The 66,763-nt window shown below is 40.2% G+C and overlaps 2 protein-coding genes across 2 annotated transcripts in view; one reads left to right on the top strand and one right to left on the bottom strand.

The window, feature by feature from the left end:
* The first annotated feature begins 9,402 nt into the window (after positions 1–9,402).
* Positions 9,403–39,756, top strand: LOC139446236 (uncharacterized). Its single transcript, XM_071227587.1, has 9 exons — positions 9,403–9,699; positions 20,745–20,850; positions 32,883–33,059; positions 33,787–33,963; positions 34,382–34,558; positions 36,366–36,586; positions 36,864–37,021; positions 39,348–39,523; positions 39,701–39,756. Exons 1-9 carry the CDS (start codon positions 9,403–9,405, stop codon positions 39,754–39,756), a joined length of 1,545 nt encoding a protein of 514 aa, XP_071083688.1.
* A 22,193-nt stretch (positions 39,757–61,949) lies between these two features.
* The window catches only part of LOC139445976 (uncharacterized), a 13,229-nt gene continuing 8,415 nt past the window's right edge, over positions 61,950–66,763 (bottom strand). The window contains exons 5-8 of the mRNA XM_071227228.1: positions 66,445–66,665; positions 64,805–64,956; positions 63,848–64,014; positions 61,950–63,306 (exon numbers count right to left, since the gene is read on the bottom strand). Of these exons, the coding sequence (XP_071083329.1) occupies positions 63,254–63,306; positions 63,848–64,014; positions 64,805–64,956; positions 66,445–66,665 (593 nt within the window). The 3' untranslated portion in view covers positions 61,950–63,253. The remainder of the gene's footprint in view (positions 63,307–63,847; positions 64,015–64,804; positions 64,957–66,444; positions 66,666–66,763) is intronic.

The raw sequence follows: 66,763 nt of genomic DNA, 5'->3' as shown, positions 1-66,763 counted from the left end.
TCAAGCTTGATACCCGCATTTGTGGTACATTTGTATACCAATGCGTCAAGCCTGATACGCGCATTTGTGATACAATGTATACCAATGCGTCAAGCCTGATACCCGCATTTGTGATACAATGTATACCAATGCGTCAAGCCTGATACTGTACGTTGTGTGGAGCTATTGGTCAAGCATGCCCCTGCCGGCCGAACGATGATATCCTTTACCATTGTGGCCCGGTGCTACGCATACATTCAACTGAGAGTTTCAATACCTTCTACCGCCTCCGGGGTCTAGTGGTAGAGCGTCCGACCGGAGAGCGTAAGGGGTTCGATCCCCGGCCGCGTCATACCAAGAGCCTTTAAAATATGGTTCATGTTGTTACCCTGTCTGGCGCTCGGCATTAAGGGTCTAAAACAGGACTGGTCGGCTCGTAGTCAGTATACTGTGTTTGAGTGGGGTATTCATGTTAAACTGCGGCATGGTATCTCAGTGGGCTAGCATTATAAATCGGCATCAGTCCGGTCAAGTACAAGCAGCTACACAAACACACACACGTGCATGCACGTCGCTACATAAGTGCAATAATCTTGGACGCGACGTTAAACCCCATTTCACCTCACCTTTAATTACCTTCTCGAGTCGCAATCGCATAAAAACCCGACGGGTCAAGCTGACATGGGGATTTATTTGGCATCGGTTTGAGTGCTACATATTTTGTTGTTTGCTGATTTACGATATAATATTTTTATGTTTATATATAAAGTTATTTTGTGTGCCATTATTCGTTAATCATGAATCTAAATTGTTGTCAGATAGATACACGAGCTTGATGAAATCATGTCTTTGCATATGCGTGATCGGTTTGTGCGCCACAGTCAGCAATATCCTAGCTATGCCGTGGCGGCCAGCCAGCCACTGTTTTAACAGTGAGTGATAGCCTGAGCAATGGCCTACAACACTGGAGCGCGATGACACGCAATATCCTAGCTATATCATGGCGGCTTGCGAATATTCGAGCCTTGACCAGGTAAAACAGTGAGTGATAGCATGAGCAATGTCCTACACCACTGGAGCGCGATGACACGCAATATCCTAGCTATATCATGGCGGCTTGCGAATATTCGAGCCTTGACCAGGTAAAACAGTGAGTGATAGCATGAGCAATGTCCTACACCACTGGAGCGCGATGACACGCAATATCCTAGCTATATCATGGCGGCTTGCGAATATTCGAGCCTTGACCAGGTAACACAGTGAGTGATAGCATGAGCAATGTCCTACACCACTGGAGCACGATGACACGCATCCGTCAAAGGACCTCACTACCGATCTCCATATAAGGAGGTTTTACTACAGGTATGAGTGCGTATATTCCCCTGGGAAACCATACAAAAGAAAAAAACATACATAGGAGGCTACACAATCATCGATCACATGAAGTACACGATCTCGAGGCTTCCTGGTATCGTTTGATACAAGTATTGCATATAATGCGTCCGCTTTGCAAAAGGTACATTGCAGAAGTTTCCCTTTGTAAAACAGACATTCTTTTGTTGACCGTTGACGTGCACTTGTCAATCAGACGCACTGAGAACCTGCCTGGACACTGTCACATACACTAAGTATAGGTTCTGTGTTGAGTGAAGATGGAGTAATATGATAAACAGGACATGCGGAGTTACCTCCCTTGTTGCACGGTGAAGCAGACATTTCCGTGAACGTCTTCTGTTTGGTGTTAATCACTTAACTTACAGTAGGTCCCCCTTAATTCTCCTTATCATAGCTTTCAATCTTACACAGTGTTTTTGTTTGTGTGTTGTTTTTTGTTTGTTTGTTGTTGTTGGGTTTTTTTGGAGTTTTTTTTTGTTTTTTTGTTGGTGTTTTTTTTTGGGGGGGGGAGGCTGACACGGAATACTAACAAAGAAAGGGAGAGACACAGACAGACAGACAGACAGACAGACAGACAGACAGTGGCCGTTAAATTATAGTGCTAGCCCACACAGAAACAATATTTGGACTCCGAATTAATAAGTCTTTGTTTTGTCCACTTAATGCGGCTGGCCCAGTCGTCTAAGGCGCCGCGAGTCGCTGTGCAGAGTTGCGTCCCTTGGGCACGCCAGAAACCTATGATTGTGGGTTCGAATCACGGTGCGCCCCGATTATGTTTCTAGGTTTGTCAGCACCATACCCGTGCTCGTGGGTTTCACGAAAGTGGTAAACGTCCGAGACCTGCATCACTTCAGGCTTTCCTCCCACATTAAGCTGGCACGCCGCGATATGACTGGAATACTGTTAAAAGCGGCGTTAAACCAAACTCACTCACTCACTTAATGCCGAGTGTCAGGCAGGGTAACAACAAATGACTATTTCGAAGTCTTTTGGTTTGTCGCGGCCATCAACATTCTTCTCATCGGGCTGCTCTATCGACAAGACAACAGAGGCGGTCAAGTGTCTGAACAGTGACTGTAGACGTAGTAGAGGGGTACACGAAGAAGTAGCAGCACTTAACGTGGTAGATATAGCAGCAGTATCGGGACTGTAGACGTAGTAGAGCGGAACACGTAGAAGAAGCAGCATTTCACGTGGTATATATAGCTGCAGTATCGGGACTGTAGACGTATTAGAGGGGTACATGTAGAAGCAGTTGCACTTGACGTGGTATATATAGCAGCAGTATCGGGACTGTAGACGTAGTTAGAGGGGTACACATAGAAGCAGTTGAGGGGGCACGGGTGGCCCAGTCGTCTAAGGCGCCGCGATTCGCTGCACGCCAGAAACCTATGATTGTGGGTTCGAATCCCGGTTCGCCCCGATTATGTTTCTAGGTTTGTCAGCACCATACCAGTGCTCGTGGGTTTCACCGAAGTGGTAAACGTCTAAGACCTGCGTCACTTCGGGCTTTCCTCCCACATTAAGCTGACACGCCGTGATATAACTGGAATACTGTTAAAAGCGGCGTTAAACCCAACTCACTCACTCACTCACTAGAAGCAGTTGCCTTTAACGTGGTATGTATATAGCAGCAGTATCGGGACTGTAGACGTAGTAGAGGGTAACACGAAGACGTAGTTGCACTTGACGTGGTATGTAGAGCAGCAGTATCGGGACTGTAGACGTAGTAGAGGGGTACACGTAGAAGCAGTTGCACTTGACGTGGTATGTAGAGCAGCAGTATCGGGACTGTAGACGTAGTAGAACGGTACACGAAGAAGTAGCAGCACTTAACGTGGTATATATAGCAGCAGTATCGGGACTGTAGACGAAGTAGAACGGTACACGAAGAAGTAGCAGCACTTAACGTGGTATGTATAGCAGCAGTATCGGGACTGTAGACGTAGTAGAGGGGTACACGAAGAAGTAGCAGCACTTAACATGGTGTGAAAAGCAACAGTATCGGGACTGTAGACGAAGTAGAACGGTACACGAAGAAGTAGCAGCACTTAACGTGGTATGTATAGCAGCAGTTTCGGGACTGTAGACGTAGTAGAACGGTACACGAAGAAGTAGCAGCACTTGACGTGGTATGTATAGCAGCAGTTTCGGGACTGTAGACGTAGTAGAACGGTACACGAAGAAGTAGCAGCACTTGACGTGGTATGTATAGCAGCAGTTTCGGGACTGTAGACGTAGTAGAACGGTACACGAAGAAGTAGCAGCACTTGACGTGGTATATATAGCAGCAGTATCGGGACTGTAGACGTAGTTAGAGGGGTACACGTAGACGTAGTTGCACTTAACATGGTATGTACAGCAGCGGTATCGGGACTGTAGACGTAGTAGAGCGGTACACGTAGAAGCAGTTGAGGGGGCACGGGTGGCCCAGTCGTCTAAGGCGCCGCGATTCGCTGCACGCCAGAAACCTATGATTGTGGGTTCGAATCCCGGTTCGCCCCGATTATGTTTCTAGGTTTGTCAGCACCATACCAGTGCTCGTGGGTTTCACTGAAGTGGTAAACGTCTAAGACCTGCGTCACTTCGGGCTTTCCTCCCACATTAAGCTGACACGCCGTGATATAACTGGAATACTGTTAAAAGCGGCGTTAAACCCAACTCACTCACTCACTCACTAGAAGCAGTTGCCTTTAACGTGGTATGTATATAGCAGCAGTATCGGGACTGTAGACGTAGTAGAGGGGTACACGTAGACGTAGTTGCACTTAACGTGATATGTATAGCAGCAGTATCAGGACTGTAGACGTAGTTAGAGGGGTACACGTAGACGTAGTTGCACTTGACGTGGTATGTATAGCAGCAGTATCGGGACTGTAGACGTAGTTAGAGGGGTACACGTAGAAGCAGTTGCACTTGACGTGGTATATATAGCAGCAGTATCGGGACTGTAGACGTAGTAGAGGGGTACACGTAGACGTAGTTGCACTTGACGTGGTATATATAGCAGCAGTATCGGGACTGTAGACGTAGTAGAGGGGTACACGTAGACGTAGTTGCACTTGACGTGGTATATATAGCAGCAGTCTCGGGACTGTAGACGTAGTAGAGCGGTACACGTAGAAGTAGCAGCACTTAACGTGGTATGTATAGCAGCTGTATCGGGATTGTAGACGTAGTAGAGCGGTACACGTAGAAGTAGCAGCACTTAACGTGGTATGTATAGCAGCTGTATCGGGACTGTAGACGTAGTAGAGCGGTACACGTAGAAGCAGTTGAGGGGGCACGGGTGGCCCAGTCGTCTAAGGCGCCGCGATTCGCTGCACGCCAGAAACCTATGATTGTGGGTTCGAATCCCGGTTCGCCCCGATTATGTTTCTAGGTTTGTCAGCACCATACCAGTGCTCGTGGGTTTCACCGAAGTGGTAAACGTCTAAGACCTGCGTCACTTCGGGCTTTCCTCCCACATTAAGCTGACACGCCGTGATATAACTGGAATACTGTTAAAAGCGGCGTTAAACCCAACTCACTCACTCACTCACTAGAAGCAGTTGCCTTTAACGTGGTATGTATATAGCAGCAGTATCGGGACTGTAGACGTAGTAGAGGGGTACACGTAGACGTAGTTGCACTTAACGTGATATGTATAGCAGCCGTATCGGGACTGTAGACGTAGTAGAGGGGTACACGTAGACGTAGTTGCACTTGACGTGGTATATATAGCAGCATTATCGGGACTGTAGACGTAGTTAGAGGGGTACACGTAGAAGCAGTTGCACTTGACGTGGTATATATAGCAGCAGTATCAGGACTGTAGACGTAGTTAGAGGGGTACACGTAGACGTAGTTGCACTTGACGTGGTATGTATAGCAGCAGTATCGGGACTGTAGACGTAGTTAGAGGGGTACACGTAGAAGCAGTTGCACTTGACGTGGTATATATAGCAGCAGTATCAGGACTGTAGACGTAGTTAGAGGGGTACACGTAGACGTAGTAGAGCGGTACACATAGAAGCAGTTGCACTTGACGTGGTATATATAGCAGCAGTATCGGGACTGTAGACGTAGTTAGAGGGGTACACGTAGAAGCAGTTGCACTTGACGTGGTATATATAGCAGCAGTATCAGGACTGTAGACGTAGTTAGAGGGGTACACGTAGAAGCAGTTGCACTTGACGTGGTATATATAGCAGCAGTATCGGGACTGTAGACGTAGTTAGAGGGGTACACGTAGACGTAGTTGCACTTGACGTGGTATATATAGCAGCATTATCGGGACTGTAGACGTAGTTAGAGGGGTACACGTAGAAGCAGTTGCACTTGACGTGGTATATATAGCAGCAGTATCAGGACTGTAGACGTAGTTAGAGGGGTACACGTAGACGTAGTTGCACTTGACGTGGTATGTATAGCAGCAGTATCGGGACTGTAGACGTAGTAGAGGGGTACACGTAGACGTAGTAGAGGGGTACACGTAGACGTAGTTGCACTTAACGTGATATATATAGCAGCAGTATCGGGACTGTAGACGTAGTTAGAGGGGTACACGTAGACGTAGTTGCACTTGACGTGGTATGTATAGCAGCAGTATCGGGACTGTAGACGTAGTAGAGGGGTACACGTAGACGTAGTTGCACTTGACGTGGTATGTATAGCAGCAGTATCGGGACTGTAGACGTAGTAGAGGGGTGGGTACACGTAGACGTAGTTGCACTTGACGTGGTATATATAGCAGCAGTATCGGGACTGAAAGTATGTGTACATTGTACTCCTGTTAGGAAACGAACACGTGGCGTGACGAGCTACCACACTGCCCCATTAGTAGTAGTTGTAGTCGTAGTAGTAGTAATGGGTAGTAGCTGTTGCAGAAGTAGAAGTTCTAGAAGTAGTTGTAGTAGTTGTTGTAGTAGAGGAAATAGTTGTAGTAATAGTAGCAGTAGAAGTTCTTGTAGTATTTTAGTAGTAGTAGTAGTAGTAGTTGTTGCAGTAGTAGTAGAAGACGTAGTAGTAGTTGAAGTATTAATAATAGTAGTATGTTAGTAGTAGTAGTAGTAGAAGTAGTAGTAGTAGTAGTAGTAGTGGTAGTAGTAGTAGTAGTAGTAGTAGTAGTAGTAGTAGTAGTAGTAGTGGTAGTGGTAGTAGTAGTAGTAGTAGTAGTAGTAGTAGTAGAAGTAGTAGTAGTAGTAGTGGTAAAAGAGGTAGTAGAGGTAGTAGTATTTGTGTTTGTAGTTGTAGTTGTAGCAATAGTAATAATTGTAATAGTAGGAGTGGTGGTGCTAGTAGTAGTAGTAGTAGTAGTAGTAGTAGTAGTAGTAGTAGTGGTTGTGGTGGTTGTGGTGGTGGTCGTAGTACACGTTTTGTTTGTTTGTTTTGTTTGCCATACTCAGCAATATTCCAGCTATATGACAGCGATCCTTACATATATCGAATCTGGACCAGACATTCCAGTGATTGACACAAGGCGCATTGTTCTACTCAATATACACAGTATTATCAAAGCAATGTGCAGGGTGTAAGGTTCTGAGGGTATTCAAGAAGTCTAGGTAAACAGACATGCACCTGTATGTCATCCATATTACCCGCAGTGTATACATTAAACATTGTGACGTTCAACGAATGTACGGTGACATGCACACTAAGAAACAAAATCTCGTCTCGTGGTAACCATCAGTCGCAAGTCGTCGAGCGGCAATACATCATGCAATTTGCCTAATAAGGTATACAGAGTTACTTCCCTTTAATCTCTTTCATTTGAAACCAAAGCTTTTTGGGTAATGTGACCGGTTTACATTTTCATTGCATGGTTCAACATTTGACAAGGGCAAAGTTTGAGATACACCCTGCCTATTGTTTGGGGGGTAAATCCCCAGTGGGAGAGGGTTATGTGATGGACATACGACATAGTGGTCAAAGCGAGCAGGGATGGTTGGTTGGTTTGTTGTTTAACGCCACACTCAGCAATATTCCAGCTATATGACGGCGATCTGTAAATAATCGAGTCTGGACCAGACAATCCAGTGATTAATATCATGAGCATCGATCCACGCAATTTGGACCGATGACATGTATAAACCAAGTCAGCGAGCCTGACCACCCGATCCCGTCAATCGCCTCTTACGACAAGCATAGTCACCTTTTACGGCAAGCATGGGTTGCTGAAGACCTATTTTACCCCGGATATTCACGGGTCCAAAGCGAGCAGGGACTCTTACACCTGAAATGCTATTGTGGCCTTGTGTCACATACAAGCATATACATCTGTACGTGGTTTAAGAATCTGGATAATTAACAACAAACGTATTACCAAAAATGTGAAAAATTAAAGCACACCTGATTCTTTCTGAATACTATTGTTAATCTGCCATGGGTGTTCTTTGACTTCTTTGAATAGTCTTGTTCAGAGCGATGTTTTGTTTTTTTATCATACTTCTCTTACACAACCGTGGGTGAGAAACACATTTGACATAAATGGTCTAAAACATGTATATAAGATCCAATTCCAGGGTCACAGTAGTTCTGGGTAGTAAGGGGTAAGTCCGATGACGTCAAAATAGGCATCGATTCGTGTGAGTGAGTTGGTTTTAACAGTAGTCCCGTTACATCACGGCGTGTCAGCTAAATGTAGGAGGAAAGACCGAAGTGATGCAGGTCTGAGACGTTTAACACTTTGGTGAAACCCACGAGCACGGGTATGGTGCTGACAAACCTAGAAACATAATCGTTGCGAACTGGGATTCGAACCCTCAATCATAGGTTTCTGGCGTGCCCAAGGGACGCAACTCTGCACAGCGAATCGCGGCACCTTTGACGACTGGGCCACCCGTGCCCTCGGCATCGATTCGATGTTAAAATAGGGTGTATAAGAAACAGATGACTGCATTAGTGCCAGTCAGACACCATGTGTCTTACAACTCCTTGTTTCAAAGAGAATCTAACGATTTTTCGCTCGTTGTAAGATAAATTATCTGCATGAATCTCTATCTACATGTAAATAAGTATACTGAGGTTCATACTCCAGTTTGCACTTACATGTAGAATTGAATCCACTTCTCATGAAGATTACGTGAGATTGTAAACCCTGATAGGAGGGTGAGTGAGTGAGTTGGGTTTAACGCCGCTATTAACAGTATTACAGTTATATCTCGCGGCGTGTCAGCTTAATGTTGGAGGAAAGCCCGAAGTGATGCAGGTCTCAGACGTTTACCACTTCGCCGAAACCCACGAGCACGGGTATGGTGCTGACAACCCTAGAAACATAATCGGTGCGAACTGGGATTCGAACCCTCAATCATAGGTTTCTGGCGTACCCAAGGGACGCAACTGCAGAGCGAATCGCGGCGCCTTAGACGACTGGGGTAGGGTGGCCTAGCAGTTTAAGCGTTCACTCGTCACACCGAATGTCCGGGTTCGATTCCCAACACAAGTGAGAAGTCTGATGCCCCCTGCCGTAACATTGCTGGAATAGTACTAAACGTGGCACAAGCCCAACTCATTCAAATATTTGTCATATAGTTCAACTTCCAGAAACCCTTTTCTCTTTATCTTCATCTGAGAAGAACGCGTGTTTGAACTCATGTTCTATTGAAACCAAACTCACTCTATCACTCGTATGTGTCCTTCATAACTAGTCACAATGCTATAGATCTCACGCTGATCACTAGAACACCTCGGCTATAATGAATGATCAAATAATGAGTCAGCTTCTTATGTTGAAAATGTTACAGAAACCACGGCAACGACAGCAGTCTTAAACAATCCGTAACAAGCTTTACAGATGTCGACGTACATGTGTTTGGTTAACTGTTTCGGGTTTTCCTTGAGTGTGTGTTTAGGTTGATAAATTGAATCAATAGTATTTGTGAAGCAGCGGATATACACTCAGCGTACCGGTTCAATACTGTTAAAGAAATATACAGACACTGTCGTTTATTTGTTATTCAGCGAACTTGCCCTGCGTCAGTTGTTCGTATAATTAATTACATGGAGTGTGATTGAACCATTTAGACGTATTCAACTCTCAGGACTAGGATGCGTCTCGGTGCCGATTTTGTTTTCTGGATTTTTACAACAGTCGTCCCTCTCTGTTGTTGCTATCAGTGTGGAAGCAGAATGTTATTAAAACCGTCTATTGAACCAGTTCTGTTTCCATCTCAGAGGATGATAGTGAAAAATGTGATCCAGTGCGAGACTGCATGTCGCCGAGACACGAAATGCATATCGCTGAATTATGATTACAAAAATGGGTTTTGTGATCTGAACACATTTGATCATGGCTACGATGCTGCTTCATCACAGGTGAAATATCTCCTTGAGAAGAATTGTAAAGTAAGTGTGTTTGTTTGTTTATTTGTTTGTTGTTTAACGCCGCCTTCAGCAATATTCAAGCTACATGACGGTGGTCTGTAAATAATCGAGTCTAGACCAGGCAATCCAGTGACTGACACCATGAGCATCGACCTACGTAATTGGGATACGATGACATGCATCGACCAAGTCAGCGAGCATGACCCTCCTACCCCGTCAGTCGTCTCTTACAACAAGCATAGTCGCCTTTTACGTATACGCAAGCATGGGTTGCTGAAGACCTATTCTACCCCGGATCTTCACGGGTTTAAGTAGGTGTGAATTGTATCATATACCAATATGTTCACAAATGCATATGACGCTTAAAACATCTTAAAACAGAAACAAGTCACTATACAATTTCAACTGCAGATTATTAAACACTCCTTATTAAATATAAATGAAAGTTGTTACGTGTGACTTGATTCAAATGAGATCATGGTTCAATGGATGTATATTCAGACTGACATCTATCTCTATGCGTCAATTGTTATACCATTTCAAAATCTTTAAATTTTGAAATTCAATGAACCTGTCTGATATTCGCTCAATACAATACCATGATGTCATGACACAAACATTTAATACTTGGGGGTGGTGTGTGTATGTGTGTGTGGTTGGGGGAAGGGGCCGTTGGGGGGGGGGGGGGGGGGGGGGAGGGGTTAGACTGTTGCTCTGAAAGAAGAAACTGAAACTTTGACGAATTTGACGGATACCTCGGATTATTTTTCAAAATCATTACAAGATTATACTACATACTATTTTGGTTCTATGAATAATTACTTATATCTAGCGGTTCCTAATACATATATTCAAACACATGTTTTACATACTTGTATGTACTATTTGATTTTCAAGTACTGCTTTACTTTCTTTGTTTAAGATTTAAAGAATTAGTGACGCCTATATTAATTCTCTAGCTGTCGCTAAAATAATGCCGATGCGACGTTAAATGGTAACTTCACTATTATCTTGCAATTTAATGGCACACTTGTACCATGTATTGATTTGATATATGTTATTTCATATATGTGACAATGATTTTCACATTGTAGCGCACCGCCTCCGTGGTCTAGTGGTAGAGCGTCTTCCCGGAGAGCGGAAGGTTAGGGGTTCGATCCCCGACCGCGTCATACCAAAAGACGTTAAAAGATGGTTCTGGATGTTACCCTGTCTGGTGCTCGGCATTGAGGGGCTAAAACAAGGACTGGTCGGCCTGGAGTCAGTATACTGTGTCTGAGTGGGGTATTCGTGTTAAACTGCGGCATGGTATCTCAGTGGGCTAGCACTATAAATCGGTTTCAGTCTGGACTAGTACAAGCAGCCACACAAACACACACACGTACATGCACGTCTCTAAATAAGTGCAATAATCTTGGACGCGACGTTAAACCCCATTTCACCTCATCACATTGTAGCGCGATTTTCTGATACTTTCTTGACTCTCATGTATTTGTAATCATTTTGCCACCTCAATAATTGTCCATAACTGGTCATAAATCGCCAGTAGTACCATTGGATAGTTAATGATCAGCGCTTTACTTTGTTACTTGCATCTTCCGTATGGATATAGTGGTGAGGTGAGGTGAAATTGGGTTTAACGTCGCGTCCCAAAGATTATTGCACTTATACACGTGTGTGGGTGTGGCTGCTTGTACTAGTCCGGGCTGATGCCGATTTATAGTGCTAGCCCACTGAGATACCATGTCGCAGTTTTAACATGAATCCCCCACTCAGACACAGTATACTGACTCCGAGCCGACCAGTCCTTGTTTTAGCCACTTAATGCCTAGCGCCAGACCTGGTAACAACAAGTACCATCTTTTAACGTCTTTTGGTATGATGCGGCCGGGGATCGAACCCCGGACCTTCCGCTCTCCGGGCGGACGCTCTACCACTAGACCACGGAGTCGGTGTATGGATATAGTGGTTAGTTTGCTATTCAGGTTTTCCTTTGTTTACAAACGCACTTGTCTTAGCTCCCCCAGGTGATTGCTTTGCCACGGCTGACCATGAGAGGTTGACCTCTCCAACGTCCGCACTACCGTATAAAACCTTTGTCAGTGTCATGAGTCTTCACCCTCAGGCTTCGTTAGACCGTTTACGAGGCGATTTGCTGCTGGGTGATCATTCTCTGGTTTCGTTCGTAAGTGTTTACAGGGCAGTTTTGATCTTGTCCTGTGAGTTGGGTTTAACGCCGCTTTTAACAGCATTACATTTATATCACGACGTGTCAGCTTAATGTGGGAGGAAAGCCCGAAGTGATGCAGGTCTCAGACGTTTACCACTTCGGTGAAACCCACGAGCACGGGTATGGTGCTGACAAACATAGAAACATAATCGGGGCGAACCGGGATTCGAACCCACAATTATAGGTTTCTGGCGTGCCCAAGGGACTCAACTCTGCACAGCGAATCGCGGCGCCTTAGACGACTGGGCCGCCCGTGGCCCCCTGATCTAGTACTGACCTACTCTAGTTGTATAGAGTTATTAAAAGTGGCCTGCGTCTTTAGGGTATTAGATTAGTTTGGCATTCAGTTATTGTTCAAGGGATTTATTTTAGGGATAGGCCCTCTATGTATAATTCCTGCTATTTAACACAGCCGAGGTTATTCACTCATTGGAGTAGTGAGTTAATTAACTCGGGTGTTAATTAGTCGCAGACAACCTAATTGGCTGTCTTTGCATCTTGTCAATATTGTGACAAAGTGTCGTGTTTGCTACTTAGAGTAGTGGCCAAACCCTCAAACTGCCTACATACCCCTTCCCATAGCAGAACAAAGCAAACTTAGGGTTTAATTACCTTTTGTATCCAACAGACTAGAATATGGTGGTTGTGGTCAAATGTTTTAGTGGCAGATACCTTTTTTGGATCAAAATGCACTTTTCTGTTGTAAAAATAGAGAAAATCAAATAAATTGCCCTAAAAAGGTGTTCATATTCCACATAACTTTTATGATTTTTCAAAAAATTGGTAATATGTTATCCAACCCACCCATTTCTAAATAGGAAATACCTTTTCTATATAGGATATTATTAAAGGTTTGCCTTAAATCAATTATTATTTTAACCACCGAGGAGATACCTTTGAAGGTCAATGTCACCTTGAGGGTCCAGTTCAAAATTAATACATAAATAGTATAAAAAAAATGCTACAAATGTACATACAACTATCATTACTGGTTCTGGGTATCTTTGGTTAAACCCTTTAGAATATACGAAGAAACAAACAAAAAATGTGCACAACAAGATCCAAATAACTGCTTCCCCTCAAAATAGACAAGCACGTGCTTCTGTGGACTCAATCTCAAGACACGAAAAGGTATAAGGAAATAAGGTCAACTTCTTTATTATGAGAATTACAACGTTTCCGAGCACACACGTACTCCTCCAGCTATGAAGCAGAGAACATATATATTCTCCTGTAAGAACAACAAAGTAATAAGATAGCAACAGTGGAAACTTCACAAGGGACAGTTAACAGTCTCCGAGCCAATGGCAGAGGCAAGAGCAGCGAAAGTCCCAACCCCATAAGATGCATGTACCAGATCCCCTGCAACTGTGGCCACCACTACATTGGAGAAACCGTCAGACCCCTCAACACCAGACTCAAAGAACATCAGACCTCTGTCAACAGACTAGACCTGAAATCCGCTATTTCTGAACACATCATCAAGAACCAAGACCATAACATCACCTTGGAAGCCACCAAAGTCCTGTCTACCAACAACTAGCGACAAAGAAAACTAGAAGAAGAAACTACATCAGGAGACACCAGCCAGCCATGAACCGTGACCAGGGAACCTATCTGCTCACTGCTTGGGACTTATTCCTTTGATTATTTTCTGTGCTAATTATACACCTTGCTTCCATTTGGCCATTGACATTTCTATTGCTATTACCTATCAGTGCCAATTACCCCTGCTTCCCGTTCGCCCATTGCCCATTTTCAATCAGTGATAATTTAAGTCCTGCTATCACCTGTCAGAGCTTATTAACTGCTAAGTGGTGGCTTCCATTTGTCCATTGCTAATCACCTATCAGTGCCGATTGACTGCTGGCTTCCCTTGTTAGGTTTCCACCTTTGTTATCTTAATTACTTTTGTGTTGTTACAGGTCCATATATATGTTTTCTGCTTCATAGCATTAATTCACCTGATGAAGGAGTAAGTTTATACTCCGAAATGTTGTGTTCCTCATAATAAAGAAGTTGACATCCTTAAGTCCTCATCAAGCAAAAAATAACAAAAAATATGGCATAACCTGTATCTAAACTCAAATAGCCTAATCAAACAAGTGCTCCCCAATCCTCCAGCTAAACAAACAAACAATCAAATTTCAAAAACAAACCAAATTCTTAGGACTTATTTTCGATGAACATCTCACCTGGGATGCTCACATCCAAAACCTAACAACTAAATGCAGTAAAGACCTAAACACGCTAACATGCCTAACTGGCTCTAACTGGGAAGCCTCCAAAGATACTCTCCTCTCTCTCTACATATCCCTAATTAGATCAAAACTAGACTGCGGCTGCGCCATATACAACACCCTAAACAACTCTCTATCTAAAAAACTTGACTCAATACAATATCAGGCTCTCAAACTCATTACACTCACCCAACATGGCACCTCCTACACCTCACTTCAGGCCTTAACAGGAGAAATGCCACTAAGTCTACGCAGGGAACAGCTAAGCTTAAATTTCTGGGCCGCGTCCCAATCAAACCCTCTCCTCCAAAACTTGATAAACCAAAACATCAGCCCTAAAAACCAAGCTCTAGCTCGTAAACACCCCTTACTTACCCCAATATCCCAAAGAATAACAAACTACCTAAATGAACACCAAATTAAAAATCTTAAACAAAACTGCAAACAATCAAATATCTTCACCCCTAAACTTAAAATACCCCAAATAGACACAACACTAGCTAGCCAAATAAATAAACAAATCGACCCAAACATAGCTAAAACTACCACACTAGCATACATACACAAAAATTGGCAAAATTGGTGTCACATTTACACGGACGGATCCTCAGATCCGACCTCCAAGCACACGGGTTTCGGAGTCCATACCACACAACCAACTAAAACCACACAATCCTTCCGACACCCAAATAACCAATCAATATTCACGGCAGAACTAATGGGCATGGCCTCAGCCCTCCACAATCAAGAATCCAAAAACCACAAAATAACCCTAATACTTACCGACTCCCTATGTGGACTGCAAGCCCTCCAAAACAAAAATACCTAAAACCGACCTAAATTAATAAATCAAATACTTAAAAGCTCCAACGACCTAACTAAGGCAGGCAAACAAGTAACCTTCTTGTGGATACCCGCCCACGTAGGAATATACGGTAATGAAAACGCCGATAAAGCAGCTAAACTATCCCTCAAAATCCCAGAAATAAGCTTAAACTTACCCATCTCAAAATCAGAAATTAAAAGTGTAAACAAGCAAAAAATCACCAAAAAAATGGCATAACCTGTATCTAAACTCAAATAGCCAAAAAAGTGCTCAGCAAACCACTAACCAAACCAAAAATTCTCCATCCATCAAAAAAAATCGACAGAGTAATCACTAAACTCCAAACAGGACACACCAACCTAAATTACCACCTAAATTTTTTTTAAAAACACACTACAGGTAACTGCCCACACTGCAAACAACTAGAAACTCCAGAACACGCACTCATCCACTGCACACACTACCTCACACATCGAACCGCATTACAAACCACCCTCAATCTAAACAAGGCTCTCACTTTAGAAGCAATACTAAACCCACAAAATAAACCAGAAAACTTCAAGGCCTTAGGCGTATTCTTAATCAAAACGGAACTAATAAAACGCATCTCAAAACACAATAACCTACCAAATCAAAATCACATAAACAAACAAACATCCACCATACCCAGCTCCCTTAGTTCTCCTCCCCAACCCAATCGGCATCTATTCCAAATCTCAAAATTCCCAAATTCTATATAAGCAACCCCTAAAGCCCCCTCTTGGGTTGCACAGACCACCTTCGCCCCTTTCGGAAACACATTGAATGGCCTGGCCGGGCCCGTGTGCGAAATACGCATCAGTCGGAAAGCGCACGTTAAATCTCCAAAGTAAGTAAGTAAGCATTAATTCACCTGATGAAGGAGTAAGTTTATACTCCGAAATGTTGTGTTCCTCATAATAAAGAAGTTGACATCCTTAAGTCCTCAACAAGCAAAAAATCACAAAAAATATGGCATAACCTGTATCTAAACTCAAATAGCCTAATCAAACAAGTGCTCAGCAAACCACTAACCAAACCAAAAATTCTCCATCCATCAAAAAAATCGACAGAGTAATCACTAAACTCCAAACAGGACACACCAACCTAAATAACCACCTAAAAAAAAAAAACACACACACACACTACAGGTAACTGCCCACACTGCAAACAACCAGAAACCCCAGAACACGCACTCATCCACTGCACACACTACCTCACACATCGAACCGCATTACAAACCACCCTCAATCTAAACAAGGCTCTTGCTCTAGAAGCAATACTACACCCACAAAATAAACTAGAAAACCTCAAGGCCTTAGGCGTATTCTTAATCAAACAGAACTAATAAAACGCATCTAAAAACACAATAACCTACCAAATCAAAATCACATAAACAAACAAACATCCACCATACCCAGCTCCCTTAGTTCTCCTCCCTAACCCCATGGGCATCTATTCCACATGTACAAACATACAAATCGGTATGACTAGACTGTCAAATTTAATCAAAAGAAACAACAAATAAATATGATCGAGATATAACCGAGAAATATCTTCACTCACAGCATAAAAACAATATTGTGGCCATGTAGCCATGGTGCATTCCAAACACACGTCAGCACTTGAACACGGCAGACGTAATTAAAAATGAACATATCGGTTTTTAATTTCCACTAAAAGCACTAAATGCACTATGGTGTCACCGGAGCTTCTGTCTGGTCCTTTCCTTGCATTGATTCTCTGGTTTCTTTAAAGATAACCGTCGCATGAAAGGCAACACACTACGCTTACTATCCATGCAAATTGTGTGAGGGGCATGTGTTACCGGTTGGGCAGGACATGTTTACCTTTAACACTGAATTTCAGTGATCCATTCATATATTTGTCACGGTTATTTGGCTGTTACGCCCAGTGGAATATGTATTGGCAGACAATCGAGACTGGTTGTTCTCTGGTGTTGACGTTTTATAACTTTTTAAAAGATATTGTGTTCTGTTATCTGCTGCAATACTGAATTTTTATGTTACCACGTTTATAGACTGTAATAATTTGTTATGGTATAAAATAGGTTTTCCTTGACTGTAAACATGCTTTTGATTCATGTCGCTGAAAGGTACACAATCTTCGTGTGTTTTAACTCTACACGTTAATGATATGTAACACATGTCAGGGGCTTAAAATCCCCCGCATCAACATGCTTCAATCAACATGAAAAGTGTGGAATATAGTTATTGGTGTTATTGGTGTTACCCCCTCCCGCTCGCGAGTCAACACGAGGTACGTTTATATACATCTACTGTCCTAACAATCGTTTGAATCGAGAAGAGTCAGAAGAGTAATGTCAACTGTTCTGCGATGTCCAATCGAAACACGTTTTGATATTAAATACTTGATTATCTGAATATTTCATCACTTCTCTTTGATAAATACAACAGCAAGAGTCGAACAGGGATTGTAGAAATGTACATATTTGAAAGGACATGTTTAAGCTCTTGCTTGGTGTTGATGTTGTCGTATTGTAAGCATCTCAGAGCAAGATACACCAAGTACTTAAACTGTTTAAACGGTTTAGAGGGTTAGAGAGAGGGGTGGGTGGGGCAGTGGAGTGTGCCCACCTCTAATACGAAGACAGAGATCATATCAGATGACTAAATATTAGCTGGGATAATGATAAGGATAAGATCTTATGAAACTTGTATGAACTCACATTCTAACTTAACGATATACTGCTTCAATAATGACCCAAGCTGACCCATGCTGACCCAGGCTTCAACAGCGTAATTGCATTGAGCTGGGATAATCGAGACTGGGTATTCTCTGTTATCTTACAGCGTATGTTGGACACAGTCAGCGCCTGGTGTTCCAGATGGAGACTACAAGTAAACATCAACAAGACTAATGTTGTCCATTTCAGATGCAAAGGGAAAGACAAATCTGACTTTAGTTTCTCAATCTCGGGACAGGATGTGCACTATACAAAGGCATACAAGTACCTTGGTCTGTGGTTCGAAGAAAACTTGGACATGAATTTCGCTATGAAAGAACTAGCTAAGTCAGCTAACAGAGCTCTATCAGTTATAATCAGTAAATTCAAACAAACTGGTGGCATGGCGTTTGATGTTTATAATACACTCTACAACAATTTAGTCGTACCGATCCTAACGTATGGATCTGGAGTGTGGGGAACAAGGGAGTTTAGATGCATAAATAATGTTCACCACCGCGCTTGCAGATTTTTCCTTGGAGTTGGCGCGAAAGCCCCTAACCCAGCTGTGAGAGGCGAACTGGGATGGTACTCATGCCTCACCCTACAACAGATTGAAGTAATCAGACTTTGGAAAAGGATCAATCGTCTTGACCCAAATAGAACGCCTAGAGTGGTTCTAGCTTGGTTTCTTCGATACAGGAAAGGATGGGCAAACCATTCATGTGTCGAGGACGAAATGCACTTCCTTTTAAAATGCCCCTTTTATTCTGATTTTAGAATCTTACTGCTCGAAAAAGCAAATCTGGCCAACGCGACCGTACATGATGTAGATAAACTTAAGCTCTTGATGAATAACCCACATATACAAAGTGTTTTAGCTACAACAATTGTAAAAATGTTTCGCAGGAGGACGGAGACTAAAGACATGCTTGTCTGAGATGTAAAGTCACTTTCCCTGAAAAGTAACGGTCTTCATATTATTAGATATCTACACATCGACAACAGTCTAAAACTATGTCTTTTGAAATTAACATTTGGTATTCTTACTAGAAGATATTCCTTAACATTTAAAACTTGCACGTAGGTGCTATTCAAATGGTTTAACAATACTGGTGTTAACATACACATAAATAGGTGTTTTGATGGTTATTTTTCCTATTATTTTGTACTAAAAATAGTCAGCCATTTGGTAACTTACGATCTTAATAAGCACATAGAACGTTAAAATATGGTGTCCAACAAAATTGACAGTTCCTTGGCTGCTGGGATAAGAAAGGATGATGTTACAATGTTTTACTTAGATACTTTTATACATGTTTTAATGTACATACGATGTCTCATAAGCCTGTAAAGGCTGGGTGCAATAATGTTGATAATTGTTTAAACTGTATATGTTATTTGCACGTGACATCTTAATAAAATATTTTCTCCCCTTTTCTCTCTCTATTTGTAAATGAATCGTGAAAGGCAGCTGCATGCTGGTAATTGTGATCTAGAAGAACATTGTGAAACGTAATATTCTTATGATGATGTCTGGTTATAAATTCAAAGGAGACAGCATTCTCGACATTGCTATCATACGTTGAAATGTTGAAGAAGTTGTCAGTTTGGATTGAACCAACTAGAAATGTCCCTAAACTCTGCTTGAGCATTCGTCATATGACAATATGACAATAACACGATAGAGTTCCTGGTCGAAACCTAAATTTTGACATTCAAATTTCTCATACATTCCGAAGTGTAGACGAAATATTGTTATTTACCTGTATTGGCGGCCATCTTGGAGGCCATTTTGTCCGCCATATTGGATTAATTAAATTTATCCAGATCATATTTGTAAGATACTCAAACGATTCATGTCTTCAAATACAATATATTGGTGTACAAGAATGTTAATGTTGTCATAGTATATTTTAAAATATGTTATCATATATTTATTGTTTCCTTAACAGGACTGGGTTGGGATCACATTTACTAAATTTTCCTTATACCTACATCAATTGTGGATGTTTTTGTAACTTCCTTAAGCACCCAGGCAGATTTTGAGATATCACACGACTTAAATCGACTTAAACAATTTTGTTGATTTGTTCTACTGTAGGTTTCCTAAGACAGCACATCGATTTTGTTTATAAAATGAGCATTGCAATATGCAAACTGACCTGTTTAGAGCCATTGATTTGATTTACTTAATTTTGACACACAAATGTGCATTTTACCACCAAAAAACATGTCTGTCACCAAAGGAAACCACCACAACCATCGTTTTCTATTGCATAAATGACATCTTGTGATGAAAAATGTGGCTGTGCTTTGTTCTACCGTGGGGAGGGGTTACTCCTTAAATAAGCCTCATTTTTTCTAACTATCATTTTATTACTGTAATACAGTTACTTAGCTAATCCGCTTGTATGTTTGCTCTGATTCAATTAAATTTGTAATTAAACTTTTCGCAAAACCTGGTGTCAACACTGGTTTTCATGGATCCATTAATATAATTTTCATCTCTATTTAGGGGTCACGGGTGGCCCAGTCGTCTAATTCGCCGCTATTCGCTGTGCAGAGCTGTGTCCCTTGGGCACGCCAGAAACCTATGATTGTGGGTTCGAATTCCGGTTCGCCCCGATTATGTTTCTAGGTTTGTCAGCACCATACCCGTGCTCGTGGGTTTCACCGAAGTGGTAAACGTCTGAGATCTGCATCACTTCGGACTTTCCTCCCACATTAAGCTGACACGCCCTGATACAACTGTAATACTGATAAAAGCGGCGTTAAACCCAACTCACTCACTCACTCACATATCACTATTTAGCCCTTTTACGCAATATGGAATCTGTTTCTGCAGGTCCTCGAAATAATCGTTGACGATTTGAATTTACAGGCCGCCGTCATATAGGGCCCGGGTTCAATTCCCAACATGGTTATGAAATGAGAAACCCTGATGTACCCTCGTCGTGACATTGCTGGAATATTGTTAAACGAGGAGTAAAACCCTACCTTTGGATGAAAACCAATAGATAATTAATGAATTCTCCCTTCAAGGTGGATGGTGTTGACGCATGTGCAGACTGCCATCCAGGGACGCGGTGTGTATATGCAGCCAATGAGTATGCGTGTCTATCAGGGGAGGCATCATCACCTTTAATTGGTAAGTTTGTTATAAAGTTCAGTTCTTTAAGAGATCGTTCTTTCTTTTAAAAAAATGTTTTCCCTACAAAAAGAAACCCATATGAGGTTTTTAAGATGTTTCACTCTGTGATTTCTGCAAGATTTGAAAAACGGACATGTGTGTTTTCGGAAGTTTACAAAGAGAAACAAAGTTTATCAAACGTTAACGGGTCGGTCGGGTAGTCTAGTGGTTAAAGCGTTTGCTCGTCACGCCGAAGACCCGGGTTCGATTCTCGACATGGGTACAAAGTGAAGCCCATTTCTGGTGTACCCCGCCGTTATATTGCTGGAATAGTGCTAAAAGCGGCGTAACACCATATTCACTCACCCAAACGTTAACGGTGAAGTTTGGGCGTGTAGTTATTTCGTCATATCTCGGTATGATACTCGGAGATTACCGAGCCATGCCGGAAAATAAAGTCGAGGAACACAGCGGCACTGGACCGTGACATGAGAAAGAGTGATCTACGGTGACAATATTTGATTAATTCATTTAAGAAGATGTAATTTTTTTTTAAAGGAAACATAGAGTACATACATGTCACCATTAATATAGACACAGAATACAAGACCGCCTCCGTGGTCTAGTGGTAGAGCGTCCGCCCGGAGAGGGGAAGGTCCGGGGTTCGATCCCCAGCCACGTCATACCAAAAGAGGTTAAAAGATGGTACTTGTTAACCTCTCTGGCGCTCGGCATTAAGGGGCTAAAACAAGGACCGGGCGGCTCGGAGTCTGTGTCTGAGTGGGGTATTTATGTTAAACTGCGGCATGGTATCTCAGTGGGCTAGCACTATAAATCGGCATCAGTCCGGACCAGTACAAGCAGCCACACACAAACGTACATGCACGTCGCTATATAAGTGTAATAATCTTGGACGCGACCCCATGCCACCTCACACACAATACAACATGACAAATCCAGAGTGCTGAATTTATAACATCTCAGTGATAAGGTCAGCCAGACATCTTAAAAGGATATAAATTTCGCCTAAAAAAACAACCGTAGATCTGCGTGCACTAAGAAGCGTGTTCATGATCATGTACAGGTATGCGTACCACTAATGGAGTTTTGGGGGGCACGGGTGGCCCAGTCGTCTAAGGCGCCGCGATTCGCTTGGGCACGCCAGAAACCTATGATTGTGGGTTCGAAACCCGGTTCGCCCCGATTATGTTTCTAGGTTTGTCAGCACCATACCCGTGCTCGTGGGTGGTAAACGTCTAAGACCTGCATCACTTCGGGCTTTCCTCCCACATTAAGCTGACACGCCGCGATATAACTGGAATACTGTTAATAGCGGCGTTAAACCCAACTCACTCACTCATGGAGTTTTTGTCCGGAACCACACACCCAACAACGCTTTAGCGGAAACAGATGAAGAATTACCTCACACTGCAGTTTCAGCGGTCCTAATTATGTAAAACTGATTATACAAGCGTTGTAGGCTTGATACATTCAAAATATAATTATTTATGTATTTGCAGTGTATACAATGTATTCAAATTCAACTTTTCATATGTTACCATTTCTGGTGTCCCCCGCCGTGATATTGCTGGAATATTGCTAAAAGTGGCGTAAAACCACACTCACTCATTCACTCACTAATATATTACATGTTGACAGATTTCAGATGGGTTCTAATATAATCTTTTCAGATGATTGATGCATGACGTACACAGGAATAAGTTTGGAACGCATATTGATATGAATGTTTAGATTTAAATTATATATGAAAATATATGTTCATTTAAAGATACAATTTTGATCCATATTTTTTTTTGTTTTTTTGATGCACCTGACAATAAAAGTATATCCATTCAAATGGTTTGTGTATATAAAAAACAGTTCACACATGGAGTAGGCGTATATACAAAGAGGAACGATACAATCAAATCTTTAAGGTGTGTCAGCTTTTCTGACAAAAAGAACTCCCGGTTAATATCACCATAGCCTGACAATCCAAAATGTGATCTTTATAAGCATTTCAAATCCATGTTAAATGTTGAAAGGTACTTGTCATGTCCACTCCCTACCCATTTAAAAGAATTGTTTTTACTTAATTCAGATGTTCAAATTTTAAAATAGCTTTAGAAACTGGCAGATATAGTAAAACAGACCGTTCACTCAGATTTTGTAACTATTGTAGTTGTAAGGGAGTTAATGTCATTGAGGATGAATTCCATGTACTCTTTAATTGTAATTTATATTCTGCCCTAAGACAAAAATACCTTGTTAATCTTCCTATGCCTACTCATTACAGTAATAAATATTCTTAGTAATTATAATGAGCAAACATTATTTCTAGTTTGTAAATTCTTATAGTGAGTGAGTGAGTTAATATTTAAAGTCACATCGGCAGTATTTCAGCCATATCGTGACTTGAACAAGATATACATTTATATTATATATAAACCTGTCGCCGAAGGACAGTACAACAATTAGTAATATATCACAGATTATAATTTTAAAAACTAATTTTAGAGCAATAAAATGATCAAATTATATCAGACGACACAGTATAAAAATCGTGACGAGAAGTACATTAATAATACATATATTTATACAATATAAAAAGCTGTCAACGAAGGACAGTACAATAACTAGAATATCACAGAATCTATCTAAAACTAGTTGAGAATATATAAAAGTCATAAAGATCAGAGAACACAATATAAAAATGGGCTAGAGATCGCCAGCAACTGAAGGTAGATCACCATGCTAGGGTTCATGGGGACTTACAGTACCTTTGCTTCCTTCATGGACCCCGGCAGGATTTATATCATCCCTTCAGTCACTGGCGACAGTGTACAAATTAAGCCAAACTAAAATGACGAATATTCTACGATTAAAAAACCTGACATGCAGAAAAATACTTTGAATGATATTGGACTTACATACCCTCTTAGGGGGACAATAATTTTACGCTACGTCATCCCCCCTCGAGGGTACAGCCACTAACAATCTCAGTTATGAATTTTGCACTACCAATCTTTAAAACAATAAAACAATTACTTCAAAATTTATGTATAAGTTCTATTTCTTTTAAAAAACATAGTAGTAGATGAGAGTTAACTTTACTAAAAAGGTCTTTCACTGTTTTTACACTGAAATATTTATCCCTTGTGATGGAAAAATCAATACAATCAAGCAGGACATGCTTGACTGTGATTCTTTCATCACAAGGGATGCAAAACGGAGGATCCTCACCATTTAAAAGATACTCATGTGTATATCTTGAATGGCCAATACGACATCGTCGCATAATGACCTCTTCAAATCTGGACTGACAGCCCAAGTAGGTGTAACCGATATTTGGTTTAATTTCATGTAATTTATTGATACCTACTTAGGCGTCCCACTTCTGTTGCATAAGATCTCGGATGTAAGATCGAATCATAGGTTTACAATCAGTGTATGGGATCAGAAGTGGTGTCACAGATTTGTTGAGTGCTGCTTTTGCAGCAGCATCGGCCATTGTGTTACCAATGATACCAACATGGCTTGGTAACCAACAAAAGACGATGTCATATTGGCCAGTAGCAAGATCATTAAATAATTCGAGAATGTCGATTAAAAGTGGATGTTTAGTTGACATATTTTTAATCGCCTGAAGGCATGAAAGAGAATCTGAAAACAGTATGAATTGTTTATGTTTAGCTTGATTACTGATATATTTAAGTGCTGTAAAAATGGCGTTTGCTTCCGTAGTGAATATGGAACTGTTATCAGGTAAACGTGAAGATATTGTTCTGGATCCAATGACGGTGGCACTAGCAACAGCGCCACCATCCTTGGATCCATCTATAAAGATAGATTTATAAGTGTCATAATTGTTTCTTAATTGACTGTATTCTTGTTGGTAAATTAATTCGTTAGTTTCTGATTTCGTGAGTTTTGTTAATGTAAGATCTACCTCTGGCTTTACCATTTGCCAAGGGGGAGATGAGAAAAGTTTAGTAGGAGCTGTATCTTGGAGTTGAATATTAGAAGCTGATATTGCAGATTTTATTCTGATTCCGAGTGGTGGAGTAAGTGTTGATTTCTTATTGTAAAGATCTTCGTAGAGAGGATTAAAGACGCAATTAAAAGCTGGATTGGACTGATTAGAATATAATTTAGTGATGCATTGTAAAGATAATTTTAAACGGCGCTGTTTAAGAGAAGGCTCATCTGCTTCTATATAGAGACTGTGAATGGGAGACGTTCTAAAAGCTCCAAGGCAAAGCCTCAGGCCTTGATGATGGATGGTATCGAGTTTTTGTAAATTACTTTTGCAGGCTCCACCATAGACGATGGAGCCATAATCAAGTTTTGAACGGATTAGTGACCTGTATAAGTGTAAGAGAGTTGTTTGATCCCCTCCCCACTTTGAATTAGAAACTACTATCAATAAGTCGAGTGCCTTCATGCATTTAGCTTTTAGGTATTTAATATGTGGAAGGAAAGTTAAGTGGTTATCAAAAATAAGTCCCAAAAACTTGGCCTCCTTAACAACTTTGATAGGAGTGCCATTCAGAAATAGTTCAGGGTCCTTATGTGGCTTATATTTTCTGCAGAAATGTATACAATTAGTTTTTGATTTGGAAAATTTAAACCCGTTTTCTAAACACCACTTGTTAATTTTATTAAGACATAATTGTAATTGCCTTTCTATTGTGTGCATATTTTTACCACGACAAGATAGATTAAAATCATCCACAAAAAGTGATCCATCAACTGAATCATTTAAAACTTTGGACAAACTGTTAATTTTTATACTGAATAAAGTGACAGACAAAATACTGCCTTGTGGGACACCCTGATCCTGATTATAATGATCAGACAGGGTAGAACCCACGCAGACTTGAAATTGCCTGTCTGTTAAAAACTGTGATATAAAATGAGGCAGACGGCCTCTTTATCCAAAATCATGAAGATCTTTTAAAATACCATGTTTCCATGTTGTATCGTAAGCTTTTTCTAAGTCGAAAAAGATCGATACAGCATGTTGTTTATTTACAATGGATTTTTTAATGAACGATTCTAAACGCACTAAGTGATCGATAGTACTTCTGTTTTTACGGAAACCGCATTGTATATTGGTAAGAAGATTATTTGTTTCCAAGTACCACACTAATCGATTATTTATAATGCGTTCCATAGTTTTACAAACACAGCTAGTGAGAGATATACATGTAGGTCGGTAATTTGATGGATCAGAATGATCCCGCCCAGGTTTGGGAATGGGGATAACAATGGCTTTATGCCATGAACGTGGAAATGTCCCTGCTGTCCAAATATCATCGAATATATTCAACATAGTTTCAAGACATGATTCTGGCAAGTGTTTAAGTAGCTGATAATGAATATTATCAGCGCCTGCTGCTGTATCATGAGCTTGCCCTAAGGCAGTATGTAGCTCATGTAGTGAAAATACCTCATTGTAATCTTCACCATTATCAGATGGAAAATTTACTTTTTTCTTTTCCTGTTGGAGCTGATATTTTTGAAATTCGGGAACGTAATTAGATGAAGACGAATGTTGAGATAATGTTTTCCCAAGTCTATTGGCAATAGCAGATTTATCAGTTAGTAAAGTGTCGCCATCCTTTAAATGGTTTACTGTAGAATTTGATCCCTTGCCTTTGATCTTTTTGATCATGTTCCATACCTTGGACATAGGGGTACGAGTGTTTATTTTGGAGACATAGTTTCTCCATGATTGACGTTTATTTTGCTTAAATAGACGTCTTGCCTTAGCATTTGAAATTTTGACAGTGTTTAAATTATGGACAGTAGGATGTTTACGGAAGTATTTCTCCGCCTTCTTACGACATTTCCTAGCTTGTTTGCACGTGTCATCAAACCATGGTTTACGAACACGTGGGTTGATAGAGGACTTAGGTACTGATTCATCAGCAATTTCATTCAGTTGATCTGAGAACAACTGAATGGGGTCAATAACATTCTGAAAAGACGTAGTCTGTAATTTATCTTTGCATAAAGATTGAAATAAAAGCCAATCAGCCTTCACAAAATTCCATCGAGGTGAAGGTGGATCATCAGTGGGATTAATGGGTTTAAGCACTGTGGGGAAATGGTCACTCCCACATAGGTCATCATGGACGGACCATGAGAATTCATTTAACAAAACTGAATCCATCAAAGAGAGATCTAAAGATGAATAGGTACTAGTAGCAGGGTGTAAGTAAGTGTCGGAGTCATCATTAAAAATGCAAAGATCATTATCGGAAACAAAATCTTCGATCACTTTTCCCTTTTGATTAATGGTTGAACTTCCCCATAAAGGATTATGCCCATTTAGATCACCCATGATGACACAGGGCTTTGGGAGCTGGTCGTATAGTGTTTGTAGATCATTACGCTGAAGATTTGAAGATGGTGGAATGTATAAGGAGCAAAGTGTGAAGGCAATATGCAGTGTAAGTCTAACTGCAACTGCTTGCAAATTCGTTTCAAGCGGAACAGGACTGTGAACAACGCCCCGCCGCACCAACATAGAAGCACCTCCAGTAGCTTTATCTCCCGGAGGAGAAAAAGAATGATAGGAACTATACTGCCTTAATTCAAAGTTATCTGTATTTTTTAAGTACGTCTCTTGTAAACAAATTGCTGATGGACTTAAATCTGTTGTTAATAATTGCAGCTCGTTAAAATTGTGCCTAAGTCCTCTGCAATTCCATTGAAATATATTTGAATGGTTCATGGCGGTTCTATAGGAGATCGCTCACGTGAACCTGAAGAAGAGTCACCACTCATAGAAGATGGAGTAACATCCATCTCGAGAGGATCAAAGAAATTCTGAACATCAACAGATGTTTCAGTGACAGTAGGGATCTTAGTAGAAATTTTCTTGTTTTGTTTCTTCTTTTGTTTTTTGGGCCTTTCAGTCGATGGTTTGTTAGTTGCTGTTAATTCAGGAGTCGGTTTAGGTTGGGCCATAGTCTGAGTCACAACCTGAGATGCTGGAGAGATGCCACATGATTGAGTATCTGAATCATCTGTCTGACTCTCTGATGTTGTAACCACAGGCACAGGGTGTTCAGAGTGTGCCCATGTCAAGTCAGTTTGACATTCTATTGATCTTGTGGTAGAAGGTCGAGAGACAGCAGCAGCATAAGTTTGCACTGATGGAGGTGACCGGCTGGCAATGACTTTTTTTGCTTCCTGAAAAGAAATGTTGTTTTGACATTTGACTGTCAAGATATCTTTCTCATGTTGCCAAAGAGGACATGATTTTAAAGATGCAACATGTTTACCCTTACAATTCACACATTTGGGGTCAGCTGTACAATCTGAGGCGTCAAACAATCGGCCGATCGCATGATTTGGAACCGTGTCCTAACTTCTGACACTTGTAACATCGGAGTGGATTGGGGACATACACCTCCACTCCGATGTTAAAATATCCTGCCTTAATAGATTGTGGTATGGTCGACATTGAAAAGGTGAACAAATAAGTATTTGTTGGGACAATGTTATCTCCATCCTTTCTTGTGAAACGTTTCACTGACGTGACATGTTGATCATTGAATTCATCAAGAATTTCCTCTTCTGTCATTTCTGCCAGACAACGGGCTCTGTCGCGGATGATGCCTCGACTTGAGTTTAACGTTCTGTGCGCAGAGACAGCAACTTCAGTGTTTGCGAATGTAGTATATTTCAAAAGATTGATAGCTTGCTGTCTCCGTGCACACTCTACCAAAAGAGAACCGCTCCGGAGGCGTGAAACATTCTTGACTTCACCACAAATACCTGCAATGGCTTTAGAGATAGCAAACGGATTAATTTTCAAGGGTAGTTGATTTCGTGATTCAACAACTATAAAACGTGCCCAAGAATTAGAATTTTGTGAAATCGAGACATCATCATCAGATGATAAAATCTCAGCTTCGAGTCGTCTCTTCTTTTCATTGCGGTTGGAACCAGAATGATTGTGAGCCATGATGAAAGTAATTTATTCAGCACCCCTGCTCCCCACCCACCATGGAGTGCTACAAAGAGCGATGTTTAATTGCACCGGATCTCCAACATGCAAACATCAGGGATACAGAGGTGGTATACTCCAGTAAAAACAACATGAATAGCTGCATTTGTCTATCAAATAAAATGCCAGGCTGGTCCGGCCCATGACAAGAAATTGAAGACATACAGAACACAGAGGTCGAAAGTACCAGATTGGCCCATGAGCCACCGCCTTCTGGCGTAAGACTCTAGGCGATTTATACAATCCAAAATTGAGAATATACATAAGGTATGCATGGCCAAGACCAAAATATACATTAGAATACAACACATGTGTGCATATACAATAGTACGCACAGGGCCTGGCATGACCAGCCGATTGATAAGACCGGGCCCATCTTACCACCCGTCTAGGAGAAGGAAGGGTCGAAGTAGTGTGTTGGGCAAAGGAACACAGTTCCAGGAACCAGTGCCCTCAACTACCAGACTCCCGTCCTCCGCCGACACAGGGACGCAACCCACGGCAAACGGGCTGCCCACTTTGGTCGCCTCTTACGACCAGCAATCGGGTGCTGTGGAAATATTCTACCCCGGTTCCACACGGGGGAAGAGCTATTAGCGCTACCCAGCACTCACCACGAGGAGGTTGCTCTTCACGAGTGCCGTAAATTCTTATACTATGCTCAAAAAATGATTAATGATAACTTCTGTGCCCTGTAAATGTCATGCTCACATGTCTGTATTTTGGGCCATTGGCCGTTTACTGAATAAACATGTCTGTCTGTCAGTCTGACAATGCTTATGTAAGACTTACGAGGGATGACTAAAAAGTTTTGAAGCAAACTGCGAAGGATGTTCAGCATACACACTTAACAATTTGCATTTATTAATTATGATACTTTTCATTTTTAAAGTTTACATATGAACTACGAGTTAATACACAACCGGGCAGTATATTTTGCAGGCATCAGGTGACTAGGTATTTTCTGTTGAAATAAATTGGACGAATTGGCTAGCGCGTTTATCAAGGATCTCCAACTGAAAGGGCTACTAACAGATATCCATGCAGACAGGGTGTCAACTTTCGGAGATGAAGCTCCTTCCTCTGCCACTGTTTAAAGAAGGGCAACGGAATTCAAGAGGGGAAGAGAGAGCCACGAAGATGATCCATGACCAGGAAGACTTTAAATTGCCACTAAGGATCATGCTCATAAAATACATCATATGATTGTGTATGATCGACGCCTTACCACACGTCACACAGACAGTACCGTGGGTATCACACGAGAGAGTTAGCGAACATTCTGAGGAATGAAGTGGGAATGACAATTTGAAAGGTACACGGACAGTACCATGGGTATCTCACGAGAGAGTTAGCGAACATTCTGAGGAATGAAGTGGGAATGACAATTTGAAAGGTACACAAACAGTACCGTGGGTATCTCACGAGAGAGTTAGCGAACATTCTAGGGAATTCGAATGAGTGAGTGAGTGTGATTTTACGCCGCTTTTAGCAATATTCCAACAATATCACGGCGGGGGACACCAGAAATGGGCTTCACACATTGTACCCATGTCAGGAATCGAACCCGGGTTTTCGGCGTGACGAGCGAACGCTTTAACCACTAGGCTACCCGACCGCCCCTCTGAGGTGAGAATGACAATTTGAAAGGTACACGAGAGAGTTAGCGAACATTCTGAGGAAAGTGGGCATGACAATTTGAAAGGTTGCAGTATGCTGGTTCTGAGTCCTTGTCAGAAACGATCCAGGTTCATCTTCAATCGAGAAAATTTAAGTCGTTTTGAATCAGACTAAATTCTGGCAAGCACTGTGCAAATGATGTTTACGACATTTCTGCTGGGGTGAACTTTGTACAGCACCAGGAAGAAGCCTTCTTCAACAGTGGGATCCAGCATCGTTGGCAGAAGTGTGTAGACCAAGGAGGAGATTATGTTGAGGTAGCAGCCATGGATCTTGATTATGCTGCAACTTTCAAATTAAGAAACAAACACAACCAATGACATCAATATTTAGCTTTGTTTCTTTGATGTTGAAGGTTGCACTCAGCAATTCAGTTACCTGACGGCATTCACTGAAAAACAGTTATCGATTTCGTGCTCTGTTGGTTCTGTTGGTACGACCCAGGTATTGTGGAAACATGATCCTCTTGACTGTATCTGAGAACGTAATCTTTTGGGAAGATATTTCAAATACGTTTATAGAGATGCAAATATACGATGAGACATGTATAGAGATGATAAAGTTACATATAAAAACAACATCTTTGCTAATTTGAATAACACTTGTCACGTTCTCTTAACCATATCTTTATTTCATGGACTTACTCAATTGTATCAGAAATCAAGGAACTCTTGGCTACACATATTAGAAAAGGAAACGGTTCAATGCATTGTAGAAAAGATTCTTCCTGCCTCCAGTACCGTACAAGGGTAGCGTAGGCTGCATTTTGTATTCCACTTGTATCGACACATTGTATTCTCAACAGAATAAACTCTTGACAAATTTACAATTTCAACAAATGATTTTCGTCAAATTGATCATCAGTAAACACCGCGTTGTAGAATACGTGGTAAGAAACATATATTCAGTATATGTACGTGTAGATGTTAAAACGTTAGGTTTCGTCGAATTAGAAGCGCGCGTATCGATGTGTGCTTCCGTTGTGATGTTGCATGCAGACTGTGGACATACCGGTCAGAATAGGCCAACAGTACCTCTTGCTGGTTGTAGGGCCTGGTTAAAGTCTGGATCAGACTCTTTGATTAAGCTGTCATCCCACACAGACGGCATGGGATATTGTCCATGCATTCCGTCGCTAGTTTGTCGAATGCACTCTTAACAAGATTCAGGTAATTATCATCTGGAACAGTGCTGACTGATGCGTCACGCAAGATTCGATCATTTATCTTAATATGTCTTAACGATTTGACAAATTAAAAGTTCAAACTCAGCTATACAATTAATGGTACCAGTTTGACATACTATGTGTATAATTGTGAGACTGAAGTATAATCAATTTCAACATAGCCCGTACCTTTATTCTATATATATACGCAAAAAACATTTACGGGACGGCTACACTGTTTTAATTTGATGTTGGCTTTTATTGAATTTTACCTAGAGGGCAATTGAATACATGCAATTACCAATACAGTGGAATTAATGGCGTCGTACAGTGGATTTTAGCATCAGTTATATAGATGATTTTATATTGTTCCATAAAGGTCAAATGGCCAATTGCATTCCACTGACAACCCACCTGATCTAGAAATGAAAGAGACTATTGAAACGGTATCATATTTAGAACTATGCATAAAGATTCAAGTCGAAATAACAATATCCCAACTATGATACAACAGATGACTTCCAATAGTCTTATGTCCCTTTTTGTCGAGCAAAATTCACAACTTTGAGGTACGAACTACCAAGATTTCATAGAGCGTCATACGATTCATGCTCAAAAGTTGTTTGATCAAGGTTACAACATTAAAGACCCGAGTAAGCTTTCAAAAGGTTTAATGGTAGACATGTAAAGGATATTTCCAAATGTGTGGTATCAGTGATAAAAATGTTATTTTCCCTATTTTGATTTGTACCATACGTTCCCGTAATTTTATGGGGGAACAATTGGCGTGACTTGCGCCATACGATAACATCACGAACACGCTTTAGTAGTGTAGTAGTGATAGTAGTAGTGGTAGTAGTAGTAGTAGTAGTAGTAGCAGTAGTAGTAGTAGTGATAGTAGTAGTAGTAGTAGTGATAGTAGTAGTAGTAGCAGTAGTAGTAGTAGTAGTAGTAGTAGTAGTAGCAGTAGTAGTGATAGTAGTTGTGGTAGTAGTAGTAGTAGTAGTAGTAGTAGTAGTAGTGGTAGCTTTTGGGTTATTATCTCTTCATAAATATTCACAAACATGTTATAATGTATCTTGACCATTCTTTCTTTTTAGTCATGCATATAAATTATACTTCCTGATAGATTCAAAACCTACTTTTATGCATTATAAATCGACTAACTGAATCTATTTTTAGTGGTCGACTGTGGCCCTCCTGAACCATTACACAACGGTGTTTTCGTGTACAACACTACGACCTATACCTCCCTCGGTACTGCCATTTGCAACAGCGGTTACAATCTGTCAGGTTCTTCAAAGCACGTAACGTGTTCGGCTGAAGGGCGGTGGGAAACGTTGAACGGTTCGTGCAAAAGTAAGTATAACTTCTTTGACCACATGTTGTCTTCTGGTATTGATGGTAGTTAGATAGATATTATTTATATATAGCGGTATACACTTAGGAGTATTTAAGAAATAAACGACGAGTGGGAGTGGTTTATCGTCGCATTTATCTGGGTTGCCCAGCAACAACTCACTAGACACTCCCCTCTCAAAAATAACGTCGTTCAATACACGTCATAAAGTTTCGAGCGCATATTCGAATCTACATAAATGACGTCATGATTGAACTATGTTTTATTGTGAAATAAACCACCCTTCGTTCTTCATTGTTCTTTGCGATTTATCGCGTAGCTATCATATATAATGACATAATTGTTTCATACAATGTGGTTGATCTCAAATACTTGTTATTATTGCATGCGAAAAGAACCAGATTAACGTGTAAGGGCAAGAGACTGACCAATCGTTCTTAAAAGTCACGTCCGTTTGATGAGCCACAATTCGAAGGTCGTGGTTATGAATCCCAGATTCTCCATAAAAATTTATGATCCCAGTTTGGTACCGCCATTCCGGTGGTCCTAGGTCACCTTGGCACAATACACATCCCACATTAAGCAGACAGGCCATAGCAAACTGAAATGCTGCACAAACACACACACACACACACACACACACACACACACACACACACACACACACACACACACACACACACACACGATATAACACTCGATATTCAAGTGGAAATTTCTTTTCAGTTGTCGACTGTGGAGTTCCGGGGTCTTTTCCTGGTGGCAGTTTTAGCTACAGCACCACAACCTACGGATCTCTTGGCCATGCAATATGTAACTCTGGCTTCAACTTCTCTGGGAGCAGCAACAGCGTATCTTGCACAGCAGGCGGCGACTGGGAAAATGTTTCTGGAATTTGTAAAGGTGATCTATGTTTCTTCCTGATCTTTCTTGTGTTGAATGTGAACATCTGTTCTCCCAGAGCAGGCATAACGGTTCTTATTTGGAGGTGTTTCTTTCCTTATTATATTCAAGCCGGATTCGTCTTAATCAGCTGTTGTTGCTCAGGTAACTGAAATAGAAACATATCTGTATATCTGGCGAAACAGGGGTTCTGGGTGGCCTTGTGGGTAAAAACGTCGCAGGTTCGATACCCCACATTACCACACTGTGTGAAGCCGATTTCCGGTGTTCCTAGCCGTGATATTGCTAAAAAGCGTCTTAAAACCATACTCACTCATTCAGTGGCGACCAATTGGCTCCATAACGTCATAGGTACCTCTGTACCTACTCTGTAAGCGACATTAATGAATATATATGCATTGTTCATTTCTCCATTCAGTGGTTGATTGCGGACTTGTCCCTGAAGCCGAAAACACGCTCCATTCCTACAATAGCACGGTATTTGGATCACAGGTCAATGTCACATGTGTTAATGATACGGATCTATATGATGGTGATAACACAGGTGTTTGTGATGAACGTGGACAGTGGATCGGGGTACCCGTGTGTAAGAAAAGTGAGTAACCGTTTTGGGGAAATATAGAAATTGTTTGAGTTTTTTTAAAAGGAAAAGATAAAAAATGCCAATCCCGTTTGAGAAATGTGGCATCGATGAAAAGGTTGATTGCACGTCGTCGTGTACCCCGGCGGCGTAAGATGCTCATAATATCAATCACTGGTTTATATGGCCCTGACTCGATTTTGTTCAGACCGCCCTGATATTTCTGGAAAATCTGTTGACTGCGGTGTAAAACAACGAAACACACCAATGATGTGAAACAAGCGACAAAACCATTTCCATTGCCACAAGAAATCTCTTCTGTATCATAAACAGTCACTATCACATATGGATGATACAATGTGTTCGCAAAAAGGCGAGCCCATCCTGCACCACCAGTGGCACCCGTCACAAATTCATGCAAAGGCAGGTCAATTGTTCACTTCAAAGAACACGGGAACATATATGGTACAAGTCAACATAGGCAATTGCATCGGACATTTTTCCGTCACTGATGCGCCAAAGTTGTAAATTTGTCTTTACATGTCTACCATAACACTTTTTGAAAGCTTTACTAAAGGCCTTAGTGTGCAACTTGTGTGCAAGAGTCGTATGACGCTCTTTGAAATATTCATAGAAAGAGCATGCTCGATTGTACCTCAAAAGTTGTGAAATGTGGTCACCAAAAGCTTGATGAGCTATTTGAGCTAAAGTTGACCATTGGAAAGCAAAATCATGTCATCCCTCTTATCATACAGTCTCGTGGAGAGTGCTTTGTCACTCTGAATCTTTATGCATAGATCTAAATATGAAACAGATGAGACAGTCCCCTCAGTCTCTAGTTCGGATGATCTTTGCAGATAGGGTCTGCCTATATTGATGCACTTAAACTAAAAGGTTTACATTTTTTTACTTAACACTTAAGCGTTTCATACATTGTTATTTATCATGATCGTTATTCGTTTGGGCCACCCTGTATCCTTGTCGTTTTACATTGACGTGTGATCATGAGTGTGAATCTATTTTAAAGGCATTGACGTGTGATTATCGTTTGTATTGGTTTTATGGAACTGTGCCAGAAGGTTTTTAGGGATTGTTTATTGATTACTTGTTTTCTCAATTGAAGTATTCGATCTAAACACATTCATTTAGAATCATACATTGAACATTACAATAACATCCCTGCATGTTACAATCGCGAGACTACCTAAAGGCACTGATGAATGCAGTGGAATTAAGGAAATTTGTATCTTCACAAGTATGCGGCAATTGTTCATTTTCCACAGATTCAATCTCATTAAAATCAGATCTTAGTCCTCGCTACCGCTAAACAAAGATCTGAGGACCATCACATTACGGGTCTTGTCAGGCCGACCTTGCTCGAACTTTGACCGACCAATGGAATGACCAATCAGAAGGCAGCTTTCTCGTGCTTAACGGCACTAATTTCAAATTGGCGACTACGCTTCGCAACATATTTTGACAAATTCTCGATTAAAAACCTGAACCAAAAAAATTCTGGAATGTGTAATAGATGGTCTAGATTGTATGGTTTCAGTCGTTAAATCCGTAACTGTCATTCGGATTACCCGTGTTAAAGTTTTCGAGGATGCATGATTAGAAAGCACGTTCCGACTGTCACTTTCATGATCTGGTAAGCCACGCTATGATTGGTCGGATGAAAGGTCGTTCTGACGTGACCCCCACTGGGATGTCCTCAGATCTTTTTTAGCGGTAGCGAGAACTAAGATCTGATTTTAATGAGATTGCCACAGATTGAAGTAAAGATAGTTTCAGGTTTAATAAAACATGTATTTGGTTTTAGACACCCAATCAATTGGTGGCTGGATTTTACTGCTTCGAGTCACAGCCGACGTCAACGTTTCGCCCTACGACGTGTGGATGGATGACCTTATATACCATGATCATCCGGCCGTCCCTGGGAATTTGCAGGCCGGATGTATGACCATTGATACGTCACTTCCGTGTGACATGCACTTTAAAAGTAAACTGGTAACTACATGGGAAACTGCAAATATTGAACAGGTATTGCATAATATTTATAAGACACACTGTGTAGGAACCGAAAGTCTCCTCAGAGAAAAACTGACTGGCAAATAGATGAGAGATTAAAAATTAGTTCTTGTTTTTCCATAATGATATGGAGAAGAGCACAGCAAAAGGAAAAGGAAACATATGATATCATTAATGATGAATGAATAAGGAATAATCGTTTTTTACAAATAGTTGTAATTATATTTGTCACATTCATTGCATGTGTCTCCAAAAGGTCATCGTCATACAATCCAGCTTATATTTTCAGGTCAAAGTTATCATTTTAAAAGGGAACATTGTCAAAGCAGAGGTTCTTTTTGATGGAGTTGGGACCACGAAAACCAGTTGGTTTTCACCAAGCCACATCATCAATTCTACCTGGACAGACTTGATGTCTTTGCCTCAAAATCGGTTCAGTATCACAGGGTAGGATCATTCATTAAAATCATTTCCAGTTCACTTTGTTCTATTTAGAAATAATGAATATTTTTTTCAACTGAACGTTAATGGAAAACCGAGTAAGAGTTTTCCTCCTCGAATTAGAACGTCGTGATATCAATGTTTGGCCCTCACTACATAAAAGTTTATACTCCAATGAACTTACATTCAGATTATATTCAGATTTTCTTTATTTCCGTTTATGGTATCACGTAGAATTATTTAGATGAAATTCAATCGGTGGTATCTGTATAATGACCGGCAGTATCGCATGGTTAAATCTAAATAGCCAACAATAACCTGCTTTGTTGTTTGGTAACAAGAAAATCTGAATGCTGTCGTCATCAGTGAGTTGTAAGAGGTTTCTCGAAGAAAGATTTGAGTAAAGTAGCGTTTACATACATTCTAGGATCAATATTTCATACAGTAGTATATAGACGATGATTTTATATATTAAATAAATATGAAACAAATTTCCACAAATATGAAGCCTCTTGAACATGTACACATTTCCTGAAAAACATGTAATAACCAAACTGTAAAATGTATTTTAGAAACATACATTGTACCTTAATAGGATCCTTGATCTATGACGTCACTGTATATAAAACATCAACGCTAGAGAATAATCTCGATCAGGTAGTCAGCCTCTCTGACTTGGTTGATCCAAGTCGTCTTATCCCAATTGCATAGATCGTGACTCATGATAACAATCATTAGATTTTCTGGTCCGGAGTCGATTTTTTTACAGATCGACGTGATATAGCAGGAATATTGCTGAATGCAACGTTAAACAACAAACAAAAACATTGTACGAATCAAATATATCTCAGAATCTATCTCGTCTGGTAATATCTTTGTCATAATTTGGTACAATGAGAAATTGGTACACACAGTTTGGGGATGCATCTTAAATAAACAATGCACGAATAGTTGAGTCAATACTGAGAACATTATTGCTCCGCTCGTGGTGCCCTCTGCACAACGTGTTCGGCAACGTTTCATTTTTCAAGATGATGATGCACATGAATTATGACTCAATGTCCCCCTACAGCTAAACATCCATGTCATTCCATGGCCAGCACTCAGTCCGGACCTTTCCCTAACTGAACACGTCTTGGACGTCATTGTACGTCAACATCAAAATCCACCAACCACTCTCAATGACCTCAGTATTTCTCTCACTGATGAGTGGAACAAGATGATTCAAGCTTACATCTGTCGACTCATCAGAGTGAGTGAGTGAGTATGGTTTGAGGACGCTTTTAGCAATATTCCAGCAATATCACGGCGGGGGACACCACAAATGGGCTTCACACATTGTACCCATGTCGGGAATCGTACCCGGGTCTTCGGCGTGACGAGCGAACGCTTTAACCACTGGGCTACCCGACCGCCCCCGACTCATCAGAAGCATTCGTGCATGTCTGACCAGAGTTGGTTTGAGACTTCAGCCTAGCAACAAGGTTGCTGGGGTCATCGAGTGTGTATAAGCTCAGTGATCTTTCGTCTCCACACGCAGTGTCGTTGAATTAGCCAAGGGATGTTGAGAGCTTTCAATATTTGTTCATGAACCGTGTTCCGAGAGTACATAAGCACGCGTTTTGGTATCACACGATGTGTAATACAGCTGAATATTTATCAAACGGGTGATCTCTTCACGGGCAAGTAATATATAAAATTAGAAAGTGTTACTATATTTGTGGAGACGATGTGATGTAATAGGCGCCCTTGATGTCGTGTTATGGTTCATTGATTATTTCACTGATCTATTGGACTAGAGATGCATCTGAAGGAGGGCCAACGCGATGGCATCCAGCAAATTGTTAGAACCACGAGGGTCGTGTAAGGTTTGAAGCATTGACATACTTCAGTATGAAATATGAGTCTCTATTTTCTCAAATGTTCTACCCATTTGATTTACATAAAAAGCAGCCTGTTTTACATGTAATGCTGTCTGCTTAGGTTTATATGTCTGTTGTTTATTGCCGCACTAAATATTCCTGCTATATGACGGCGGTCTGTAAGTAGTCCAGTCTGGACCAGACAATCCAATGATTGACATCATGAGCATCGATCTACTCAATTGCGATACGATGACATGCATCAACCAAGTCAGCGAGCCTGACCACCCGATCTCGTTAGTTGCCTCTTACGACAAGCATAGTCGCCTTTTACGGCAAGCATGGGTTGCTGAAGACCTGTTCTTACCCGGATTTTCACGGGTACGTCTGTTTGAGTAGTTATTGTATGATGTTGCCAGTTGTGTTGGTAATCACATTGTATCGTTTATTCTCCTCTTCTTTGTTTTAAGGGACGACACGACTAACCGACGGTTTCAGATAACCCACTACTATGCGGGCTGTCCGGCGGACAAGGGGTGGCTTGCTGTCATTGATAAACCCGACAACAATCCTTGCCCTTGGGAACAATATACTTCTGTACCACATATTTTGTACAGTGCCGGAACGTCTGAGTCATTATGTGCAGGTAAGTATGAAAAAAAGAAATGATTTCAACCTTAATTGACAATTATTTAAGCAACCGAAATGAATTTATAAGAAACGACAGAGAATTATCTGTGATGGAAGCGCGTTTGTGCAACCCCTTGAAAGAGCGTTTGATCTATATAAATAGATATAAAATGAAGTAATTATTGATTTTCAGACTTTGAATCCGGCGATGTTATGGCAATACTGGCGAAACAACAACACTCAGGGTGATTTCACGCTTTGTGTTACAGAGAATAAACGATTTTCGATTTTACAATCTAAAAACATTATTAAGACATCAAAGTAAGAAATAGGCATTTCCGTGGACACCAATTGTGCCCCCCTTCTTGCTGATCTGTTTCTTTGTGCCCGTGAATCGGAATTTCTACAAAATCAAAACAAGAGGATATGGCTAAGAAGTTCAAATCTATTGAAAATGCAAGTGCGTATTGAGGACGTTAAAAGGATATTGTGTTGTGTGGAGATGTCCTTGTTCATGAAACAATAGTGTCCTTTCTTCAAATTAAAGGCCGATTTCGCGATGAGGAATGTTTGGATACAGCAATGTTAGCGTGGGAAAAAAGTGGAAACCTACTGGTAATGCCGTTTTGTGTTCCTTGCGCTAGCATGCAATCCTTATTCATTACGCAGTGATGACCACATTTCTTTACCAATCTAGATTCTGGAATAATCGTCATCTTATAACTATATTTGACCAGACGTTTGAAAACGTATATCCATCTCAAAATAAGAAATTAAAAGTGTAAATAAGCAAAAAATCACAAAAAATGGCATAACCTATATCTAAACTCAAATAGCCAAATCAAAAAAGTGCTCAGCAAACCACTAACCAAACCAAACATTCTCCAACCATCAAAAAAAAATTGACAGAGTAATCACTAAACTCCAAACAGGACGCACCAACCTAAATTACCACCTAAAAAAAATAAAAAAAACACACTACAGGTAACTGCCCACACTGCAAACAACCAGAAACCCCAGAACACGCACTCATCCACTGCACGCACTACCTAACACATCGAACCGCATTACAGACCACCCTCAATCTAAACAAGGCTCTCACTCTAGAAGCAATACTAAACCCACAAAATAAACTAGAAAACTTCAAGGCCTTAGGCGTATTCTTAATAAAAACGGAACTAATAAAACGCATCTAAAAACACAATAACCTACCAAATCAAAATCACATTAACAAACAAACATCCACCATACCCAGCTCCCTTAGTTTTCCTCCCCAACCCCATCGGCATCTATTCCAAATCTCAAAATTCCCAAATTCTATATAAGCAACCCCTTAACCCCCCTCTTGGGTTGCACAGACCACTTTCGCCCCTTTCGGAAACTCATTAAATGGCCTGGCCGGGCCCGTGTGCGAAATACGCATCAGTCGGAAAGCGCACGTTAAATCTCCAAAGTAAGTAAGTAAGTAAGTAAGTAAGTAAGTAAGTAAGTAAGTAAGTAAGTAAGTAAGTAAGTAAGTAAGTAAGTAAGTAAGTAAGTAAGTAAGTAAGTAAGTAAGTAAAACATATGAACATCCATAGAGTACCTTCCACGTTCACCTCTGACGACATAATTTAATGGTGATTGCTTTACAAGCAAGAACCTCTTACAAGCAAACATTTTATTTCTATTTCATCCCAAATATCAACACCCAACACTTCAGAACCGTATAATAAAATAGGACTTATTTTGTAATAAAATATTATAAAAGAACAATTCATTGGATTTAAAAAAATATATATATAAATTTAAACACACCACATAGGAGTGTCTACCGCTGTGCTTTTAACGTGAACATACTATGATAATGACCTAGAAAATAAGTCCTAAGTATTTGTATTTGGGAACACATTCAAGTCGCTGGCGTTTTTACTACTATTTCTTTGTTTTACGTTTTTACAACCCAAATACTATGTCAGCGATAGGGACAATAAATCAGCAGCAAATAATAATAAGAACAGTTGTATGATATCATGATGTAACTGTAAAGCTGGTGAACAGGATGATCCTATCTGTAAAGGCAATTCATAAATAAACACCGAAAATAACAATTGCCCCATAACACAGCCTTGTCTGAGGCCTAATCATCAATCCAAGCATTCTGATAAATTATTATGTTTACACGAACACAAAGTTTCACACATTAATACAGGGATTCGAGTTCATGTAACTTCTTTGGGAACCCCCTGCCCACCTACATTTTAATATGAATAATAGCTTTGTTCTGTCAACAAAATCGAATGCCTCTTTAAAATCCACAAATTAGTATATATTTTTTACGCGTTTTAGATAAGTAATGCTGCATCACAGATTGAAGAATAAAATATTCCTTCCTGAAGCCTGCTTTGGACTTGATGATTTTATCATAAGAAGTAGCCCAGAAAGACAATCTTAAATTCAAAATAGATGCAGATAATGTACTAAACGAAACTAACAACGAAACGCTTCTGTAATTATTATGATTTAAATTATCACCTTTTTATGTACTGGAATAATAATACCTTACTTAAAAACATTTAATAGCAGCTGAATATATCAATATATCCATAGATGTGTTTCCCCGACCGCGTCATACCAAAAGACGTTAAAAGATGGTACTTGTTTTTACCCTGTCTGGAGCTCGGCATGAAGGGGCTAAAACAAGGACAGGTCGGCTCGGAGTCAGTATACTGTGTCTGAGTGGGGTATTCCTGTTAAACTGCGGCATGGTGTCTCAGTGTGCTAGCACTATAAATCGGCATCAGTCCGGACTAGTACAAGCAGCCACACAAACACACACACGTACATGTACATGCACGTCGATATATAAGTGCAATAATCTTGGACGCGACGTTAAACCCCATTTCACCTCACCATAGATGTTTTAAAGAATTCCTCACCCGCAGCTCCACGTGTCATCTGTCTGGCAATGGCTTCACAAATGTCTTGTTTTGTGATGGGGGAGTCAAGTATCGTACTCATATCATCGAAGTCAAATTCAATATGAGAATCTGTAGATTCTTCATTGATATTCATATCACATTCTTGAAACAAATTCCTAAAAAAGAGAGCCATTCGCGCAAGAGCACCAGTTTACTTTGTGTATTACTTGTAGTGTATTTCTTAAATGTATTAATGTAAAGTCCTTAGAATTATTAATATTAGCTAGCATTTTCGTCTTTCACATGTTTGTTATACAATCTCTTCTATATTCAAAGCGATTCATTATATTTATTACGTTGGATAATATAGCATTGTTGGGGACCGTCGTCTTTCAGTCTTCTAAGCACTTTAAGTAATCTCTCAGTGTTTGCTTTAACATGGGCACAATCATCACGAAGCTGGTGACATCTAAGTTTTAGATTTGAGTCCTTTTGTTCTTGAAATCGGCAGTTTGGAGGATGGCATTAGTAAATAAATCAATGGATGTATCGATTTCCGTTTGTGCGGTCTTGCAGATCGTCAAGCATTGTTTTTATTTCTGACGACAGGATTTTGTCTCTTACTATATTAGCATACTTAATAACTTCTTTGATGGGCATTTAGAAGCTGGTGTACAAACAGGAGCCAGTGTTGTTGATTATGTAATCACTTTAAGTGATTTGTATAAATCTCTTTCCGACTTTTAAATCGGATCTCCGACGGAATCAGCACACTTGCCTATTGCATGTGTACTTCAACCACGTGCTGTTGAAATCCAAATCGACGCTCCACTCGTTCTTCTGGGGAATGTAGCAATATCTTTTGTATGCTAAGTATGCTAAGTAAGGATAAGATTAATGGATGAACGAGTTCTTTATTACAATTAGGAGCGACGTTTCAGTGTAGGTTCTAATACCAATATTAAGCGTCAATCAACCGTGACCAACCCCGGCGTACCATCAACTCATCAAAGACCCCAATCAGTCATAATCCTTTTGTTTATATTACTGGCTTCACCCTTTTGTTTATATTACTGGCTTCACCCTTTTGTTTATATCACTGACTTCACCCTTTTGTTTATATTACTGACTTCGTCCTTTTGTTTATATTACTGGCTTCACCTTTTGTTTATATCACTGACTTCACCCTTTTGTTTATATTACTGACTTCACCCTTTTGTTTATATTACTGGCTTCACCCTTTTGTTTATATTACTGACTTCACCCTTTTGTTTATATTACTGGCTTCACCATTTTGTTTATATCACTGACTTCACCCTTTTGTTTATATTACTGACTTCACCCTTTTGTTTATATTACTGACTTCACCCTTTTGTTTATATTACTGGCTTCACCCTTTTGTTTATATCACTGACTTCACCCTTTTGTTTATATTACTGACTTCACCCTTTTGTTTATATAAACTGACTTCGCCTTCTGGAATTCCATCAGATTTACTTAAACATTCTACAATTCAAATATCTCCGATACTAATCAATTTGTTTCATGAAATAATTAAAACTGGGAATTTCCCGATTGATTGGAGCAAGGCAATCATAAGCCCTACATAAGATTACAAACTTGTGCACGGAAAGATCAAGGTCTCACAGACTTTTTTCAATGCTGGGTTGGTACTCGCCAAGGATGTATGGTCAGCCCTCTGTTATTTTCATTTTACATCAACGAATTGGTTACTGAGATGACTTCTTCAAACTGTAGAGAAGATAATCCTAATAAACAAAGGCACTTTATCTAATCCAAACAACTACAGAGGAATCTCTCTATTACCAGAGATAGGAAAGGTTTTCACCAAAATATTCAACCAGAGACTCTAAAATTTATTCGACGGTGGCTAACATGTTTTCACTTTATGGTATGATTAGAAAATACCTCTCTAAATCAACAGGTGGCAGATTTTAAGTTTTCTTCATAGACTTCTCAAAAGCCTTTGATTGCGTATATCACACTTTACTTTGGTATCGACTTATTAGCTATGGAATACATGGAAATATTTTAACTGTTTTATTAAGACATTTGTATTAAAAACTACAAACTTGTGCACGGAAAGTTCAAGGTCTCACAGACGTTTTTCAATGCTAGGTTGGTACTCGCCAAGGATGTATGGTCAGCCCGCTGTTATTTTCATTTTCCATCAACGAATTGGTTACTGAAATGTCTCCTTTAAACTGTAGAGACATTTTCATATCTGAAGATAATCCTAATATATGACTTTTGTTCACTTGTATTCCGATATGGTGGATATATGCGGCAGTACGAAAAATGGTATTAAAAGGGGTTCTCAGGTCGAAACCGTCTCCTTTTATAAATATCTTGGTCTTTATTTTACACCTAAACTAGTTTGGACGAGATCGAACCAGGTGTTGGCAAAGCAGGCGGAGAAATTTTGCTTACTCATATACATATTGCACTCTATGTGTGGTGGCTTACTAATTACGACTGATTTTCGATAGCATGGTTCTGCCCATCCTAACATACGGCTCCGATCTTTGGAGATACGAAGTCGTGGATCAAATTGAGAGAGTTCAGACTAAGTATATAAAAAGGATTTTGTATCTGTCTCTGAGTGCTTGTAATGATGCTGTTCTTGGAGAAGGTGGTCGACCTCTATTATTTCTCACCTATGTAACAAAATGTTTAAACTATTGGGCTAAACTATTCACAATGAATAATGGCTGACTACCGAAGCAAGCGTATCTAATGCTGTATGGATTGGATTGCGTTAACAGAACTTCCTGGGCAACTAAACTAAACTAAATATTATTTCAGTTTGGCTTTGGCTGTTTATCTTTTTATATCTCATTTTAAGCAACGTGTATCCGATTACAGCATCTAACGATGACATTCATCAATATCATCAAATCCAAAGCTAATGGCATATACAACCAACAAATCAGTTTTACAGACCGAAGTATATCTTACACAAGTCGACTCTACACTATTGAAACAAGCGAAATGGGCAGACACAATGGCATCGATCCAGAATGTTGCTTGTGAAGATATCATCTTCGATTAAATATTATTCTAGTGGAAAAGGAATATCATTTTGCACTTGTATGCCCTGCTTTTAATGATTTAAAATATCGATACATTGATCCTAAATAATTTGTAAATCCGTCACTGGAATACTTTGTTCGCCTGATGTCTTCTAATCATAAATCTAGTATTGTACAGTTATCAAACTTCATATTGAATGCAATGAAATTGTATAAGTCACGTTATCAGTTATTATATTCTTGTAATGTTATGTTCTATGGGCCTGTGGCCTCTAACTTGAAATGGGGCGGTGGGGGAGGGGTTAAAGCGTTCGCTCCTCACGCCGAAGACCCGGGTTCGATTCCCGACATGGGTACAATGTGTGAAGCCCATTTCTGGTGTCCCCCGCCGTGATATTGCTGGAATATTGCTAAAAGCGGCGTAAAACCATACTCACTCACTCACTCTAACTTGAAATAAAGGTGTTGATGACTTCGCAGGTTAATATGTTACTAACGTTTTGTGTACAAAACAGCTTCTCCACTTTAGTATCTACATCTGATTTCTCCTCTACTGTATAAACTCTGCCTCCTAACTGTGAATATACTTGTCAACCATACTCTCTACATCACTTGCTTGATAACGGTGTTAGAACCTACACGGAAACGTCGCTCCTAATTGTAATAAGTTGTTTATACATTAATCTTATCCATACTCAAAGTCTAAAATATATTGCTACATTCCTCAGAAAAACGAGTGTCGCGTGGGGCGTCGGTTTGGATTTCAATAGCACGTGAAGATTCCGGTGTAGAATAGGTCTTCAGCAACCAATGCTTGCCGTAAAAGGTGACTATGTTTGTCGTAAAAGGCGACTAACGGGATAGGGTGGTCAGGCTCGTTGACTTGGTTGATACATGTCATTGATCCCAATTGCGTGGATAGATGCACATGATATTAATCACTGGATTGTCTGGTCCAGACTCGATTATTTACAGATCGCCGTCATATAGCTGGAATATTGCTGAGTGCGGCGTTAAACAACAAACAAACAAACAAACAAACAAACATAACACACTTACTAAACTCTACTTCCTCACAGATAAACGTATATCAAAAGCATTTGAGCGCTTTTATGTCCAACTCATAGGTACCAATTTCTCTTAAGAATTGGTGGCAGCTTCTTTTTTTCTTCATTGTATCCCACTTTACCAGATCAGCATCTTCCTTCCAGCACTGCTTGCGTGCTTGAAACCAGGTATAGCGCTCCTTTATATACTTAATGCATATCTTTGTGTCTTGGAGGTATGTATACCCTTCATGCTGAGAGCAAGATTCTTAAAAAAAATAATAATTTAGTGAACATCAGCATTGTACCAAATTCTAAATATGGGGTGTCCTCATTTAGTATGTATCGATTCACCCAGAAGAGGCATCTGACCATACGAAATATCCATGAATCGATTCATATTTTCATTTTGCATAACTTTCAAACGGATATATTTACATGATTTTAATTTTAATTGTGAATTTTGACCCACTGTTGCCCGATAGCTGAAATGTGCAAACATATTGTACGTTCCCAAAACCAATGACGTTCAGCAGTGGGTCGACGCCAACATCTCGAGGGGTGGCATCCAAATCTGTATATTGAGATATTGCAGGTTGAGCAAGATAGTACTGCGAACAAACCAACCAACCAATAGCACGTGGTTGAAATGTACAGGCACTACGCAGGTGTGGTGACTCCGTCGGAGATCCGATTTAAAAGTCGGAACAAGATTTAAACAAATCACTGTAGATGAAACGTATGTGTAGTCTCCCCTTGATGCACCAGAGCCACAGCGGCCATTCAGAATAGTTACATTAAAAACAATGCATATATTAAATAAGATGTTGCCATACTTGTGGGTAAATTTATCCAATGAGAAACCTTGTATGTTTGATTAACTGTCACATAGAAAGTCACAAATGTAATTTGGTAACAAAATCTAACTCAATTGCTGTTCGTTAAAGTTGCCTCAAGGACAATTGATACAACGCCGACTTAATACATTTACAAGTTAATTTTGGCGTGAGTGAGTGAGTTGGGTTTAACGCCGCTTTTAACAGTATTAGAGTTATCTCACAGCGTAGTTGATCTTGGAATATTGAAATACCACAATGGCTAAGCTAAACCTATCATGAAATCAGGGCGATGTGTTTGGGTTGATGTATACACAGGCTGCTAGTATATCTCCAGCAGTAGCGATTTCTTAAATACGATAACTATACAGTTTTTACATGTTTAAGAGAATGATACAAACATGTCACCCTATATTCTTAACTGACAACGATTTTCCACCCGACAATCTTTCTCTGGAGGCAGATGTACGCGCATCAACACTGAAATACACGTACTCAGGAAACACAGTTGTTAGGTCATCGCCTTTTGACCCGGGGTAGAATCTTCGGCAACCCATGCTTGCCGTAAGAGGCAACTATGCTTGTCGTAAGAGGCAACTATGCTTGTCGTAAGAGGCAACTAACGGGATCGGGTGGTCAGGCTCGCTGACATGGTTCATGCATGTCATCGTATCCCAATTGCGTGGATGGATGCTCATGACGTCCATCACTGGATTGTCTGGTCCAGACTTGATTATTTACAGACCGCCGTCATATAGCTGGAATATTGCTGCGTGCGACGTTAAACAACAAACAAACAAATCATAGCCTTTTGTCCATGTTTCATTTAGTTCTATTACGTCATACATTTGTAAGAAGTTTATAAAATCAAAACCACACAGTTCTGTCAATAATCCGCTCACATGCCAGAAACAAATATCAATACCTCTACCATAACTGTTCCCTGGGCCCTGGCCACACCCCATCTTGAACTCCTGTATTTGTGTCTAGAGCGGAGGTTTGGTCGACCTGTAGCTGAAGCTTTGTGTTGATTGTTTCCACCCCCTTGCTCCTTCGCTAGCAACGCATGTTGTCTCAGTGTTTTCGTGGTTCATTTCCGTGCACTTAAAAACAAAGGTCATTGAGAGAGACCCAGGTAAATTGTGCATTCATTGTCAAATAATGCATGGCTGACTACCATCGTTCAACAATTACAAAGCGCCTTGCAAATTGATCAGATTACATGCTGGGCAAAATCATTAGCACCGTTTTTTGGTCTAAATAAATTCATATATTCAGTTCATGGTCTTGCATACTTGAAACCTATGTATGTGTCTCAATCTACAGGAAAGACTTCTCTTATTTTAATAACAAAACATGCTGGGTGAATTTTTCAGAAAAATCTCCAGTAAACTAGACTTAAAAATGTTGAGAGTCTTCTGTATGCACAGCATCAGTAAACCCTGGAATTAATTGTGTTCTTATTTTAAACTGAATATAAAAAGGTTTATACTCACCACCACGTACATAATAAACAACTTTTTTATATAAAAACGGGATAATTGATATAAATTATGATGCCTTAGGAAATGATTTAAAAAATTAAAAAATAACGGTAGCGGTTAATCCCGCCTCTTGTTCAAGATCCACCTCCGATGATAATTTTAATTCATTTTTAAGTCTTTAATTTGGATAAGTGATTGCATGACAAAAACCTGTTTAGGTTAGACCAGTGTGATTGTGGTGTGCTATTTACAGAAATTATTATGTCGCAGATGTTTATGAGTGTGATATTGTCAGTTGTATTCAATTTATTTGTTGTCCAATAAATTCCCTCTGTTAATTTCATTCTTCGTTTGTGTCTCTCTGTAATATATCGTAGTTCATGCTACAATGATGGATTTTTTTGGACAAGACTATTTTGTTTCTTGGTAAATATTCGAGTCTGAAACACAGAATAAGTTTGTTTTGTTTTTTAACGCCGCACTCCAATATTCGATTTACGCATCTTCCCAAGGCAAGGGAGTTAAATGATTGAAAAAGTCCAGTTTCCACCCTTGCCACCCCTTGGTTGGACTAACGAGTTTATGCATAGTCCAATCGCACAACGAACTAGACATCCGGTTCGTTAACAACATGGATTTCAACGTGCAAATTTCGATCGACTGCAGGATTTGTGCAAAACATGTGGGTGGGTGAGTTGGGTTTATCGCCGCTTAGAACATTGTTCCAGTCATATCACGGCATGTCAGCTTAATGTGGGAGGAAAGCCCAAAGTGATGCAGGTGTCGAACGTTTACCACTTCAGTGAAACCCATGAGCACGGGTATGGTGCTGACAAACCTAGAAACATAATTGGCGCGAACCGGGATTCGAACCCACAATCATAGGTTTCTGGCGTGCCCAAGGACGCAACTCTGCACAGCGAATCGCGGCGCCTTAGACGACTGGGCCACCCGTGCCCCCTGCATGTTGTAAGCTAAATGCTAGTCACTAATATCTCTCTCTTGACACATGAAGTACATCTTATTACAACTATTTAAACGACGGCATTAACTGAACCAACCATCAATAGACAACACAATTAAAACATAACATTCATTTGTGCAGGAAACAAATTTAGCTTTAGTCCTATGATAATTGTCTGGTATAAAGACAACAGAATGAACAATGTTTTGACAATGGTCAAGTAAGTGTCAATCTACACCTGGAACATTTTACAAAAGACGAAGTGTCTCACGATTTGTGTTACTTAATGAACATCCCTTTTTAGCAATTTGAGGATATCGTTTAATACCAGATTGTGTGCCATAGACTTTCTGTGTTGACATCTGATTGATTGTCTTCACGCGATAGATCTACCTGGCTTTCCTTGTTGATGCCAATACTATTTTGACTAACCACGGGCTCATATTGATATGTATAAGGTCAATGAGCGAAAAGTCAACTTTTTTATTGGTGTCACTGTGTGGTCATACCATGGCGAACGCTAGTAATCTACCGAAAATGGTGTCACGTTAAGAATATGTTTACGTGAATGTGTATTTATAAACTAAAAAGTAGTCATGGCGCACTCTTACTTCTATGATACTGTAATTACTACTAATATTGACATAAGACTTTTTTCCAGATACGTATCTTAAGATACTTTATAAATGATGTAATCCCATATCTATACTGTTCATCTCCTTTAATACAAATAAGGGGCGGTCGGGTAACCTAGTGGTTAAAGCGTTCGCTCCTCACGCCGAAGACCCGGGTTTCATTCCCGACATGGGTACATTGTGTGAAGCCCATTTGTGGTGTCCCCCGCCGTGATATTGCTGGATTAATGCTAAAAGCGGCGTAAAACCTCACTCACTCACTAATACAAATATCGTAAAAACATCCAAAACGGCGCAAAATATGCTTAATTTTAACTTTAGTCTGAAACGAAAGTACAGCGGATCCGGAGACTGTGTATATAGAGAGGCTCCATATATGGTCTCTGATCGAGGAGATGGCCTTTAATATTACACGCTTGATTGCACATCAAGCCCGTCCTTCATTGGAGGTCATAGTCGGTTGCAGTGAGTGAGTATGGTTTAACGCCGCTTTTAGTAATATTCCAACAATATCACGGCGGGGGACACCAGAAATGGGTTTCACATGTTGTACCCATGTGGGGAATCGAACGCGGGTCTTCGGAGTGACGAGCGAATGCTTTAACCTCTAGGCTACCCTACCGCCCTATAGTCGGTTGCACATGCTTCGTGGCAAGTAAACCCAAAAGGCAACTTTACAGATGTTAATACTTCAGGGCATATTTAATAACAAATACATTTTAAAATTAATTTTAAAAATGAAAATAGCGTAAAAAAGGCGTAAACAAAAAATAATACAGGCCTCCAAACGAAAAAATCCGCCACTGGTGTTAAAACTTTGACGAGCTGAGTATTTTCAACGATCGGACCGGCGTCCAGTCTGCCTGCTTCTGCCTCTGATTTTTTTCAGTTGTCTTCTCAGCTGATGAATCCCAGACATGCATTCATTGTGTTGAATAGGACCGGGGGCAGTGGGTGATTTTGGGTACCAAAAAAGGATGTTCGTCATAAAAAGCTAATTGCAGACATTAATTCTTCTTTCAATTATTCAAAATGTCAAGATCAAAGGTTGTTTCACACCCTCAACAATGTATGCAATGCTATTTTTGCAGGATTAACAGAATTAGCAACACTTCCCGACGTAGCAGTATTGCTTCTTCGCATCATAAGATGGGTATATAGTAGACATACATTTTCAGCCAATCAAAACACTTATCACGCACCGCTGCACCGTTCCGCCGGTAGCTTCCGGCAATAACTCTCGACATAACTGGATGACAAGAGGGATGATTTCAACTTTCCAGAAGCCCCTTTCCCTTTATGTCAAGCAATATTCCAGCAGCTACACCCTACAAGCGTGTCCTTCTAACGTAGATTTCATACGTCATACGACAGGTGACCAATTGACTTGCCTTTGCATGTCTTTGTGACGGGTGCCAGCGAGGCAAGATTCGTTCACCTTTTCGCAAACACTGGTATCATCACTATTTGATAGCCATACATACAAAAAGCCAATGATGTAGTCGGAATCGTACAATGGCCAAGTCCTAATTGTTAAATCATTTTTGATTACAACATAAATTTCCAACCAATAATCTTGATTCTTTATTCTGTTCTTATTCTTGTTTCTCATGTTTGTTTGTTTGTTTGTTTGTTTGTTGTTTAACGTCGCACTCAGCATTATTCCAGCTATATCACGGCGGTCTGGAAATAATCGTGTCTGTACCAGACAATTAGTATCATGAGCATCGATCCACACATTTGGGATCGATGACATGCATCAACCAAGTCACCTGACCACCCGATCCCGTTAGTCGCCTCTTACTACAAGCATAGTCGCCCTTTACGGCAAGCATGGGTTGGTGAAGACCTATACTACCCGGATCTTCACGGGTGTGTTTCTCATGTACAAACACAAGATTGACTGTAACAGATGGAAAGGATTTCATTGACTATTTGGCTTTTAAATTTCCTTAAGTTACACACTTACTTCATAATACAGCAGTATTATACTAGGTTGGGCTTGTTTGCTTCACAAAGGCATGAACATTTAACAATATTTTAAATTACAGCACAAACCTAGAAACTGCACTTAGTACATAATAGTCCAATAAAATGTACAAAAGCATTACCTTCACTGCATTAAATAAACATGAAGCTTAATATTTCATAAACCTTCATAACAACTTTAGGCCTTGAGAATAATCATGAACAAAAATTGAAGTCTATTTCCATAAACCAAGTCTAAATCAGCCACAAAACCTAAATTATAAAGAATTAAGTTACTATGTTTGGTAGAAATTAAGAAGATGCATTTACAAACAAATTCCCATCCATGAATTTTCAAATGAGTGGATAAATGTGCCTTACCATGACTTTAGACCTCACAAAATATTCCTCGCATGACTTCCCCATGCATGTTGTTTAAACCACATGGTAATTTGACCACACCAATCTGTGATTATGTGCCGTCTTATTCTGGTTGGCATAAAATTGGCACATGATCAAAAATCAAAGAAAACATTCAAAACCAGGAAATGAAACTAACCATTATAAATATTTAATATTGTATAATACTGTCGTTATGTGCCATACATAATTTGTGGACATTCTTAAAACCCGATTTTATACCTCCTTAACAAAATGAGCTATTGATAGAAAAGGGAAATAAAAAATTTGACCATTACAATCATAAATATTATTCACGTATCTTTATTAATTAGTCTCTTCCACGGTATATGTAGCACTGTCAATTTATGTCTTTGTGTGATTCTTCATTTCCATTTTTAACAGAGATTTCTTATTATTATGAAAACGTTTTTGTCGCTTTTCATTCTATTATTTTTCAAGCATGCAGCGAAATTATCATCATCATAAAACTTTGTGTGTGTGTGTATATATATATATATTTTAAAAATTGTATCATTTTAGTTTGCAGTTCACAGTAAGTCTACAGTGACTCAATCATGGTGCTTTAGTCTGGGAAGATGATTCCATTCCTTACTTGGTACCAGTGGTATATGAATCACGTCCATGCGTACGTGTATTTCCATCAATATCGTCAGGCAAAATAAAAGGTACCGAAATGACAGTACAAACACAAAGAATACCTGCACGAATTAACCTTGCCATCTACAGAAAAAAACACCTTCAGTATCTAGTTACTATTCTTCGTGAGAAATAAACAGCCCAGTTACCTGAATTATTGATAATACTGGGACAATGTCTTCAGCCGATATTACTGACTATAAACTAAATTACAAAACCTAATTTAAAGCTCAATGATGTTTTTACAATATTACGTTTGAAAGTGAATATTTTCAAGCAATGAGAGCCTATTTGAATTTTAGGTCATCAAGATGTACTCACATACTCACATTTATTTATCTACATGTCTTTTTCCAAAGCAAATAATGTATTATGTGTGAGGTGAGGTGAGGTGTGGTTTAACGTCGCGTCCAAGATTATTGCACTATATATGCATGTGTGTGTGTGGCTGCTTGTACTAGTCCGGATTATGCCGATGTTATAGTGCTAGCCCACTGAGATACCCCACCCAGACACAGAATACTGACTCCGAGAAAACCAGTCCTCGTTTTAGCCCCTTAATGCTTACCCAAGTCAGGGTAACAACAAGTACCACGTTTTAACGTCTTTTGGTTTGTCGAGGCCGGGGATGGAACCCCGGACCTTCCGCTCTCCGGGCGGACGCTTTACCACGAGACCACGGAGGCGGTCCGATTAACAATTGGAGATATTGTTGTCTCGTGGTCTCGTGGTAAAGCGTCCGCCTGGAGAGCGGAAGGTCCAGGGTTCCATCCCCGGCCTCGACAAACCAAAAGGCGTGAAAGGATGGTACTTGTTGTTACCCGTCTGGTGCTAAGCATTTAGGGGCTAAAACAAGTACTGGTCGGAACGGAGTCAATATACTGTGTCTGAGTGTTAAACTGCGGCATGGTCTCTTAATGGGCTCGAACTATAAAAACCAAATTAGTCCCGGTTCAAGCACACACACACACACGTGCATACACGTGGCTACATAACTGCAATATTCTTGGATGCCATGTTAAACCCCATTTCACCCCACCTCACCAATAGTTAATCAGCACTTTTTCACTTTGAACGATTCGACCCGGATTAACGTGTTTTTTTCGAAATGAAGAATGCCATTCACAGTTATTACGTTTCTTGAATTTGGTTTACATGTGAACTGATTTATATTGGAGAGACACAACAGGCACGAGTCAGCTAATACAGATCGGGAATCAACAGAAATGTTTCCACTCCATCCTATGCATGAAAGTTAGGATATCAGAGAAAATATACCATCCATCTAATAGTCTTAAATGCTGTTTACCTTATAGAATGTCATTGGTTTCGACTGTTGTATACATCAATGCTATATGGATGTAATGACAAAATAAAATACGTTGGCAGTCTTTCTAACCAACGAACTGCTTTATTCAATGTATTGAGCTCGTTTCCAGCATCCCAAAGACGTCGATGCAGCCATAATCACAAGACACGACGAAGGCCAAATGATACCATTCATTTGGAGATGTGTTGGCTCTCCTTCAGGAACCATTGGATCTTTCCAAAATACAAACGAGACTATACTCTGTGTCATTAAAATAAAGAGACAAAATCTTTTCAATATCCAATAGAAATCTCTGCATAAAGCAGAGTCGATTGTACGATTCTGACTATATCAAGAGTATGTGTTTATGAATCACTATCAAATAGTAATGATACCAGGTGTTCGCGAAAAGGTGAGTGTATCCTGCCCCACCGATGGCACCCGTTACAAAAACATGCAAAGTCAAGTCAATTGTTCCCTGAAACAAATATAGTACAAGTCAAAAGAGGGAATTTTTCTTGTCACTGGTATGTCAAATTTGTAAAAGTCCTCCACACGTCTACCATCAAACGTTTTGAAGGCTTTACCGAGGCCTTGATTGTTGTAGCCTTGATAAAACAACTTCTGAGCAAGACGCTCTTTGATATCTTGGGAGAAAGAGCACTGGAACTGCTGGTACATTGCTTGACACGAAAAGAATGTTGACAATTGGAAAGCTGACATCATCCCTCTTGTCATACAGTCTTGTTGAGAGTGTTTGTGACTCTGAATCTTTTTGCATGGATCTACAAATGAAACAGAAGAGGCGGTCTCACTGGTCTCCTTTATTTCTAGAAAGAAATTAAACAACTAAAGCAACGTTTGCTGATGAGTGGTTCTACAAACAGTAAGAGTCCACAATATCGACACAATATTTCATCCAGGTTCTTCAGTTTTAGGAACTTGTTGCAGAACGTGATGTAAATTCCACTACTTGTGAGTGACAAGGCTCATCATTCTGCTACCAACCGGTAAGGCATATAATGACAGGTGACGTCTCTATTGTTGACAACGGCAACCTTCGGCAGTTATTCAAATATGGACCAAAATACCGTTAGCAGTCTCCTACCAACTGGGATCTCAATTGTAAAATCAATATGGATGCTGTCGCAGCATATGACAAAAATGGCAGGAACCTGTTGTCTTTCAGAGTGGGCGATGTCAGCGCGTCATTTGTGGAATGCATCAAATGAAAATGAGGAAACAGTATTGGAAGAAACACATTCTGTTCCAGCCACCTGTCATCCAAAATCTGTCTGCCCAACATGAAAAGTTTATAGTTGTTCCCAATAACAAGTTGTTCAAATAACATAACGACTATATGTAAGCGTCACTGCATTAATTGATCGACCAAAGAACTTGGTATATCAAATAATACCTCATATAAGGTTCGACTCCAATGGGTCCAGCAAATGTGCCACCAAATCCCTGTCTCAAACATTAACTATAATCCCTTATACAACTAAGAAGCACTTTCTGTATATTCACAGAAAATATTTGAGACAAGTGGAAGTGATGCCATGTGGATTTTCAAAAACTCAAACGAATTGCTTGACGTTTTCAATCTCAGAAAAAAGCGAAGTTCAATTCTCTCAAAACATTCATTTTTTCAACTTGGTACACCAATATCCCACATGTCGAACTTAGTGGCTACTTCATTCCTTGATCCATGGGGATTTTGACCATAGACACAGTGACATTTCTATCTTCCGAGGATCAGTTCAATTTGTCAAAATTGAAAGCAAATGCCATCTGAAGTTTACTGAGAAAACAATAAGAGAAATGATGGACTTCCTCATTGAAAACATTCATGTAAAACTTTGGGGAAAGACATTTAGGCAAGAAGTAGGCATCCCCATGGGCGACGATTGTGCTCTCCGTGTTGCTGATCTGTTTCTTTGTGCATATGAATCAGAATTTCTGCTCGGCTTGGTAAAGTATTCCCTTCCACCGATTTACCCACCTGAACTAGATATAAATGAGACCACGGAGCCAACCTCATCTGTTTCATATTTAGATGTGTGCATTGCAGGTAAATCAAGCATGCTCTTTCAAAGAAGATTTCTGAGCGCATCATATAAGAACGTTTTATCAAAGTTACAACATTCAAGGCCACAGTAAAGCTTTCAAAACGTTTTATGGTAGACATGTGAAGAACTTTTCTAACTTTTACACATCAGTGACAAAAATGATGTCCAATGCAATTCCCTATTTTGACTTGTTCCATATGGCCCCGTGTTTTTTTCATGTTAGCAATTGACTTGCCTTTTGCATGTGTTTGTGATGGGTGCAACCGGTGGGGCCGCATACGGTCATCTTTTCGCGAACACCTGGTTACATAATTATTTGATAGTGATTCAAAAGTACATGTTCACCACATCGTAAATCGACTCTTCTTTTGGCAGAGATGTATTATGAATATGGAAATGTTTTTGTCGCATTTATTTAAGTCTATGTAGAATTGTTAGTTATTTGATTAGATTGCTGAGGATGGGTTGTTACAGTTATTGAATCAATGGTAGCTCGTGTTTATAAGTTTAGATGATAAGGCAAACTAACTTGGGTAACTGAGGTTAGAAATATACTTTTTTTCAGCTGGATTGTGCTATGTACATGTACAGACTGAAACCTTGGTGACATTGAGAAATGATTGTCATTCATTTGTTAGCTGTAAAATAATATAACGTTACGAAAAAAGGTACTTACTAAATATTGTTCATCATTCTAACTATAAAAAAACACACCCATATGTGTTTCATATACTAGTATATGAAGTTCATTATTTACATAACACAGGGTTGCGGTAGCCTGGTGGTGGAAGCGTTCGTTCGTGACCCCGAAGGCCCGAGTTCGATTCCCCACATGGGTGAAGCCCATTTCTGGAGTATCCCGATCTGATATTGCTGGAATATTGCTAAAACGCGAATATTTACAGTCAACATGGCCAATGCATTATCTACTTTAAAAAATATTTAACATTCATGAGAGTGTACTTTATGACTGCTACATTCACTATTACAAAGGAGGAAGAGGTGTGTCCCCCTTTGAAGACATTAAATGCAAGCTTCAATAACTCATTAGTATCTGAACCTTTACCAACAGAAGCTGAAATTCAGTGTTGTTCAAGTATTCGTACTTTCGGTCATGAGGCCTTTATTCTGAATACAGATAATTGTCTGTCTACCTGGTCCATTTAACCATGAAAAATATATAATGTTTCTCAACTGAAGCTTATTTTCATAACCACCATCTGGCCTCAAGGCTGTACAGATGTTACTCATTTTGTCTCAGAAAGCAAACAACGCGTGTCAGCAACCATGTCAGTGTAGTTTATACAAAGAAAGATAAAATCCGAAATTGTCAGGTCGATTGAAGTAACATAAAACCTGCTCGGGATTTTATAAAATATTGACAACCCTTAATCATTACATAATGTTTTCTCGTTCTCTAAAGTGAAGCACTATCATTATGGCAAACAGGAATCAAATCAGATAAAAGCTACCCGGTAAGGTCGCTTTGACATTGTGTCTCGATTAAAATAATTTGGACTTTTTTGAATAGTGTTATCTGTGAAATATTATCATTAGGTAATATTTTGGTCTAAAATGATTTCGAATTAAAAGAGAGAAGGTGTAACTGTAATAGCATCAGGTAGGAGACTACCAAAATATTAGGTATTTAGGCATTTAGAAGTGATACACATAAGGAAGAGAAAATATGGTTGTCAACTTCTTTATGATGAGGAACACGTTTCGGTGTATATGCTTACTCCTTCATCAGGTGATGATGAAGGAGTAAGCATATACTCCGAAACGTTGTGTTCCTCATCATAAAGAAGTTGGCATATATTCTCTTCCTTAACCAAAATATTATTAGTGATAAGAGTGAGTGAGTGAGTGAGTGAGTGAGTGAGTGAGTGAGTGAGTGAGTGAGTGCTTTAAGCAGTATTCTAGCAATATCGCGGCGGAGGCCATGGAACATAGGCTTCACAAATTGTACCCATGTTGGGTGTCGAACACGGGGCGTAACGAGCTAACGCTTTAACCATTGGTACCCTACCACCCCATTTAGTGCTAAGAGTTTGTGAGGAAAGTCGCAGACTCCGAAGAACAACTTGGATGAGTATTCCTTCCACGAAGGAGTTGTACAAAATATACTCACCGACAAAAGAAACGCGAATAACGTATATGAGGAATTATTCATATTCAAGAGATATTAGATTGATTCGACGCACAAACGAACACACTGGTATATTGTGTGAATAGACGCTCATGAACGTCATCGACCCATCCTCCCATGACTCGATATTCACTGTTTGTCTCCTGTAGGATTAGCGTGTAAGGTTTGGAAATCCAGTGCAGTATATTGTGATAAGAATAAAGAAGAAGAAGAAGAAGAAGAAGAATATTTTATTATAGTGTCACCCGCTGTACATATAAAATGACAAGGCAATAATGTAAAAATTCAGCGGCCGGCCAAAATGGCCTACGAGACACTAAAAGACTCATAAAAACACTATTTTATATTTGTACACACCACATTTAATAGCAGTTATGAAAATAACATTCATAATATTATCCCCCATACGAACATCCTATGTACACACAACCACATCCATTCCCACATCCAGGTCTTCACTCACAGCAGCTTACGCAAACCACGCAAACACACCCGCACATTCAGACACACCCAAACCCTCATTAACATCACTTCAATCACATCCGAACCCTCGCTCGAACCCTCACCGTCACACATCACTCTCACACACACCCTATTTCTTAAACACACCCTCACCTGTATCCGTTCCCGCATCCACACAATGGTGACACTGGACTGAGTGTTAGTTTTGACATACTTGTCTATATGTTTCTATGGTTCACATTTCTTTTGATGGTCAGTATATATAAACCCTGCTATTAATATACTTTTACAACATTCTAATTACACAAATATGTGTTTATTCAATAAAGAGACAAAACCCTTTCCATATTGAATAGAAATCTGTGCACAGAGTCGATTGTACGATTCCGACTATTTCATGAGCATGTGTTTATGAATTACTATCAATTCGTGATGGTACCGGGTGTACGCGAAAAGGTGGAAAACCGTTTACAACAAGAAGAAGCCGATGAAGCCTCTATATAAAAATATAAACATTAATCATTGTTAGACCATGATGAAAATACAATGGCGAGTTATCATACTCCAACAAGATTCAAACCAGTGATTTGACATGGTATGACTCGAACACAATATCCTAATGCTAGTTCACCGATCGTGGACCCTTAGAAACATTTTGGTTTTTCGGTTTATTATTAATCGGAGACCAAAAAATTAAAAATGGTTTATGCTTATAAAGATGCATTCAGAAATATTCATTTTGAACTTGAATATTATCAGCAGTGGCAACCAAATACGTTATTTTCGAAGAACAAGAATGTAATAATTTGATGAATGGTAAATATCCCACCCAATTAGGCGAGAGAGTGTGCGAGGTATTTATGGCCGCTTTAAACACGGTATGGTCCTGACACACCGAGAAGCATAACCATGTTTCCGGCTGGATGGACGCGTGGATCAATTTTGGTATATATGCCAATAATCATTTGGGCCCGTGAAGATCTAGGCGACTGTGCTTGTCGTAAGAGGCGACTAACGGGATCGGCTGGTCAGGCTCGCTGACTTGTTTGGTGCATGTCATCGATCCCATTTGCTTGGATCGATGCGCATGTTGTCAATCACTGGATTGACTGGTCGCATGGCAGGGGGAACGGGTGGTGCTGACAAACCTAGAAACATAATCGGGGCGGACCGGGATTCGAACCCACAATCATAGGTGTATGGCGCATCCAAGTGACGCAACTCACAGCGAATCGCGGCGCCTTAGACGACTGAGCCACCCGTGCCCCCTGTTGTTGAGAAGGAATACATGAGCAATATGCGTCGGTGTGCGAGTGGTGGGTGCTACCGGTAGGGCAGGACATGTTCAACCTATTTGCAAACACCTGGTGTCATCACTGATTTTCAGTGATCCATTCATATAATGTTCACCGCTAATTGCTTTTCGCCCAATGGAATTGATTTCGACGGATAATCGAGACTGGTTATTCGCTGGTGTTGACGTCTTATATTTACTTGTATCGACACCTATTGTATTTTTTTTTAAATTATCATGAATACAGTGTATACTCATAACAAAATGTTTAGTGGCAAAGATCACCTGACACCTGACACCACCAGGTATTTCGTATATACCGAAGATTGAAAACCTTGCATCACGAACGCGAGTGTAGTCCATCTATATTCACATGTCCATCTTTTAAGAAAATCGTTAAGAGTACTTAGATTTCTTCTCAGTATCATATGTGTTATGACCTTGGAGGTATAATATCCTGTACGCTTTTGAATCGGGTTTGGAAGTGCTGAATGAAATGCTGATCTGTTCCGGGGCTATCTTGCGAGTCAATAACTTGTCACGTCGTGGTCACGGTTGACCCAGCCGTCAAAAGGGCGAAAGTTCGCCGTGAAGAGTTATGTCCCTTAGGCGTGCCAGAAACCTGTGTCACGGGTACTAATCTCAAATTCACCTTGATTATGGTTCTTGTCTCGACACCAACATATTAGACATGCATCACTTCAGGACCTTCCACCCCCATCCAAACTCACTCACTTGTCATGGACAATTTTCGAAAATTCAAAATGAACTAGGGAGTGAGTGACTTGAGTTCAACGCCACTATTATATTACAAAGTGAATGCTTAATGTAGCAAGAAAACCAGGACCGATGCAGGCCTTAGACGTTCACCGGTTTGGTGAAATGCTGACAACCCTAGAAACCCAATCAGGAATTGTCTTCGAACTTAATATCACAGGATCCTGGAATGTCTATGGGAAGCAACTCTACTATGCGCATTGCAGCCACTTGCGCCCCCTTTCTGTATAAAATCACTTCAAAATTCATGAAAAATGATTAGCGATGAAGTCGAAAGAAAAGCCGACGAAAAGAAATGGGCAAAAGAGCAATGTTTATTCAAGATACCTACCTGATCAAAAGATCAAAAACGGATACAACAGATCATATAGATGCTGGATCAAATGGATCAAATAGTCACATAGAAAGACAAATTAAAGACTCAAAACTGAACCGATACAAATAATATTTATTACTAAAACTCTTGCTAAAACAGCCTCATCCCCATTTTTTCAGAAAGCCCCTTTACGTTACATCCCGGAAACATTCATGAACCATTTTAAGTTTATAAGCACTTCCGATTAATGACATACATCACTTCCGGTTTTTGCAAAACATATAACCAATGCAGTACAACTATGAAAAACACAATTCCTAATCATATCATTCGAAATACACGTTTGTGTACATAAATATTGCAAATTTCTGTTGGGTTTAGGGGTCAGAATACAAACAAACAAATATATATACACAATGTAGTGCTAAACCTTCATCTAAAACTGTATGCCCTGAGAACATAAATTGTGACTGTCACTGAAACCTCATCAGCGATAGAAAAAAATTGTGACTGTCACTGAAACCTCATCAGAGATAGAGAGAGACTTATCTGACGTGGCTGAGACTGACATATCTCACACATAAAAGTCTTCAGTTTGGACTTAAAAGTACATTATTGTTGCTGTGATCTGATGTGAAAAGGTAGCTTGTTTCTTGTTCCGAAAGAGCGATTGCTTTGCGTTTTTTTATGCGGGTAGACTGAACTTGCAGCAAGTGCTAATCACTGAACCTCAACTATAAAGATGGTTGATTCTGATTAAGTTAGACAGATAATGTGTCAATTTACACATTTGAAGACAAGGACCGATTCCTTGTTCCGTATCAGGTGTGCACAGGTCACTGGCAGTTCTTATGTGATGAATTCATACGTTTTCGTTTTCCTAAAGGTCTCGTGATTGACGAAAAAAACTACGAAAATGGGGATCATGTTGTCAGACTCTTTGACTTATGTATCTTCTTAACCCAACCCTTGGCACGTCCATTTAGCTGGAATACTCCTGAATGTAAAGTAGCGGCCATAAAATGATCGAGTTCCGTGATGCATAACAAACCAACAATGTACAGTTTTGTCTATACAATAATACCATAGTAGCGCTAGGAGTTGTTCTTGGGGAGGAAGGAAGAGGGTGCAAATGAAAAGATGGCCTCTATTGGTATCTTAGTGTAATAAATAAAAGATGGCTGTCAAACGGCCACTGATTTTCCAATATAGATATTAAGTTCAAGAATAAATTAGCATGTTGAAATATTTACAAAAGAAACTGAAGACAATGATTTACAACCGAAAAAGGACAACATTCACTGACATGGATCCTCGGGGGACGATCAGTCTGGCGGATATGCAGTATAGGTGTCGTTGTTCTGAAAGCAGGTGTGGTTGTGACGTCATCGGGCTCGCCCATCCAATGACATTACAGCTCTCAAACTAGTCCGATCCCAGCTTCACAAGGATGGCCATGGCATCAGCCTTCTGATATTCTGAAGTATGGCAATAGTCAATTGTCATTTTCTCAGTACTAAATGGTCCAATAGGTGGTATTGGGCTAATCTATTCCGTTACTTTCTGTTTGTTTTTTGTTTAACGTCGCACTCAGCAATATTCAAGCTATATGACGGCGGTCTGTAAATAATCGAGTCTGGACCAGACAATTCAGTTATTGACATCATGAACATCAATCCACGCAATTGGTATACGATGACATGCATCATCAACCAAGTCTGCAAGCCTGTGAGCCTGACCACCTGACTAGTCGGCTCAGAGTCAGTATACTATATGTTTCGAGAGGTCGTAGTTGTAGATTGAAACCGATTGTGCTGATGCGTGGTTCGAATCCCGCGTCCCTATTGGTCATATACCTGGACTGTTGCTGACTGCAATCAACAAGCAAATACATTGTGCACATGGTTTAGGGTCCGATCTGGGACTTGGGATTTTGTATGGAGATATTTTTTATCAGCTTGAAACCAGATATTTTTTTAACTAGAAAAAAAATAATGAAAATATGATATATATCATCACCTGATGCAATCAAACTTTTCCCAGAAACTGGTGAATACATTATCGTGGGTCCTTTGGGAAACGTATACGAGGAACACAGTGGCTCTCTATCCAGGACTACTAACCATCCGCTGTCTTCGGCACACTTCCCAAGAAAGTAGTTGATGTAGAAGCGACGAGTCTGCCAGCTACAATGTTGAGTTAAGAATCATATATATTGTGACTGAATGGCGGTTTACGCCGCGGTCAGCAATATTTCATCCGCACCACGGTGGTCAAAACAGATTGGAATCTGTTTAAACAGCGGTGGATAGCATGAACAATGATCCACGCCGTCCGGCTACGATGAAACATCCCCACCCGAGCCTCATTGTAATCGGTACATTTGGTCATCTGGATCTATTTGGACCCGGAATTCCACTGGACAACTTTCAGATGAACTACCAGTATAGTTAGGGCACCTGGTGTAGGGATTTCAGGATAGTACTATTGCTTGGCGTTGGCGTCTTGTATTTACATAGAGTGAGTGAGTGAGTGAGTGAGTAGAGTTTAAGGCGCTTTTAACAGTATTCCAGTTATATCACGGCGTCTCAGCTTAATGTGGGAGGAAAGCCCGAAATGATGCAGGTCTCAGACGTTTACGACTTCGGTGAAACCCACGAGCACGAGCATGGTGCTGACAAACCTAGAAACATAATCGGGGCGAACCGGGATTCGAACCCACAATCATAGGTTTCTGGCATGTCCAAGGGACGCAACTCTGCACAGCGAATTGCGGCGCCTTGGACGACTGGGCCACCCTTGCCCCCGTATTTACATAGAAGAAACACAGAACTTACTAAATAATATCAGCAGGCACATTAGGCCAAAACATCAAAACACCAAAACAAACTGTGAAACTATGTACCTTTAACAATGTTGCCGGTTGGCTCTTTCTGATTTAGACACAGCGGATACAATCTAGTATTCGGTACCTACCCAGTAATCCGGAAGATGGTTGAGGAATAGAGGTCGGACCAGCTTGATGATACCACCCTGCTGGAGGTAAACCAATTCTCCTTGTTCGAGTTTTTTCCATCAAATACAATCACTGCTTTCACCTGGGCCTCCGCTATCAGTAGAATCTTTACCTGAATGTCATTGAACCAGTGAAGTAAACTCTCTCATATTTGTAAACAAAATAGATTCCTGAGATTTCCATTTCATTTAATGGCGTTAGCGTTGGCTTAAGTGGCAACAACCTTCTCCTCAGTAACCAGCGGGCTAATGAAATTGAAACCTAGCTGTGTTTACGAGGTCCTGATTTTGTATATGACACCCATGAAGGTCATCTCGAAAATAATTTATTTATATTTATGGTCTTTCATTTTAGTATATGAGTACTTGTACATGTAGACAGGTTCAGCATATCATTTTTTATATTGTTATTGAGCTTTCTTTACCTTTGGAGGGGGCACGGGTGGCCCAGTCGTCTAAGGCGCTGTGATTCGCTGTGCAGAGTTGTGTCACTTAGACACGCCAGAAACCTATGATCGCCCCGATTATGTTTCTAGGTTTGTCAGCACCATACCCGTGCTCGTGGGTTTCACCGAAGTGGTAAACGTCTGAGACCTGCATCATTTCGGGCTTTCCTCCCACATTAAGCTGACACGCCGTGATATAACTGGAACACTGTTAAAAGCGGCGTTAAACCCAACTCACTCACTCACTCTTTACCCTTAGTACTTAAACCATGCCCTTCATTATAAATTTTCTCAAAATGCATTATAGTTCAATGATACCTTTGGACTGGTGAAAATTCGTGCATGCCTACATGCGTGCGTGCGTGTGTGTGTGCACGTGGCTGCTTGTACTAGTCCGGACATAAGAGGGTTTGATAGTGCTAGCCCGCTGAGAAACCATGTCGCAGTTTAACACGGACAACACACCCATACACATTATACCGACCAATCCTTGTTTAACCCATAAATGTCGAGGCAGGGTAACAGCAAGTACCATCTCTTAACGTCTTCTGGTAAGACGTGGCCGGGGATCGAACCACCGACCTTTCAATCTATCCACCAGACAGATCCATCAATTCAGATGACGCTTTGCATCAATAATAATCAATGATAACTTCCAGAAAATAATCCCTTAGTAATCGTACACACACGAGTAATGTCTGTGAATATCTAGGTTAGTTACTTTACATGTAGTATCGCACAAGGCCAAATTGAGTATTTTTTCAATCTGTTTTAGACCCGTGAAGGTCCGGGGTAGAATAGGTCTTCAGCAACTAATGCTTGCCGTAAAAGGGGACTTTGCTTGTCGTAAAAGGCGACTGACGGGATCGGGTGGTCAGGCTCGCTGACTTGGTTGATGCATGTCATCGATCCCAATTGCGTGGATCGATGCTCGTAATACCAATCACTGGATTGTCTGGTTCAGACTCGATTGTTTACAGAGCGCCGTCATATAGCTGGAATATTGCTGAGTGCGGCGTTAAACAACAAACAAACAAACAAACAAAATAAATAAATAAATAAATCTGTTTTATATCGCAGGGGGACAAAAACTCGAGAGACGAATGAACAATAGTTTTCCCTGTCGTGAATACTTTTTAATATCATTTTCATTACCTGAATTATGTTAAGAGAGGTCCATTCGTTGAGGGCCTTGCTGCGGAAGTGAAGGTCACAAGGGAGAGAACTGTTGAGTGATCGACATCCAGGCATGACATCTTTTCTGTCCAGGGGGTGGTCATGGTAGACGGAACTGTTCATCCACACATCATAACTAAAGACATTGATGCCTGCTGATATCCGGAACACAAGTGCCCATCCGTCGATCAGGACCACGTCTTAAAGGGCAAGTAGAAGCAACATAGCATTTTTGCAGATTTTAAGTATTTCGGGTATACATAACCAAAAATGCTTGACCAAAATTAAATTTGAAAAA

Source organism: Haliotis cracherodii, unplaced genomic scaffold (genome assembly GCF_022045235.1).
Source record: "Haliotis cracherodii isolate W230 unplaced genomic scaffold, xgHalCrac1.p SCAF_6, whole genome shotgun sequence".
NCBI classification, from domain to species: domain Eukaryota; kingdom Metazoa; phylum Mollusca; class Gastropoda; order Lepetellida; family Haliotidae; genus Haliotis; species Haliotis cracherodii.
The sequence above is the reverse complement of the archived record's forward strand: the minus strand, read 5'-3'. Positions and strand labels throughout refer to the sequence as shown.

Bases quoted from the DNA above. Each gene is read 5' to 3' on its own strand.
- LOC139446236 (XM_071227587.1), top strand. From the start codon at position 9,403: ATGCGTCTCGGTGCCGATTTTGTTTTCTGGATTTTTACAACAGTCGTC. The intron at 33,060-33,786 runs GTAAGTATAACT...ATTTCTTTTCAG, and splicing joins GTTGAACGGTTCGTGCAAAA to TTGTCGACTGTGGAGTTCCG. The intron at 39,524-39,700 runs GTAAGTATGAAA...ATTGATTTTCAG, and splicing joins GTCTGAGTCATTATGTGCAG to ACTTTGAATCCGGCGATGTT.